We start from the raw sequence: 52,382 nt of genomic DNA, 5'->3' as shown, positions 1-52,382 counted from the left end.
CTGCAGTTACAGCTTCTTGTGAGGGGAGGAGGAGGGGCAGGCACTGATCTCTTCTCTGTGGTGACAGTGACAGGACCTGAGGAAATGGCCTGAAGTTGTGCCAGGGGAGGTTTAGGTTGGATATCAGGAAAATGCTCCTCACCCAGAGGGTGGTTGGGCACTGGAACAGGCTCCCCAGGGAAGTGGTCACAGCAGCAAGCCTGACAGAGCTCAAGAAGCGTTTGGACAGTGCTTTTGGGCACATGGTGTGACTCTTGGGGACAGTTCTATTCAGGGACAGGAGCTGAACTCAGTGAGCCTTGTGGGTCCCTTCCAACTCACCTGATTCTGTGATTCTGTGACGTTACTTTCATCACTGTAGAGCATGGCCAAGGAAGTGATAGCAGTGTTTGCCCAAACATTCTGTGAATCGTGCCATCTTGGAACTTGCAGCATCCTAGATTTAAAGCATCACACATTTCTTTTACAGGGGCAAGAATTCATTGGTTTCAACAAACTAAAGTATTTTGCTTTATTGGTGTTTTTTGGTTTAAAATATTGTGGGTTTTGTTGGGGATTTTTAATGATTTCACCAGCTATGTGTAGAGTGGAGGACCTGAAATACTTTTGCACCCCATAACAAGGTGAGACCTGCACGGCCTGGCCTGTGACACGTGAGGAACAACCACTGCATCCAGTGGAGCAGCTGTAGAAGGAAGTTTATTGCCAGTCTCTCATTCTTCCACTCCAGTCTCCTGGCTCTGTGATTGTCTACACAGACTTAGCCAGGAACATATAGGCAAGATGTTTCTTGCCATAGTGCATGAAATAGCTAAACCAGAAAATTTCATTCATCAAAGTTATATTCTTAGTGGGGGGAAAAAAGGCTGTATTGAGATGCCTCTGACTAGACACAGGTGGGTCAGATGCACAGCTAGGCAGGTGAAAGGCAGCGGAAGGACCTGCATTTCCTGAGCAGACCAAGACCCTGTCGAATTTTGAGCATAGATATTCCTATTGCCCAGGTGAATTCGGCCTGGCATCTGTCTCAATTTCTGTAACTTTTCAAAATGCTTGTTATTGTATGGGAATCTTGGATGACAAAACTGTAGGTTGTGTGCAATCTGAAAACACAAATGTGCATGTTATTTAGCTGTTTCTTGCATATCCAGACTGTTAGTACTAATTTGGGTTGGTTTGTTTGATTCTTTTCCTCCGAGTGCCTGCTACTTTGTTTCTGATGCATCTGGGAAATAAAACCAGTACTGTGAAGAAGAAAAGTAATTTCCTAAAAAGATTATCACCAGTGCCAGTTGGCAAAGGTGTGCATCATTAGATACTGCCAGTCTCAAAAATTTCTTGTAGCATGACTGGTTTGTACCATACAAGACAAGGAATCAAACATACAGGCAAAAAAGACAGTTTAGAAATCAAAATGAGAGAATTGTATTTATTGTATGTACCACCAGCATCATAACAGAAAATAATGCTGCTTCTATACTTACAAAGAAATAAAGAGTATGAAAACAGTAAAAAAAGAGGACTATAAATAATAGATATTTATATGAAATATATAATAGTAAACAAAGTGTAGGGACGCAATGGTTTCTTACATGGTTATCTACCGACTGGTATCACTGGTAATGGAAAAAAAAAACAACTACCCTGTACTTGGGAAGATTTTTTTTCCTATTCTCTGTCTAGCAATTACTAAAAGATGCAAGAAAGAATATTCTTTTTGAAGCCATAACAATCTGGTAAGAGCTTGGCTGGCATTTAAATTTTTACACTTTTGAGACCCAAATAACACTACTGGAAACTTAATAACATATTTTGAACTGTGAGTTTGCTATTGGAAAAGAAAAATATTCTTTGCATAGAAAAGTGTGTTTTCTGATATTGGTTTTCCACTTCTGAAAATAATTATGTGATATTTTGCTTTCTAGTCCAGCCCCTTGTACTGAGAAGACTGAACAGTTAAGTAATTTTTCAGAGAATTGGCTGCTTTAATTATTTGAGATTATAGTAAAGATTGTATAGTACAGAGATTATAGTAGAGATTGTATAGTAAAATACATCAGATTTGATACAGAAATATTCCTATAAATTAGCAATGCCTTTTGACCTTTTTATCTTGCACATTTTTCCTTGAAGCCCCCACATGCTGTGGTCTTGAGCATCTTGTTTGTCCAGGAGTCTTGGATTCTCTACAAGGTTACACTGCTAAATTCTTCTGGTATTTGAGGGATGGAAGAAATACTGTGTGGTGTGTGTGTGTTTGTGCTGGAGAAAGGAGGGGAGACCAATGTATCCTGACACCAAGTACTTGGCAGATTATTTCTTTTTCTCCTAAAGCTTTCTAATATGCAAGACAATTACTATTAATTATTCTTTGATTTGTTTTACTTTTGTCCTTGTAGTCTGCTAGCTTTTTAGGAGGGTTGTCACACATGCAAAGACATCCTGATTACATGAAGACCCACTCCTTGGTGTTTCTCTCATGACCAACACCCCCTTTTGGGCTGAAATGCCTGCAGTTTAGGTAGTGCCTGTAAGCAGTTTATCTTTTGAACATTTGGATAAAAACTTTGCCACCAACATTTGATTTGACAAAAAAAGGAAAACCAGTCAAGCATCACTTCCCATTAGGAAGTAAACCATTGTTTGATAGGATGGAGCACAAGATTCCCAGAAGTCATACTACAGATAGGAGTAAATCTGCACATAGGGTTACTTTTGAAAGTTAGACACTTAATGAAAAAGATACATGCTCTTTTTTTTCATTTTATAAACTAACCCTGAAGTGCAGTAGCCCATCTGCCCAGCACAGCTGCCTCATTGCTCCCTACCCGAGAGCAGGTGGGGCCTGACCAAACCACTGTGGCCAGGGTGAGCGGTGGCCATGGTGCAAGATCTGAGCTGCTGAGCTGTGCTGGGAGGGCTGGATGCACTGGGCATTTGCAAGACTAAGGAAGGAGCTGATGTTCTGGCATCGAGGAACAAAGCACACTATAAAGAGAAGTAAGAAGTCCAGAACATCTGGGAATGTTCCTACAGCTGTTAGTACCAATATTTACTATTAGGTCAGGGTTTTGGTCTTAGAGAATCAGAGTTAACACATCTATTCCTTTTTCCTGGTGTTTTTTCATGGTGTTCCTATTCAAGACCAGGACTTCTGGAATTTGATGAACAGCGGAAAAGACCATCCCTTGTGCACAGGTACAAACAGCAAGTTCTGTTTGTTTGTAGTGATGGTGCTCTTCAACTTGCAGCAAGATCTTGTCCAGATCTATTCCATACTACTATGCCTATAAATTAGACTTAGTTGATGAAAAATGTAGAAGGTGAGTGCAAGCAGCAGAAGAAACATCGTATCAGCAGAAGGCCCATGGGCAGCTTGCAGCAAGACTAAGTGGTGGTAGGATTAATCCATTGAAGTAGGGGGGCTGAACTAGGCCATGGAGCAATGCCCATCCTGGTTAGAGGTGGTCTCACTTCTGCCCAGTGGCTGCTTAAACATGGTCAGGCTTTTGTGTAAGAGCAGGGGAAGGGCACAGAGGGCACAGGATCAGGCCATGCACTGTGGAGCTGTGCAAGGAAAAATAGCAGCCTGGGACATGTGACTGCAGGAACTGCTGCATTATGGTCAAGCACATCTGGTTCTAGTGAAAATGCTGCCAAAGTCTTGCTTTTATAGATTCACCAAGTTCTAAAGGGATACCGTGAAGTTCAGAAGGGGAGTGCAGGTCTGCAGCTTTACAAGTTTACAGTAGGATTAGGGCTAAAAATAATGTCTGTGCCTAAGAGAAAAATGGGGACCAAAACATTGGGAAGAGGTGCTCTCAGCATGCAGAACTTTTTCTGTATCTGAGCATCATGTGGGAATGATAACTGATTTTAGCAAAAAAAAAAATCCTTCCATTATTGTTTTGCTATAAATACTACAGAAAAACATCATTCAAAGGGGAAGAGCATATAAAGATCAAGTAAGTAAATTTTAGAATTAAGTGGTGGCTGTTGGTAGCCTTGAAAATTGTTAGAAAAACTTTCACCTGAAGGCACAATGACTATGAAGTGCAACAAATATAAAACTGAACATGTTTTATTCATATTTGTAGAAGAATGTACACATAAACCTGCAGGAAATAAGCAATACCAGCATGTCTGACAGGTAGAGGGACAGGGCTGTGTGTGGCACAGAGGATTGCCATGGGAATTGAATGGAAGAAACCCACCCTTACTCTCACCTCTCATGTTCTGATCCACTTTTCTGTCATGTCCTTAAACAGAGACATTTTAAGCATTAGAAGTCACCCTCATCCCACTGAACTTCATAGGATTTTTTGCTGGGAATTATGTTCTAGTTACGTTGAGGGGTTGGACTTGAGCCTTGGAAAGGGAAATATAAAAATACTGCAAGCGAATAGCATAATTAGCTAATGTTTCACTATTCTGAACTCTAATTTACCAACTGTTCCCAAACATTTGATACTGATTTAATGCAAGTATCTATCTCTGCCAATTCAACCAACTTTAGTTGGATATTAAGTGTCTAGCCTTCCTCTAAGTTCTTTGCCAATGATGGAGCTGTAAATATGCTAATTTGTGCACCATGAAATCCAAAATGTTGTTCTACTGTTCCCCATCCCATCCTTTTGTTCTTGCTCAGCCCTCATTGCCTCTGCCTTCTAGACTGCAGAAAGCCACTGGTCTTTTAATGCTATTCCTAGTGGAGACCTCTTGCTTTGAGCTTAGTGTTTTCTTGAAGTTCTGCTTCTTCCTTCTCCTAACGCAACTTAATTCATTTCTCAAGGATGGGCAACAGGGAGAAAGAAACAGCAAGGTCCCACTCCTCTGTTTTTTCCAGATAAGAGTCCCAGTCCTGTCTGACAACCAAGGAGAAAAGCTCACACAGTGCTCTTGGAGAAGGTCCATGGCAGAGTTTTCCCAGAAATAGGTGAACAAAACTGTTGGGAGAGAATGTAATAAAAAAGGCCAGGAGTCTCTCAGAGACTCCTTTGGGAGGCAGTGACTGGGGAGCGGGAAGGGAGAGCTTGGTCTTCAAAATTGTAATTTCAAGCTCTTGTGGACTACAGCAGAGAATGTCCTGATTGCCTTTGAACTGGTATTCTCAGGACCAACAGACCAACATGAACACCCAAATACTACAACACTATTACTGAAATCTCTGCCTTAGCTTTTTTACTTATGTAACACAATTGAAAGTTACCTTCTTACGCATCTGGTGACTTCACATCACATAGTCACTCTCAATCAAGTTCTTATTTGCCTAGTCTAAGCAATGTATTCTCTAAATACTTAAAGAGTTTGTGGAACTTTTCCCAAAGCTCAGTTTTGCAAGTGTTAAAAACTTTTAACACTGCTCATGACAATGTGATTCCACATTCAGTGTTTAAGATGTTTAAAATAAAAGTATCCTGAACTGGAATACTCAGCATCTCTATTTTTTTTTTTTTCTTCTTTTCTTAATCCAGAAGAAATGCTTAAAGAGCTACTGTACTGGCTTTGGGATTGGTGGTCCAAGTTGCATATGAGTCAAGCAATGTGCCCTTGACACAAATAAGGTTAGTGTGCTATGTGGACCTACTGCAGGGACTCAAGTGAAAGGTCAGAAAGATGATAAAGGTGTAAAGAAAAGGAGATGACTGGAGTATCTGGCCTGTGAGAAAAAGCTGAACTGGAACTGTTCAATCTGGAGAGGATAAGGCTCAGGAAGATATCATCATCTAGCAGTACCTGATGGGAGGGTGGAAGGAGAAGGGAGCCATGCTCTTGACAGTGTAAAGGACCAGAGGCAAGAAGCACAAAGTGGAACAGAGGAGGTGTTATCTGAACATCAGGAAATGCTGTTATTGTGAGGGTAACACTAGCACAGGTTGCCCAGAGAGGCTGTAGATTCTCCTTCCCTGGAGATAAAAAAGCCATTTGGACACAGTTCTGGACAAAGTCCTAAAGAACAAGCTCTAGCTAACTCTGCTTCAGCTGGGTCACTTCCACCCTCAATTAACCTGTGAGAATAGAATGAAGCCTTTTAAATACAAGGCAGAGTTCTGCTTCTTGTCATCTTAGCTCCTGCCACCTCAGCCCAATGGGACACCGTGGTACTCCTAAATGGAAATCCACACACAGGAACTTAACATATTTCAGAACTTAACATATTTCAGAACTTAACGTATTTCAGAACTTAACCTTCAGGCTGTCAAAGGCTTTTTGTGCTACTGCAGGAAGAGCAAGATAAGAAGTAGTGAAAGGGAAAGAGAGAGTAAGCCTAGCTGCTGTCACCTGGCATTTCTAAGAGAACAAAAAATTAGTTATTACAGATACTGATTTTTTTCCAAACTGGTGTTAAGATGGCTTGTAAGACCTTAAAGTCATTTCTCTCCCTCCTCAATTCAGTGGCTAGGAAAGAGGATTCTTCTCAGCTCTCTTAATACCTTTTTCCAGCTGTCACCTTATTTGTCTTTTCAGCACTGGGCAGCTCTCAGGTCACAGTGTAAGAGCTTTGCCCCGTGTTTGCAGGAGTGATGGTTCTGCACAGTCCCTCAGCAGAGGCCTTCAGCACGAGGGGGAAGAGCTCACAGCAGCATTAAACCAAATGCTGGCTTAAAAACCTTTCTTTCAAGCTCTCAGAGAAAGTATCCATATATTTACAGGAAGTTTTATGCAGGACAGCAAAACTGTAGCCATGGTAAAGGAGTGATTAGTGGATGTCAGCCATCACCAGCTACTGTCAGGGTTACCGAGGTCATAGAGACAGGAAAGCATCTGAGCTGTTACAGGAATTAAATAAATGGGATACAAATCGTTGTTAAAGAAGGACTGCTGGGTCCTTAACAAATCCAGTGGCTACAGCAGTGCTTGGCTGAGAAAGCAAGGCTTGCAGCAATACTCTGAATGAACAGGAATAATAATGGAGGTCCTGGGATCCACACCTGAATTGAAAGAAAGAAAATCCACAAAACCCTATATTGAAAAAGCCACAAAAATCAGCAATTCAATTCAATCACCAAGATTCAAGTTAACATAAAACTATTTCTTGAGGACATAAATATTCTCCTCTTCTTGTGTAGCCAAAAAACAGCCTAGCTCTGCTATTACAAAAAGGCCTAATACAACAAACTACTGTTAAGCAATAGCACTAGGACTGCTGGTATGCTTCTCATTCCATTACCAATTATTATAGACAACATGTTACAGAGAGATCTTACAAAATTCAAATTGATTCACCTCTATGCACCAGAGGCGTCTAGGAATAACAGATAAAAACATGATTTATTACACTGTACAAACTGGATTCAGAACAAGCAAGTGCAGAATATGGTACATGATTTATTTTTTCTGTACATTACATATTGTTAAATTTCATTGACAAATCCAAAACTTCCATAATTTTTCCTTTACCTGCTTAACCCAAGCAATTTATTTTTTTTTCTACAGGATAGAATAGCTTCCTGGAGAATTTATCATCTGATTAACTTGGCAGAAGATGCTCCAGCTCAGACTGACTTTCAGTGTTTCTCATAGCCTGTCAGGTTAGAACCTCATTTGGTAGCATAGTGTTCTGCCACTGTACCAGTCTAGAAACAAGCAACTACATCCTCATTAAATTTCAATAATGTCTTCTTCTTAGAAGATGAATTAATGCAGTTGCACTTGTAGACATTCCAAACAGTATAAATGAAGGCTGTAGCTACCATCAGAAAGAATTACAGTAGCCCCAGATTGGTCTCACGAGTTCTGCAAGATGTGCTAAGATAGGTTAAATGTTTAATAAAGTCCTTAAGAAAAATAAATATTTTTGCATAATGTATGTACAAAAATTGGTTGATTTCCTTCATTCATATAGGTTCAACAGCAGATATAACTTCAGTTATATTTTACTCACTCTATTATAGCTTATAATAGATAATGCCACCTTCTTAATGATGTAGTAAGAGTCTAAGAGAATATTGGCCTGTTCTTTATAATAGTGCAAATTATATGGAGGTGTTTTGAAAACCATGGCTTATAGAAAGAAGGATTAAAAAAAAAACCCTCCTTTGGTCCCTGCAAGAGTAGTTTAATTCCTCCATGAAATTTTCAAAACTCCCCTACATAATTTTAACCAACTATTAAGGCGTCAAAAGCATGGATTTAAAGTTGAGATTAAAGTGATCTTTCTTGGACTTGAAAAGAAGTCCACTGGAGATTTCCTGACAATGAAATTTTCTTAATGTTTCTCCTTTCTTCCTCTCTGTTCTGCACAAAAGCAATATGCCAAATGAACCTCTCTGATAATCTCCTCCATTAATTTTTTTAAACCACAATAAAACATTACACTTAAATATATTGCACAAAAAGCATAACATATCCTGCCTGACTCTTCACAAAAATGGCCACAAACACAGGAGAACAGCTACTGAACATCTCAAAATTTGAAGAGATCAATGAAATGTTGAGGAGATACTGGCATGAGACAGGTGTTTGGATCGCTGGCTGTGCAGGGGTGTCCTGTATCCTGAAAAATGAAGGAGAAAAATAAGTAAGCTCTCTTTCCATATTCAGTCTTCCTTCACACCCAAATTAGGAAAAAAAAAAATACGAAACCAAAAAGCAAACAAAAAACAACAACAATCAAATCAAACCCAAGAGCAATTCACTCCTCCTCCCAGTATCAGAACCTGAGTTGGAGACCTTGAAAAAGTATCATCTTCCTTATCCATTATTTTTCAATAAGCATAATAAAAAGGCACCTGCTTGTTGAACCTCAATTATGTTTAATCAAAACCTGAAGTCATATCTTTTGCTCTAGGGGAAAATGAGTCCTTTGCTTTGAAAATGAGGGACAGCAGATACCTCCTCAAAAAACCTGAACAGTGTTTGAATTCCCAATCTTTGCACCTTGCTACATTTTGCCCCTTATTTTTCTTTTGTCTTTCACTCCTAGCTTTTCCCCAAGTGAAATGGAAGCATTGTCTTAAAAGAGAAAATGGCACCTAGGCAAGGTAGGAATAGAGAAGTTAGACTGGTGGAAAGACTTTGTCATTACAAATTCACTAAGCCTGCAGTGCTTTCTTTCCTCTTACAGAATTTTGACCTCAGCAGAACTGTCTCATTAAAGATTCAAATTCCTCTTTGAGCAAAAAGTTCTGTTTTTCATCTTATTAAAGCCCCCTAAATGAGGGAAAAGCAGAGGTGCAATGAGAAGAAATTGCCAGACAGTTCAATGGACATGTTAAACAACTTGCCAGTGCTGTAAGGCCCAGAAGTGTTCAAGGCTTTAAGGAGTTTCTGTCCAATGCTGGTGAACACACCATATGAGGCAAGAAAACTAGATAAATACATGACAAATAGATCACAGACTACTATGGTCTTCACTGCTTTTGTTCCCATAGGAAGTGAAGTTACATGCAATCAAGTTAATAAAAGGAAAGAATCTCCAAGTGATTTTTTTTCCCTCACAGCATATTCCCACCCAAAGTCTTGGCAGCACCAAAGTGCACCAGGTGAAACACATTCTAAATACTGCTCAGCTTTTCCAGTGAAAATTGTTACTTGATAGATTCATTCTGTGGTTTTCCATTAAGTCCATGGAGGACTACAAGAATATATCAGGTGGGATTCCCTCCTCTTCCTCCCACTCTTTTTAATAATTTCTTTAACATCACCCAGGCAACAGTTGTTAGATTCATGACACAGAGGGAAAGAAAAATACCCACATAAAATAGAAACCCAGGTAGAACTGCCTATTGGGGGAATCTGCATATGAGAAAGAACAGATGACCAAAACCAGAAGTGTTACACTTAACACCGTCATCTTGAGATGACATCTGCAAGGAAGAGCTGCACCACATCAGAAAACACTCTTAAAGGCAGTTGCTAATGAACTATTATCTCCTCTACCCATTGCCATGTCAATGTCATGTCATTACTTTCCTAGTTTCCAGGAAAAACCACCATCAGAATTATAATTCTGGGAAACAAGGTAGGGTTCATCCTCTTTTAGTACTTATGTGTACTCCTGAATATTTTAGACTGAGTTTGTAACACCGTGCTTTCTCTGTACATCATCATCAAAACACCTTTGAAAGTTCTACACAGTTGGGAATTACAGGTACAATAAAAATCTCAGAGATCCGTTATTGGTGTTTTTATTTATTGAAAACCACGTAAGTTTTACAGTGAAAACAGTGATGAGGACTGAAAAGAAGAATCACAACTTTCTTGTAATTATGAGTATTCCTCATTTCAAGAGAAATACATTTTCATTGGAATTACATTTAATAAAGTGTTAAAATAATTTGATTTCAATGTTTCAAAGCTAAAGCAGACTTATTTCAAAGTAAGAAGAGAATTCCCCAGGAAAAGCGTTTACTGGCAAATGTAGTTGTTTTCCTCAAAATTTAGCATAGCTAGATATTAAGAAGCTCTGTATAAGTATTTTCATCATTTCTTCATTCAGAAGACAACAATATAATTGCTTCCCTTGACTTTCCCAAGTCACATGCAGCCTGTTTTGGGGAATTAATTTTCAGAGAAATTCTCCATAAAAATTAAATATGACTACTGCATTCCAAGTGCAATAAAATCAATTTTGGTACCTTTGCATGAAAGTTATCTGAGGTTCATGTTACTCTTCAGATTTAAGTATTGAATTAAATACATCAGGGAATGCTGAAAACAGTTTATAACAACACTGAGCGCAGAGAAACCTATTTCTTAGCAAAATCTGTCTGATCTCACTGACACCTATGCTCATTAGAAATTGATTTATGGCTCCTAGTTTAAATGGCATTAAGAAGGATTATGGCAATAAGAAAATATGAAATAATATAATAAAATATATTATAATAAAATATGTATTGTATATTATATATATTATTTATAATAATGTTATATATAATATGATAAAAGACAAAATGATGAAAAGCTGAGATGGGATGTCATCACTATCTTCATCTAAAAGGGAACAAGAAACAAACTATTCCTGCCACTAAACTGATGTGCAGAAACAAAAATCAAAACAAATAGCATCAGACGATTAGAAAGAAACACATTATTCACTTTGACATTATGGAACAATCAGCAATGAAAACAGGTGAGACACAGGAAATACCTGGAGTAACAAAGCAAGGTGGTAGTCCTTTGAGATCGTGAAGAAGGAAGCAGGAAGGAGAGCCATAAGGTAAAAGAAGCAGAGTTAAGGTTTATTTAAGAAAAGGTTCATAAGCCATTTAGAAAAAGTCTTTTATTCTTGTGGCGAATCACAAGCAGCTTTGTGAGAACCAAAATCGGCACAAGTCGCAAGAAGACTAAAACCAAGTGCTATGTGAAGTGATTACACTGTTTTCATAAAGCCCTGGAAACTGGAAAAAGAAAAGGCATTTCAGCTTCTGTGGCCATGTCTGAGGTAACTGAAAAGTGCTACTCAGTAAGCTATGGAAAATAAAACAACCTGCCACAATTGCAATGGTGCCTAGTGGAACAGAAGAAATAGTATACATGAAAGCACTCACAGAGGCATCAGACAGTAATTAGTCATTACTTTTGCACTACTGAAATTATGTGGTTTTATCAGTTTCATCATGGACAAATCCTTTAGCAAGAAGTCATTTTGAAAACAGATGTTCAATAAGAAAATTTTCTTACAACTCCCTCCTAACATGTAAGAGTAGAAAAGTCACTGTCCTTCCTAGAAAGAACTTAGGAGACTCCTGTGTGCTATATATAAATTTCTTAGGTTACAGATTTTAGACAAGTACAGGAATACAAATGCCTCTTCCTAAAAACTCCTAAAGGCTTGTTAAAAAGTAACACTATGTTACTTTTATGTTACTACACTATAGTACCACTATGAGTATTACACCATACTGAAAAAGTGAAAAGTCATTCCCCTGCTTCAACAGTTCAATAGATTATTCAATTCAGCAGCCATCAGTCCCTTCTTCTGCAAGGCCTTCTTTGAAAAGAACACAAAACAGAGAGCTCCAAGAATTTCCTGTGTGTAGCCCTCTCACATTGTCAGCAATTACATTATATTATCAATTTCATAAATTGCTGAAAATTCTTCTCATCTCTAGCAAGGCATGTGCTTTTGGGCTATTTCAGATCCTTGTGGCTTTGGTTCTTAGAAACTCCTAACTCTCAGGATGCTTACTCCAAACTACAATTTACTTGCATCAAGGACGTCCCTTAGTGTAAACAGTTTCCCTAAGCAGTCTCATGCTTATGCACCACTTCTCTGTCTCCAAAACCAATTTATATAGAGAGCAGTCACGTTCCTTTTCAGCTTTAACACAGCTGGGTTAAGAGAAATTAATTAATCATTCCTAGTCTTCTTCATGCCCTGATCACTTTAGCACATTTTTCTTTGATTTGTTTTTCTTTGTTCTTTAATGAAACAAGAAAAATAAAAATAGATGCCTTATGAAGAAGCGTTCAGATTCTGCCTGAAGTTCTTCTGAATGACCTTGGAAACAAAAGTTGCCCGACATCTAAATCATACCATTAAAACAAGAAACAAATTTTTTACATATTATCAGCTATCTAAAGAATACAGTGCTTCCATTTGTTTCAAGATTCAAACACTTGCTACTTTTCCTCTGTAAAGTGACTGTGATTTCTCTTTTAAAATTAGGATTTGGTGATAGTGTTTTTGTTAGTTTTTTGCTTTGTTTATTTTGGGGTTTTCTTGCTATGCATTACAGATATAATTGTATGTCAGGCACTAAATATACATATTTAGTTTAACAATCCTTCTAATCAAGCATGATACCAAAGCTTGAATAAATTGCCAAAGCCTGAAAAAAGTTCTGATTAAGGAATATTTTCACCTAGCACAGGATTTTTCTAGAATTAAAAAAGTACCTCCTGTCCCTTTGCCCCTCACCCCTGCTTTACTTCTCACCTCCCTTTAGCAAGCTTGGGAAAGAATATAGACACAAGAGTCTGGGAAAAAAAAAACCCACACTATTTTTTTTCCCCATATAGCTGAGTGACCAGCCTACTTGACCCACATTGCCCTGTAAAAAGAGGGATGGTATTTCAGATGAACAATTAACTTGTCCCTGTCAATAAGGATTCCAATTATGCATAAATCAATTAATTTAAAAATCTATTTCAGCCTGATCATCATTTATTTTAAGACAGAGACAAGGCTTAGATGCCAAGACTAGAGAACGAATACTGCAGTGTAGGCTCACAGCATGATCAGGAGTCCAGCCTCCTGCTCAAAGCAGGCTAAGTTGGGAGATCAGACCGGGTTTGTTCGAGCTTTATTCAGTCAGTTCTTGATCACACCCAAGGCTGAAACTGCATCAGCTCTATTGTCAAACTGTACCCTTGCTTGGCTGTCCTTGTAGCAGGCACTTACGTCCCCCTGAAACAGTCTTCTCCAGCACTCCCCACAGGGCAAGTCCTCCAGTCTCCCTGATTATATGACCCTCACCTGAACTTCATCTGCTTTATCAGTATCTTCCTTGTGCTGGGGGTCTCTCTGGCTGCAGTATCCCAGATGGTCTAATGAGTGCTGCATGAAAAGGGATAATGGCTTTCCTCAGCCTGCTGACTGTGCTCCTGTTAAAACAGCCAATCCCCAACACCTGCTCCAGCACATTTGTGCAGATGCACACAATCAATCCATAACTGCATTGTCACTTTAAAGTCTGCCCAAATCTCTAGGATGAGGCAGTCAGCACTGGAATGGTGGTCTAGGAGGTACTTCTCATCAATGCAAAGTACTTTTAGAACTTCCTGTGCTGTGTTTTAAAGAATTTAAAAGTCCAAAACGAGCCCTATTATTCCAGCAGGAGATTGGATCAGGTGTCTTGTCACCTTGACTACTATAATCTACTGCTGGAATACTACTGCAATCTGCACAGGTTCAACTGCCTCTTAGTGTCACACCATCTCCCACGTTAAACATGTAATTCCAAACACATTTAAAGTAATTCCTAATATTAGAGACTTGTACTTTCAATTATATTGAGATCAAAATGAGAGAAATGTATTCTAGAAAGCATTAACTCTACACAGCGAAGGCAGACAACCCAGAGAAATGTGATACCACAAACGCCCATCTAAATGCATCTGTGCCTACCTTAGAAGTTTCCCCTTTCAAAGCGAGTCTTTACCCTACATATTGAGCTACATACTAAAGACTTATTCCACTGTAATGAAAGTTCTCAGTCATTCTTGACACAGATTCTTCAGAAAATGCTCAGGCTTTTCACAGTAGAAGCCAATTCTGACTACCTGCTTTTCTAATATTAATTTTGCAAAACATTACTACCTGGAAGGGCTCCCCTGATATCAAAAATACTCAACTTAAAGACAACATCATTAAGAAACATGTTATTTCTAGCAGGAATTAGCTTATCCTGCTAAACAGCCTAGGTTTTTTGAAGGAAAATTAAAAATCCTCACACTGACATACAACTTGTCCTAAAAATCACAGAAAGATGACACAAGAGCAACTAATTTATGTTAATGAGAATATGAGTAATATGAGTATTTTACAAGATTTCTCAAACATTTCTTGCTCTTTACTGTCCACATAACACTACCCATATCTGATCTTTCAGCTGTAAAATTAAAGAAGTCTTACTAGCTAGAAGGCTCTATTACAGTGCAACACAGAGTAAAAGCAAGATTATGTAATCACAAACATAGAAGATAATGCCCTACTGAAATGAAAATCATCCTGTAAAACAACATAAGCTTCACGGTAAACCTCAAAATGAGGGTAAAACACACTCTGGATGAAGTTTTAAACATTCCTCCAAGCTTCATATGGGATAGATGTAAAAATATTGAAAATACAGAGCTCTACACCAATGTGGTAGGAAAAAATGTAGCAATTATTTCTCATTAGACATGTATTGATTACCATGGCATCATTAAGAACACTAACTTCAGACCAGTCCCTCACAACTTTCCATAAGATCAACTTAATAAAAGTAGACAAAATAACTCTTTCCACATGGCACTTGTCATTGCAAATCTGAGTATTGAGGTTATCAGATATCAAGAAATAAGGCAAGATTAAGAACAACTTTAGAACTTAACACAGATTTTATATGGAAGTTTTATACATTATTTTAAAATTAGACATTAGTTATCCAATCACCTTTCACATGAGAAAGCTGATAAGATGACCATAATATTTTTCCTTGAAGATGATTACCAGTAGCTGTTTGAATTTATTTCTGATTATCTGTTCTAAAGCTCTTACCTTCCAAAACAGAATACTACAGTGTCGACAGAAATGTAAGGTGTCCCCGTACTGTTCCTTTATTGGGTAATATTTCTGAAGTGCAAAGTACATCAGCTTCCAGTCAATGTGACCTTTCTCTGATGGAATCAAATGCCTACAAAACTAGACATAAAATTAATATCTTCCTTTAAAATTGTTGTAGTCAATTCAGGCAAAGGACAGGGGAAGGTGGGGGGAAGGTAGTTAAACTGAAGTTTTGTAACTAAAATTCTTTGAAGTCAGTATCATGACATCATACATCTCTGCAAACCAGTGAGAGAGATCTGGCCACAAAAAAGATGGAAGGCAACGACCAAAAATAGGAGAGTGCATATTTGCCAAGTAAAACTAGGCCATACACAGCTGATCTAATTCTACTGTCTCAAAATTATTCTAATTATAGTCAAGAAGCATTTAACAAAACAGTATTTAGAGCTGTAAGCAACTGATTTTATCCTTTAAAAAAACCCAAGCCACTCAGGAATGAGATTTAAAAACATGATCACGCATTACGGATAGAGGTTTTCTGTCAAAGCATTATGGATTTAAATAAAGCTCTTCCTTTAATTTTCAAAGCATACATACATTTGTTTTTCACATTTGGTTGTTATCTTTCTGGAAGGATAGCAATAGTGATTGATGTACTTCTTGACGACCTAATCTTCATATAAAGATTAGCTGCTACACAACAGGTATTCCTCCCCAGCTTGAGAGACAGACAAGGTTTATTAAGTATGTATTACAAAAGACTTCTGTTCCACTCAGTGTGATTAATGCTAGTACATTGAGGGCTTTCTTCATTCAGAAGACAATTCCTGAATGGGGAGAGAATAGCACTGCCTTTCTGATTACAGCTACACTTCACTTTGTTTCATAACAACTCATTTTTTCCAAAAGTGCTCATCAGATATCAATTATGTTTTCATGGTTGTTTCAATGGTCCAACAAACACACAGCAGAGGACAGAAAAAAACAACCTAACATGATTCTGTGGCTTATTAAGCCAGTACACTTTTAAAGAGAAGAAGTAGAATTTGATATGGGAATATCATTAGATAATAACTTAGTAAGAAATTGAACATGAACATTCAGGAACACACTGGAAAAACTGTATAAAAGAGTACTTTATGGGGCACAAGGACAGATAATTTCTCTGAAACCCTTAAGGATCTTTTTCCCTGCATTACCCTAGTATGAGAAGTTACTCTCTAACCAGTTTTGCCACTGTTCAATAGTTTACCTCATCTACCTTCAAAATCCACTCAACTGCTTTGTTATCTTTTTAACTTCACCTTGAATTCTTTTGGGCTGCTTCTGAAGATGGATTTTCAGTTTACTTTTGTCTGTCTAGTTTTTCTACAGTTAATTCTAAAACCTTTTATCTGACAAAAAAAACCCCTATTATTTGGGTCAATGGTGCATGAGTAAACCGAGCTTCAGTTCTGTCTTCCCCACTACATTAATACTTAATCTGGTAGTCACCAAGCAACTTCAACCTATCGGATTTAAGAATAGGCACTTTGGCTTCCTCCAGTACAGAATGTACTAGGTTTCAAAAATCCTTCCTCCAGCTCTGATGAGGTACTTTCTACTTCCTTAGGTTTATTTTCACCTACTCTGATTTTTTCCCGGCATTTATTAATGTCAGAAAATGAAGACAGTTCTGGAGTCATTCCTGGATTAATTTAATGCTCTTTATGTGGAAGTGACAGTAAAGTACTGTTTCTATTTCTGCTATTAATTTCAAAGCATTTGTTCAAGTCTTAGCAAAAATTCAATTTGGCTTCTCCAGAACTTTCACGTAGCTTAAAAGTTTGAGCAACTTTTCTGCCTACCTTAGTTGGTAAATCAAGCTCTACTACAGAGGAACACTTTCAAGGTATCCTCCACAACACTGGTTAGGCAGTTTTTTAAAAAGCCCATCTTGCAACCATTGTGCAGTAATCGCGAATATTCTCTGTATTTGGGGCTTGATTCCTCCTAAATATTGCATTCAGTATGCCTGTGAGCTTAGGATAACTATGGGGCTGTTTCCCAAGGAGAAGTAATTCTCTGGATAGAGGATATGTACCATCCCGAGGAAACAGCCTTATTATTGTGAGTTATTCTATTCATACTGAATGAAGTATTTAGGAGAAATCAAGCCCCAAATGCAGAGAATATCCACAATTACTACACAGTGATACACCATCTTAAAAAGGGCAAGTTCATGCTCCATTATTAGCATATGATACCAAAAGGGCCATAGTTATACAAATAATAAAATTTATTACCTGTTTTTCTGCAAAATGGTATTGGCAGAGCTTTTTCCACAACTGTCTGTCTTCACTAAGCATGTACAAAGTTGGGGTCACTTGACCCAGAGTAATAATGTCCCAGCCATCAGAGAACCTGTACAAGATGTTATTCAGCATATGGAGAGGGAGATCGCTAAGTGTAAGTCCATTGTTGACTTGCTGGAAATAAGAGTTGAAGACTTTTAGCTACAAAAACATGGCAGTATAGAGTACAAATAAGATTATTTACTTTAGAAGCATCTTAGGTCTTAGTTTAGTTTTTTCAAATCATTGAGTAAAATCTATGGTTAATGCTTGCTTGCCTACAATTATTCTGTAACTACTGTTGAAAATTTAAATTACTCATGGTACAGAAGCAACAAACTGTAAGCTTTATAACTCATAGCTTTCCTTCTGTTAAATAAACATATCCTAAATTCATTATTTAAATTTCAAGTAATTTTTGAAATACTTCTGTTCTCTTAAAATAGTATTATGCAGTCTTGAAAACTATAATACAGTCAATTCCATCTCTAGTGTGCTAAAGCCTTAACTATAAGAAAGGCATAACCAATTATTTCTAACTTGTTGGATCACTACAGTTTCTCAATTTTTGCTAACAAACAAAACACATGTTAACCTGTCTTAAGACAATTAGAGTACAGAATAGAATACAGAACACAGGACTGAAGACCAGAGGTACAAAATGAAAGCATTTTAGAAGTCAGAGACAGAAGAGAGTGGGATAATTTCTGAAGTCTGGAGAAAGTTCCCCTCATTTATAAATGAGAAGATCTGCTGAGGTGACAGATGAGAGCACTGAGAAAGTTTTCATTAAGACTATGCACCTCTGTGACCTGTGGTGGGGTAAGCTACAGCACAGCTCCTACTAAAGCTGGAGCCCACAGTGCCAGGTGGCAGAGGCCCAGCAGGCTGGAGGCAGCATCCCAGCTGGCAGGGAGGGAGCATGGGCAGCTGCCAGCCCCAGGGAACAGAGCTGCCCTGTCACAAGGTGGTGACAGCACAGCAGCCCTGCACTTCCTTCCCAGTCATTCATCTTGCTTATGGACCAGACTGAGACCAGAGTCATCGGGTGCAAACACTGCTGGGGCTGTCCTCTGCTGAGGAATGAATATGTGAGCACTACAGATGCAAGATTTGTCATGGGCTACTTCAGCCAGTGTAAAACAGCTCCAAGGGAAGTGTCAGGCTGGAAGGAAACAAGCCCAGCAGTAACTGCACTGTCTCAGAAGTGTCTGTGCTGTGCCTGCCTGGCACATGCAAACTGCTGAGACCAAGTTTCTCATTTCTCCTTTCTATTCCAAAAGTAGATGGTTTATTCAGATAACCAGCTCACACAGAAAGGACAATTTCAAAGTTTTATAGCTGAAAGCCAGTAGATAAAACACTTGTATGACTTTACATTGAGCAGTATCTTATAGCATTTCTTCCTGGAGTAACCCAGTTAGATTTAAAAAAATTGTCTGCTTATCATCTGAAGTTTTCACTATAAAACCCAGGAACAGTGCATACCACATGCTTTGAACACTGTCACATGAGAATCCGGATGCTGAAGTCATTATCTTTTTTTTTTTACAAAAGCAACTGTGCTAATGAATAAATCTGTAAAACTGCAACTTGAGTATTTTCTCTCTTTCTTTCTGTTTTCTTGATACACCTCCAAAATGTCTTTTAGATTTTTATTTCTTCAGTTGCAGAAAATTTATTTTGGAACTAAAAATTGGGGCTTTTCCCCCATGTCTGTATGACAAACTAGACAGATTTTTTTTTTCCCAAGCAAATAAATTTAAAAAAAAATTGTATCCATACATGTCTACTACAAAGCAGAAGTACAGACATTGTAGTAGTTTCCATTAGAGAAAAGCTACTAAAACATTAGGAAGTTGATTCCAAAGAGTTATTTTCACATTTCTTCTTTATAACACAAACCAAGTAAAACTGTTTAAAATGTATTTGAAACTCGGTTCACTTACAAATCCTCATGCAATACTCAACATAACTCCCCTCCCCCAAATATTAATTAATATGATTTAATAATATACCTTGTTCATCTGAAGATTTTTTAATTGTTGCTGCCACAGAAGGATAGTTTCTAGTCGACAAATCCAAATATTGATGTTGCCTACCAACACAGATTTTCCTACTCCCCTAATCAGTATACAGAGAGTAGAACTCAGATCCTGCAGAAGATCTTTGATTAACCGTGGATTATATTGGTCTTCCATAACTGGAAAACAAAACAAAGCCAATACAGTTTTGGTTGACAGAGTTAACCAAGCAAATAGCTCAAGCCAATCAACACTTTTTTTTTAGATAAATTAATTACAAATCAATTGCTTGTGTACAAATAACTGCCCTAATTCCCACCATGACATTCATTGGTGCTGTTCCTTACATGCAAGATCAATAATAAACAATTACACAAGCAAAAATTCATGCTATGCATTTAATAAACTTAATGCTAAACAGGTAGTTATAAATCAAATTTCTTCGGTTCAAAGCAGACAGTATAACATCTCCATTTAGTGTAGATACCAGAAAAAAATAAAAATCAATATAATGTAATGGCTTTTTGTTAAAATACTTAAAACGTATGTTTTTTGAGTCTCAGTACATCATGCAAACTTAAACACAAGCATTTTATTAACCTAAAAGCTTTCACATTTTGTGAAGTGCATAATTTAACAGTAAGCAATAGTTTTCAAATAGAATCTAAATGTCAATTTCTCTAACCTCCTTCAATAGACTTAATTCAATAACTAAGAGAAAACAACTTACTGCAATCATGCGATGGGAAGTATGAAACCTGGCACTAATTAAGTATGCTATTGCTATGACTTACAATGTAAAAATGCTAATAAAACTAACAAAAACCCACAGTCGATAGCTTAGTTACAGCAATTAAATCTGAACAGTCAGATTACAAATCCTTAGGTCTTACCCTTCTGCACAATTTTGTCCAAAATGTTAAAGTAGTTCTTCTGTGCTGCACCACTCAGTGAAGTTAACTGGGATTTTGCAATTAACTGCAAAAGCTATGACAAAAAATTATAAGTCAGAAGAATGACAGAAGTAAAGGATGGTTTTAAATGCATACAGTACAATACACTCACCTACAACAGCCTGCATTGGCATTTTGTGAAAATATAATTACAGACTTTAGAAGACAAAGCAAGACGTGGAAAGCTTTAAGAATTCTCATTGGCATCCATAAACAATTTCTGGAGGATGTACATTTTCAAATTACTGTACAAATACTTATCTCTGGTGCTTATCTCTGACAAATCACATGACATACAGACTCTGAGCTGTAGTGAAGCAACAAAGAGAGTCTGTTCTGAGGGCTCAAGTACAGATGTGACCCTGGATGTTGCTATGTCCTGAAGTCCCTGACAGATATAGTAGCCAGGAACATCACTCTGAACTGATACCAGCTACCAGAATTACAGCTTCTGAGTGAAAGCATACTGGTCAAACTGAAGTGTGATGGATTTTCTACTCAAGGAGAAGAAATACTCTATTTTGCCTAAACTAAGGAAAAAAACAATTTCTGTATTTGACCTACGTGCTGGTCTCTAGTAGAATAAACCACAGTGATCTACTAATGAGCAGTGTACAAACCATGTCAATAACTTTCCCTTAACTATTATAGTAAGGATCTCCTAGCTGTCCGCACATCTCTCTCTGAAACCACTGTGAGCAAAAAAGTGACAAGAACGGTGGCAATGGTTTAGGCCAAAATAATCAAAACAGCTTAAGTTCTTGCCACACATGAATGCCAAGCTATAGCTATTAGAGGCAGCCCTTGCTCCATTCTGGCACATTTGCTTTTACATTTCAGATTAAGTTTTGTAGCTGATAAGAACCATTACCTCTTCAGCAAAAAATGGTCTCTTATGAGAGACTTTGATGCTGTGACACCATTGCAATGTTTAGAGGTGTGACACTGAGCTTTGCAATTGCACTTTATGACAATGAGTTCAGAACAAGTGTTTCCAACACACTCAAAAGGGAAAGAATGGAGCAGAAAACAGCATTCCCTACAGAGTGCTCTGGTGTAGGGTAGCATACAGTGTTGGCACAGAGGATGAAAAAGACTAAGCTTGCCAAAAATTATATTGTATCTTCATTTCTAAAACACCAATTTGACACTTCACTCAACATTCATTTTCCTTGGGAGGAAGAAAGAATACACCTGTTCTCTCCCTGGTTTAATGTTACTTCTGGCTTCTCTACACAATCTCTGACAAAACATTATGTACCATGAAAGCAAGAAATAACTGTCCTGATCTATTTAAATACAAGCAACCTAGTCTTGAAAACTGTATAAATAGATATCAGAATCTCTTTCTTGGCTTCAAAGCCTATTAGATTGATTAATAATTTAGAACACACCTAGAGGTCTCTGGCAGTCTGCCAGTTCAAGCAAGTAGGAACATTTCTCTTGATCAATTTAAAACAAAAAAAAAACAACAGTTATGTCACTCAGTCTAAAGATCAAATCAAAGAAACAAATAACCAAGCAGAGCCACCGCTAATGTTGTCTGCTAGAAATTTTAACTGTGAATGGATCATCAAAACCCACCCATATCAAATGCAACGTATCAGAATTTCACAGCTACAATGGTATCAATACATAACAGTACCAACAAATTAAAAAAAAAAACTAACTCATCCTACCTTCTCCCCCCATTGCCCATCCTAAAAGGGTCCTGGATAGATATCAATATTAACTTTTAATAATGAATGGCATATTTTTAGTTAGTTGGAGAATCACCTTGATGGTCTGGGATCAAAGAAGAGCTAGAATAGGGTTTGGTCTTTAAAAACAGTATTCCTGATTTATACCTTGCTATCAACAAACAGCCACCACCTCCGGGGAACTGATGCAAAGGCGTGATTAAAGTTTTGTATTAGTAAAACAATTCTAAATTTTAAAAATTCCAAATAAATTCTAAAACATTTAAAGGATTTTGAAAGTCTATCTACTATTTTAAATTCACCCAGATTTCTTAGAGTCTGCTAGTAGCAAAATAATGGTTTGGATTGCAAAGCCAACTTTCTGAATTTTAAAGTACTGCTTCTTTCTCAATGATCTGAGTTAGCCTGGCTGACTAAACCAGCATTTTGTATTTCTTGGTGAACAGAAGAAAAACTGGTCAATGTACTTATGCTGGACTTTACACTTGGACTTGATCAACTGTTTTGAGCAACCCAGTTTAGGCACTGCAGCATCTAAAACAAATGCAAAATTCTAGATTTGCATTCCTTTTACCTGCTTGCCGTTCAAGTGAGGTACCCAAAAGTGACACCATTAATACCTAATCACCTTTTTTAAGTGCTTTGCTTTTTCTTCTTTCTACTGTTCAAGGCTGAAAAGTCTTGGGAAGGATCAGAGCTCTTGATTTTGCTCCCGAAACAGCATTAAAAAGTAATGCTCTAAACCACAACACACATGTACCAAAAAAACCCCAAACCCTGCAAGGGGAACAAGGCAAGTACCCTAACCACTAGCCTGGAAGCAAATCCTTTTTGCTTTGTTTCCACATCTCTTGTTTTTCTGAAAGTACAATACATTGCCTCAGCTTCATGGGGATGGACAGAATGTGTTTTCTCTCCAAATAGTCCACAGCCTAGTGGCAAGGGTGTTCTCCTGGTATGTTTATTTAATTTTTATTTGTGTCTTTTCAAGTTCTGGATGCATTCCAATAAATACAATACTTGTGAACAGCCTCAACACTGAATAGAACTCTAGTCCTGATATGACTCACATTTTGAGCTTCTCTAGGAGTTGGGACAAGCACTTTACTACCTCAAGTTAGACAATAAAATAAACCTGGGGCTAGAAAGAGATCAGTATCCCCAAAAAAGGCATTTCCAAGTGGGCAGCTGGTGAGGCATTGAGGTAATTAAGGCTGGAGTCTCAAGTTTTAAGGAATGCTAACAAAGATAAATGCAGAGGTATCTTGTCCTTGATTAAAAAAAAACAAACTGCAATGAATCACAGGACAGATAAGAAGCTGCAGAAATACAGAAATAGAAAAGTATCTGCACATCAAGTATTCTTCTGGAAATTGTTATTTGAAACATATTTGAGATGCAGCAAAGCATACTTAAGATTAATAACACTTTGCTATTTTTGGTTGTATAGAAATTGTTTTACCTTTAAAGAGTTCATTACCCAGACTGATGAATAAATGAAGCTACCACCAATGTTTCCCTCTAAATAACACAGCACACTGGCCATCACCATCCTCCTCAAGCTGTAGCTTTCAGACATCCACATAATGAGCTTTCACCAAAGAAAATTTACTCAGTTTAAAGTTGCTACTGGCATTATAAATTACATATGATCAGGATATTTACACAATTACAAATCATTACCTGTTCAGTGCAAAAATATTCTTTTTGTAGACACAGGCACATCAGCAAATGCATTCTTATAATAGGTATATCAAATAAAGAGCTTACTTTGACCACGTAATTGAACCTCCTGATGTCCTGAATCGCACTTGAAAAGTCTAAGCGGTTAAAGGCTTCTCCCAAGGTGCAATAGCCATGTCTCTGAGAAGGGGAAGAAATACACTTTAAATGGAAGGAAACAAAGGAAAAATCGAGCAAAACATCCAGAAAAGCACTCTGACATGCAGTTGATGCTAATGAATAGTGTACTCCCTGGAAATATAGTGCCTCTGGACTGAAGAGTTATTTGTTCTACAAGAAATTAAATGAAACCAGATATGGTACTCGTAACTATCAGGTATGTAGGCAAGGCCTTTCAATTCATACTAAATGTGTAATCTGGCAGCACTGGTATTTGATTTCCCTGGGAATCTACTCCACTCTCTCATGGCCACAATGCTGGCACTCCTTCATGGCTATCACAGTCCCCATTTGCCATGCACAAGAGCTTGTTTATACAGCTGTGTGAGCCTACAATTACGAGAATTACCTGATTCACACCTGAGGGTGAGAACAGAGCTAGTTGCTTTTGGGATCAGAAGAACAAACAGTTATCAACATCTAGAATTTATTTTCCAGGTGCTAGAAACTTAGGCACTTGATATTTTTTACACACCAAGAGAAACAGTATTTTCTTTTGGTACTTCTCCCCATCGTAATGTGAAAATGGAATTTTCAGAGGCTGTTGAGAACAACTTAAGGTAGAAGTAGCAGTCCAAACTGACAAAGGATTATGTAAATTCAGTACATTTAGAGTCACAAAGCCCCATTGGAGCCCAGGACCAAATATATTGAGGCTAGGAAAATCTCTAACTGGTACAAGAGAGTCTTGCAGAGCAGTGTGCTACTATGGTTTTATTAGCCTAGGGAAGGAGGGGGATAGATAATTATTTAGAGCTCATTCCTAGACAGACTTCCTTGGTAAATTACAGAAAAGTCACAAATTCTAAAGTACAAAAAATTCCTTTTTCTGACCCAGTGAACCCTGCATGTACCTCAGTGGGACAGGACAGTTAAGAATTCACTGCAGAGAGGTGAAAATTATTGCCTGTTGGTTAATGACCAAATTCAAGATTGTGCTGCTTGCTCATTCAGCTGATACACCTCGGACCCAAGCACACTGCACACTTGACAATATGCACACCTTGCTTAGCTAATAGCACTGAATTAACACATACAGTCAACAAAACTTCTCTTGAAATGTAAATACCTGTGTCTGTTCTCTGGCTAAACAGTTACCATTAGGTCATGCTTCAAACATTACCAAAAGAGACATTTCCCCAAACAGATTCCTAAGAAACTACAGCTCTACCTTTCCCAGTGTACCAACATGACAAAATTATTCAGAAAACATCTCTGATTTTATTTCAGCCATGCACGTGCACTTGTTTAGGTTTTCTTTCATTTCAATGCTCTCCCATAGCATGTTTCACGTTTCTTATCAAGACTTTCCTATCTTGTCATATTGCCCTAAAAATAGTATCCAGTTTGGGAAAAAAATGTTTCCTAGTTGTGAGACTGCTATCTCAAAATCAAGAAAGATTAGAACCTGTAAGAAAAACTAGAGCCTCTAAATTATGTTTTAGATTAGCCTAAATTGTTGCTCTGAATTTTTTGATTTGTGTATTCTTATTTCTTGCCAATTTTTCAACCTTCTACTCTAAGATTTAAATTTATACAAAGAATTACTTGAAAGATTAGTGTTTAATTCAAACCACCCCTAGTTTGGATTTTTTAATACAAAAAACAATTAAACCTGAAAGATCAATGGTCACATATTAGAAGGTAACCAAAATATTTTGCCTGCTCTCTGAATAGACAAGGAACAAAAGCAAATACTCACACATCATTAGTTCACCAACTTCTGCACAAGTAGGGGAAAAAAATAATCCGTATATATATGGGTTATGAAGACACCAGTGCATGATTTTAGGCTTTTTGTATTTTGGCCTCAATGTACTTTGAAACCTCAGCTTAACCTTACCATTCAAAGCACCACAATTGGTGAAAGTCTGCTGTCCCCCTGCTCCTTCTCACCCTGAGACGGCACAAATGGAAAAAGCATGCCTGAGACTTTTGCAAACCAATTCAAGTGACTTCATCTAGAAGATACAGCAGAAAAAGAGCTGTGAATCTGGTGAAAGGCTTTAAAGTACCCTTCAGATGTAGATGGGCAGTCTCTGGGTCACTGATCTACAAGGTCTGCAAAGTCCTGCAGTATGTCCTTTTATGTAAGCTCTCAATAGCATGCCCTTCCCAAATGAAAAGATCTGTATTGTCTCTCTCAGTTCTAAAATGCAAAGCTATTTTTGCCTGCATGACTATAGTCATCAGCCTCACCTCCTTCCCTCTCTTCTGGCTGGCATTACCATGTGGATGTAAAACCTTCTCATTGGTGTTCAAGTTCCACACATGCCAGCCAGCCATGGCAATCAGCACAGGAATGAAACTCACACTTCAATACAGTTTAATCTCTACATACAATGGATGTATTTCAACTCGACTTTCCAAGAGGTCACTCCAAGAGCATTCATATTCCCTTTACAGTTACATGATACAGTTTATATCCCAAACTGAAAGCATGTGGACTTGGTTGAAAATAAAGATCCTTTTTGTAAAATTTGAAACTGATGTACTACTTCCATTCAAATTTACACCAAGATCCCAAAATATCAGGTGGCTGCCTGCAAGCAACTTCTTTGGAGATATTTCTCTGGTTTTGCAAATACTTTCAATTTTAGTTCAAAGAGACAGTAGAAAGCTAGATGGGCTTGGATAAGTAGTGGAGAACTGTATGTCTATCTCTGCAAGTTCCCACATCTCTGCCACAAAATCCTGCCTAGAAGTCACTTTGCCAGCTGCCTTTGCCTTACCATGTGCAGGTGTCCAGTGTTGCCAATGAAGTGAGTTAAGTATAACTCCTAAGACCACATGGCAAAAGTACTTTTTTTCAATATACTGGCTGTATGTTGAAAATTAAGATTAATTAAGAACCACAAAGATTGTAGGAATTGACCCACACCACACAGACTTACTTCCTTGGTGCTTTCTTTATGAACATAAATCCACTTTTCACGATAAAAACCTAAAATAAAATCAAAATAGAAGTTTTTTATGCTTCCACATTAGTTAATGCCTTCCAGAAAGAAACTCAACTAAACATAAAATTTCCAATAAAATTCTTCATAAGATAGCAGAACAGTTTTAATGAAGGAAGTTTATAAAGGCTGGAAAAGATAACTAAAAAGTTTCACAAGTTCATGAAAATAATAGAAAAGTTATATAAATATTTTTTTAAAACCACAAGAGTTGGCACACAATTGGCAGATGAATGACAACTTTTGTCAGCTGTGACCAATCACTGACATAAGGGGTCCTACATAATTCCTGACTTTTTTTTTTTTTTAATACAACAGGCTCCTTAGCATTTGAAAATATAGCAGATACAGACAACACTTTTGTTCCTGATCACTCTAATCCATTTTCTTCTGTACAGGTGCCTGTTCTACATTTACTTGGTTCAACTAACTGCAGAGGACTGCAGAGAAGTCAAGGATACAAAACTAATAAAGGCAACCAAGCTGACCTTCAGCTTTTACAAGTCTCGCGTGTTGTCAAATGAGACATACAGCCCCTTGAATCTTCTGAAATACCTGAAACTCATACAATCCTGGAGAAGCTGTCAGCTTTCTGCAACACCATCTCTCAAACAATTTTGGGGATATACTACAAATAACAGATCATTTCAAGATCAAAGCATCAGAAATGCCAAGTAATTACTAACCAACATTTTTTACCAACTCTACGAAACTCTCTGCTTCAATAAGTTACTTGCTGTCATACACATTTGCAGTCCAAAGTACAAGTCATCTTCTACAAACGAGAACTCATAAAATGGCTTTCACAGTTTAATTTTTTAAAAGGGACTTCTTTCCAAGAAATTCAACACTGGTAAAATCTTTAGCAAGAGATATGATTATTATGACAAAATATATTTATTTATGAACTGATTCTGGAGTTGTAGGACTAATTAGAACTTGAATTAAGCAAAAATAGACCATCTGCTTTGGAAAGGAGAAGCTCCCATAAGCATCCAGAAGAATTTAATCTGAAACTAGTCCACAAAACATAACAGTGGTTAGTATCAGAAGACACCTAATAATCAGGGATTACTATTCTGAAATTAATTACCTTTAGGTCTTCGAAAAAAAAAAATCCAACACAAGAAATGATTGATAACACAGTTTCGATTAAAACACATCACTTTTGACACCAGACTTTGTTGCCAGTACAGAAAAAGACATAATTTGGAAGGCTACTCTATAGGTGACTATAACATGGCTATTATAATATTTCTCTGAACCTACATGATTCTTCTAAAATAAATGAAAAAGCCCATCCTTACATTGTGAATCTGTGTTATTCCTAAAATGATCTTTTTTCCTTTTCTTGGCTGCAAACTCACAGTCTTCAGTATTGTACACTTCTTCATTCTCATCATCCCCATTTATGATACTGAAATAAAAACATCTAATTAGAATAGCAGTAATTAAATATTTAAGATGCATACATCTCACAATTCTTTGCATTGAAGTCTACTAGCTGAAAAACAGAGAAATCATATTCTTAAGTAAGATCCTCTACCTCATTTTCTCTAGCAACATGTATCTGGAGAGAAGCTGTCTTCTTTTCTTCCCAAAGGGGTTGAATTTTGTGCCAAAGTGATTAAATACACAAAAGTATCTTCCCAAGAGGTATCTTGTAAGTCATTACTGACATTCAGGAAGGAATGCTAAGGAGACAGTACTAGCTGGACAACTGTAAAACTCTGCAAAGTTCTGGTGTACAAAAACCCATTATTTGAAGTGGACCAAGCCTTGACTGCACACAAGTAAAAAGTCTGGGAAGAATTATTGCACATTCTTGCATAGACAGAATGCCAATAAAGAACAACACCTCTCTTACTACTGTCACCTTTGGGGCAAAATAAGTCTTTCTTTTAAGAAACTCTTGATTCACAACTCTGCACATACCACAGGTGTCATGGCACTGTCTTACCAATGATTTGTGCAGCATCAAGAGCCAAGAGGTGTGTTTCTGCCAGCGAGACTCAACTCCACCTATGTCACTTCTGACAGTTAACTGTAACCCAACACTGAGGACTACACCAAGTAGTCTATTGAACAAATAGTGTGAATACAAAAAAATACACATACAAATAATTGAAAATCTTTTTTAATGAGCTAACCTTTCTAAAAAGTATATGCATTTAAAAACTGTCTGTGCTAAAGGAAATCTACACAGCTTCATAAAATTTTCTTTCCATTTTTGCAGATAACTGTAAGGACCAGCAACAAAGATAAGAATGGGTGTTCTCTTTTCTAACACTGAGAAGGAAGATACCTCATATGAAGGCTACTGTCTTGAACAGATAAGAATAATGAAGGATACATGGTAATGAAGTTTAACTGGGGGACTCTTATTTCAACATTACTGCTCTTTGGCAACAAAGTCGTATATGGAACTCCTCACATTCATTACTATTTTTAATCTAAATTTATCATCACTACCAGTTCAAACTTCAGATGAAAACAACTGAACACTAAACTGAAGGAAGGAAATTTTTTTTCAAAAATAACCTGTATCTGGGCATTAAGTGACAAAAATCAAATTAATTTAGTCTATTGCTACTAGCTTACAGAGTTAAAATTTTCAGGTTTGAGCCATCTGTTAAAAAACACTGTAAAAATATTTTTGGCTTTTGAATTGTTCTAATCAGTACATGCTAGCTCAGCTTAAAGATACACAAGTCAAGAAGATTTAGAAAAAGAATGTTGGTTTCATCTTAGCTTTTTTTTTTTTCCCCCAGGATTTAAACCTAACATACCTCTGCACTCAGACAGTGCTCAATCCAAGGTGATGGCCTTAGTCCAGTCCTTAATATTTTTTAAAGCAGAGGATAAAGACTCAACACCTTAAATATTCTATGCAACAGTGCCAAATATCACATCTGGTCAAACAGCAAAAGAGTTCAGAGGGAAGAAACCAGCAAGAGACAAAAGCAAAGCAACAGACAAAAGCAAAACATCAACACAAGTTATTTGATTATGCAACATTCCAATCCATCAGTTTGGATTGGTTTTTTTCCCCCCAAAGCTATCATATAGGAAACATCTAAACTCACTATAATTAATTTAATTATGATTTAACACATTGGCTGCATCACCATATCATGTGAGAAACTATGTCAGAATCTGAAGAGCTGCTACAGAACCAGAAATCAAGCCCAAAGCTCCTAGAGATTTATCATCCTAACAACAGATACAGTACTAGAGAGATAGGTCCTGATACTCTGCAACATAATCCAAGCAGCACAGAAACTCTCTCATTCCCCTTAATCCAGGGCAAGCAATTAGGAGAGGATGGGAAGCCACATTCCCGAAGGGCTGCTTAGAAGATGAAGGTTAATATGTAAAGATTCCTTCTTTTGTTCCTGGAACGAAGTGTCTCTAGAAAGTAATTCAGACCAGTAACATACCTGAAGTGATTTGAATCCCACTCCTGACACCCCGTAAAATACACTTCCTCAAATATCATATAAATAACTAAGGCAGGTTAAGGAGTCAATAATCATTAGGAATTGTGAAGATGAGAACTTATTTCAAACGCCTTTGTCTAGCATTCAAATTTGCCTGTGACATTCCTGGAATTCCTTAAGTCTCTTTAGAGAAAAGACAAATTGGACTGGTACCTCCGAGGATCTTCTGATATGAGGCTTTATTTCCTCATGTTCTGTCCCACTTTGCACAGAGTCTTTCCCTACTCATCTGTAAACAACACCATTCTTCTTGACAAAGCTTTAGCCTGAAAGCAGTGAAAGAAAGCAAGGGTCTCACAGACATCAGAAGAATGGGACAGAAACAGTTACACAATGATTGCTAGCAATCCTTCCAGAAATCTGCAGAGCTTCTTGACAAGTAATAAAGCTGCTCTACTGTTCCAAAAGCAACCTCTGCCCCCTCAAACTAAGATACAAGAAACCAAATCAAGTGCTACACGTGCCATATGGTGTAACAGAAGCCTTAATTTAATGTTTTTATCATAATACTGCACGTGATATTTGAGTGCACCTGGCAGGATTTAAATACATACATAATACTGCCAATTTACAGCTATTCTTACTCTCTTGTCTTGATGACGCACTTCATAAAAAATTATTCTAAAGCTTTTAAAAGCAAAGTACCTGGTGTCCTTAGAAATATAATGTCTTAGATAAAGCATGTAACAATTTCAGTTTTTCCAAAAAAAGTAATTTCATAGCGGTATTTAAACAACCTCTTGGGTACGACACTTAAAATGATGGAAAATGTGACAGGACTATCTGAGCTCAAACTATTTTTCCTCAACCCCCTTGCTTCTTTTCACATGGCCCTCAAGTCATGCAATTATATACAGAGACACAGTATTTTAGAAGTGACTCTCATAGCTTGACTGTGGAAAATCCTGAGTTAAATGCATGCACCAAATGATTTTGTCATTTGACAAATATATTGTAATGTTATCTATTAATGGATTCAAATCAAAGGACTTCTATCTAGTGCCAAAATCACTCTTGTGAACACTGTATCTTGCAGAATTAGACAAGAGACACTGCAGATTGAAATGACTACCCTGCCAACCCAAATAGTTCATATGAACCTAACACACAAAGAAGTATCACCACCATGAAAATCTTATTTGTCTAATTCTCTTTCTTTTACCTCAAAAGGAACACAGAAGACAGTTAAACTCTTAACCTGCAGGCTATTGAAATGTACTTGCGTACAATTCTGTAAAGCAGTTCGAACCTCACCAAGCTTCTCTCCACTACCAAACTTCAAGGACACAGTGCCATAGCACTGCAAGTGTCAATCTTTGCTTGAATTTATAGGCAGTCATGGCCAGCATTCACACCACAGAGCTTGAATGCACACAGCCCAAGCCACATTTCCACAAATGGAACACAAGACACTTTTATGCAAATTACTAAGAACCACAGAAGTGACAGTCTCATTTTTTTTTCTTAGTTTCCATAAAAAGATCTAAAGTGCAACTATTCAAGCATTATGCCAAATAATTAAAACTGTTCCTACACAAGTGATTATATTTGTTCAAGCATGGTTACCATTAGGTCCACCAATTTTACTAATCCAGCAGCTGGATTCACCAAGGCATTGGATGACTAATCAAGCAAAGTTAGAAGCTCTATTTTAATAAGAACACATTCTTCAATTTAAGCAACTTATGTGTCTTAAAGGTTTATTTCTGAATTTGTTTGTGATTGGATCGTTGCAATTTTGGAAGAGAAAGTATTTGCAGTGGGTAAAGGACAAAGTTTGGCAAACAACTTCATCTATACTTTCTCTCACAGAAGAGAACAGAAGCAAAACTAGAAAGGGTTTCATTCAACTACATAGTTTGAATTTATTTCTTTATAAAGGAAAACTACTATAACTATTACCTTAACTACAATACCAAAGGACTAACTTCAGAAGAGATTCCTACAGAATATTTTAGTAAAATAAAAATATTCCCTATAAAGGATGTAAATTAATAAAACCCTGCTAGAACTGCCAGACTGGCATACACCACCATCTCTATTCACAGAGCAACTTAAAGAGAAACAAATAGGTATTTTTGTACTGTTTAATAAATGTTTCTTCTACAAGGAAGCACTTTATCAAGTCTCATTCTTTTTTTAGTGCTACATCATGTTAACAAATCTCCTAAACTGAGTTACCTTCAATATACACCATAATTATTTCCACATAGCAAAAGATGGTACAGAAAACCAGCCAGGAACACACCTTCACTGCTGTTCCACAGTGTGAGGCCCTGTCCATGACAGAGAAGAACCCCAAGCCTGGTTATATGCTGGATGCAGACTGGATAGGAAGCAGTTTTGCAGGAAAGGAGCCAGGAGTCTTGAGTAGAAGTAGCTGAAAACAGGTCAGCAGTGTGCCCTTGTGTTGTGCTAAGCCAACTGCACCCTGGCTTGAGCTATCAGAAGTGTATCCTGCAGACTGAAAGAAGCAAACACCCATCTTAACTTGGCATATGTACTCATCTGGAGCACTGCATTTAATTTGGGGCTCCCCAATAGAGTGAAACACTGTCACACTGGAACTCCAGTGGGGAGTCACCAAGGTACAGGAGCACATGGTGCACAAGGGCAAGAGAACTGATCTTGCTCAGTGTTAAGAGCTGGTGGTGGAGGGAAATCTGATTGCTGTCAGTTTCTAATATGAGGCTATAAATAAGATGGAGTGAGACTGTAAGGTTGGAGGAGGTGGGCAGTAGTAAGTCAAGCGGTAATGGACGCAACCTGTGATAAGAGAAATTCTTACTAGACTGAGGAGGGCAGGGAGGAATGACACAACATAGGCCAGCACAACAACAACAAAAATAACACTGACAGTAAGAGAACTTAGAACAGGAACCCAGAGAAGAACTTCCATTCCTGGAAAAGCACAAAGCTGAACTGGGCAAGGCCCTGCAGAACTCAACCTCAGCTGGCCTTGCTCTGAGTATGTGTTTCAACCAGATAATGCCCAGAGGTCATTTCCACCCTAAATTGTTCTATAACATTGTGCAAATAGTCATTAATTGCAGTTCAGTGGCAGAACTTAACCAGCATATAAAAAGTTCGAGTTACAATCATAGATCCAAAGTTAAAAGTGTAGTGAAATTACTCCAAAGTAGTGCTACTATGCCAAGATGTACCAACTTGAATTCTCTAGTCTGAATTTGAACAACATACATTTTTAATTGAATAGGCAGAAGAAAAATTAAGAATCAAAAATGAAAGCCACAGTTTTTGGCTCCAGAAGAGTTCAATTCTAGGGTCTTCCAAGACTGAGGAGAAAAAAAAAAAAAAAGGAAAAATTCAATCCAATATTTTTACTCAAAGAAGCAACAAAACCACCTTGCTCTCTAGGGAAACAATACAAATATACATTTATAGGCACAGTTACAAGCAGAAGGCATATTGGTATTCACAAGTACGGATAATTCCTTTCATAATTATCAAACAGTATTAATTAAGCAACCTACATAATACTTGTTTTTGTAGTAATTTTCACAGCTGCTAAATACTTATTAGATTTCCTTTAATTTGCCAAGTATATTATTAAAGATATGAAAGAGAGAAGATTTTTTTCAAAGGTTTTTTTTTTTTTAAGGCAACTTTTATGTTGGAGGCTTACTGAACATTCTTCCAGAAAAAGTTTTGTATCCACAGTGGCCAGACTGTGAATAAAGAAGTCCAAATGAGATTAGTGACAGATGAAGACAAAACAAAAAAAGGCATGAAGAATACAGTACATTAAGCTTAATAATAATGCTTTACTACTTGGTAACTCCCATGAGGATTGTTTCACAAATTTAGAAAACACAGGTGTGTAACTACAGCAAGTCCTAGCTTCCCAGTAAATTCCCCTCTCTAAATCACATGAGTTATCATTTACTGGACTAACAACAAAACACTGAATGTTCCCTTTCCTCATTATGAGCACATTATGCTGGAATTCATGACCAAGAATGCTATCCCTGAGAATTACTTCTTTGTGAAGAAATTTGTTTTGACAAAGTGATTTATATAGCACCAGTCTGTGGGCATTTGGCACAAGTATTACTTACTTTATTTATCTACTCTCATTTTCACCTGTCCTACAGGAGCAAATACAGTCATATAATGTGTTAGAGAATGAGCATTAAGCTACCACTGATTGTGTATTTGGAGCAAAGGCATTTTATGGCTGTCACAAGCTAATCCAATACCCACTCAGCAGAAAGCCTTCATTCACTTCCAGGTAACTGCTCACTATGACTGTTGCACAGGCATATTGTTTTTTTACAATTTACAAGCATCACTTTTACTTTTAAATAGTACTCGACAGGCATTGGGGGGGCAGGGTTGGTTTTTTGTTTGTTTTTCTTTGGGTTTTTTTAAGTATTTATTGCTTTATTATTTTGAAAGACATACAGCCTAAGAAGGGATCTGGCTGCCCCAAATAAGTAACTCAAAGCAGTGACAAAAGATAGACAATCTCCATAGGGGTCTCCTGCCTGCTAATTAACAAAACACATGTCTGTATACAGATGACATCAGCTACCACAAACAGTTGCGATCTGAATGGAAATTAAGTCAATTTTGCCTTCCCACCTGCTACTAATTCATGCAGAATCACTTTTTTTTTTTTAAACTTACACAGTGTGGCTGATATCATTCAGCTGATTATTCCCATCCTCAAGCGCAGGACTAAAGGGTTCACATCTTTTCCATCCATCTTCTGTTTTAACCCATCTCCATCCAGGGGATCTCCAGTCTTGGCCCAAAAATGGCATGGTTTCTCTATAAGCAGCAAGAGGAGATTCTTTGTCTATTATATATTTTAAAAAGTTTCAAAACTTCCTGTCACTATTTCAGTTTTCTCTTTAGCCTTTAAAAAAAAAAAAACAAAAACCACCTTGAGAAAAGTTCTCTGTAGAGCATCCTTTTAAGAAACTGATTCAGTGGTTTAAGTAGATTTTTTTATTCTCTAACCACATTCCTCTTGTCTTTCAGCATTTATTAGATCAAGGTAGATTTCCTCATTCTTTGGAGAGCAAGGAAAAGAATCCTGGTAGTACAACAACAGAATGATACCAAAAAAAGCAAAACTATATCAATTATATAATGTATAATATGCTTTGCCATGATCAAACAGATTACTGATTTTTATATGTGACTAATAAATGGTTTTAAAGAGACTGACAGCTCCCAAAATCAATGTTGCTCCTTTTGCTTTTTCTAATCCTTACAAATACTGAGTTTATGGTACAATGTGTATCGATGTTTCAGTAAAGAAATTTTAACATTCCCAAAAATCTTTTTAGGTTGTTGTTGAGGACACTTCCCATGCCAGCCTAAGCAGACATCAGGACAAAAGGAGACTGCAACAAAGTCCATTGTGACACATCTTCAGAAATTGCTACAAATAGAAGCAAGTCATCACAGGTATATTGCTCACTGTTCTGCTACCATTTTTCAAAAGTGAGATTCACTTCTGACATATTAAGAGTTTGAACAAGGCTGTTATCTACACTTAGAAGACTATAACTTTGCCAGCTTTTGCTCTCTTCTTCCCATTCATCATGCAAACATAATGCTTCTTAGTTTAACAAGGGATTTCTCATGCAAGCTATAGAGGGAAGATAGCATTATGATATTGGAAACACATGTTAATATATAACTGCAACAGCTGTGGTCCTAACAAATACACATTTTCTAATTTTTTTTCAACTTAAAAAAATATTAGGCCCCATCAGTAAGCATCACTATGAATTTATTTAAACATTTGCACTCTTGACCAGCATTTGCCCAACATATTTGTTAGAACACTATAAAGAACTAGAAGAAATAAAGGTTGAGTGAGCCAGATGGGTTTTTATTTAAAAATCTGCACTGCATGCAAAATGAAGTGCATTTCTTAGGCCTCTGGATTGACTAAACTCCCCTTCCTACTAATAACTCAGCTTTCCTTTGCTCCTAACAAGAGCCCTTTCCAAAATTTACAACATCCGTTCCCACAGTCACGACTAATTTTATTCATGCCTATCCACTTTTCCAATCCTTTTACTGCTTCCTAGAAATAATTTGAACCAAAACACGTTGTTTACTACTCCACTCATACTGGTGTCTTTATCACAGAATGGTTTGGGTTTGAAGGGACCTTAAAGATCACCCAGTTCCAATCTGGGTGACACCTTCCACTAAACCAGGTTGCTCAGAGTCCCATCCAACCTGGCCTTGAACACAAAAAAGGATGGGATACCCACCACTCCTCTGGGCAACCTATGCCAGCACCTCATCACTCTCACAGTAAAGGACTTTTTACTAAGACTTAACCTAAATCTACTTTCTTTCCGTTTGATGACATTTTGCCTTGTTCTGTCACTACGTGCCCTTGTAAAAAGTCCTTCTCCAGCTCTCTTGTAGCCCTCCTTTAAAGTACTGGAAGACTGCTCTACTGGTCTCCCCAAAGCCTTCTCTTCACCTGGCTTAACAATCCCAATTCTCTCAGCCTGTGTTCACAAGACAGGTGCTTCAGCCCTCCTCTGGACTCTCTCCAACACGTTTACAGCCTTCCTATGGTGGGGATCCTAGAGCTGGATGCAACACTGCAGGTGGTATATGAGGAGAGTTGAGGGGCAGAATTACCTCCCTTGACTCACTGGCCCCCCACACTTCCTTAGGTACAGCCCAGAACACCTTTGGCTTTCTGGGCTGCAACAGCACACTGCTGACTCATGTTGCACTCCTCGTCAACCAATAGCCTTGAGTCCTTCTCAAAGCTGTCTTCAATCCATTCTCCACCCATCCTGTACTCGTGCATGGGACTGCCATGACCCAGCTGCAGGACCTAGCACTTGGCCTTGTTGAATTCAATGAGATTTGCACACACTATTTCTGTCCTGTCAAGGTCCCTCTGGATGGTATTTTTTCTCTCTAGCTTGTTGACTGCACCACAATTTGGCACCATCCAAAAACTTGCAAAGGGGGTACTCAATCCCACTGTCCATATCCCCAAGAAAGATGTTAAACAGGTCTAGTCCCAATCCTGACCCCTCATGAATGTCACTTATCTCCACTTAGACACAGAGCTGCTGACTGCAACTCTTTGAAGATGACCATCCAGCCAGTTCCTTACCTACTCAGCTGTCCATCTGTCAAATCCATATCTCTCCAGCTGAGAGACAGGAAATTTGTGTGGGACAAATGCTTTTCATAAATTCAGGCAAATTACATCAGTCACAGTGTGACCCTGTATGACCTCCTCCACCAACCTTGAGATCCCACCATAGAAAGCCACCAGATTTGTGAGGTGGGATTTGCCCCTAGTGAAACCATGGTGGATCCCATCCTCACACAGCTTATGAGATCCCAACGCCCCATTTGTCCAGGCAGGCTCCACACCCCTCCAGACCCCTCAGTGCTGCCCATAATGCCTCGCCCCAGCCTCTTCCCCAGACGCATTTGTCCACCCTGACTTTTAACACCTTGTCCCACACTCCTTCATCTCCACATGCCCTTAAGAGCCAACCCCAAACCCCTCAAGCCACCGCTGCCCACGCTTAACCCCAATCCCCCGTGCCGACGAGGGCTCACACACACGGCCCCAAAGGTGTTCCCCCGGCCCCGCTGCCGCCCGGGCCGCGCTCACCTCACGGTGCCTCTCCCGCCGCCCCCGCCGCTCCCCGCCCGGCGCTCGGCCCGGGCCCGGGGCTGTTGCCGGAAGTACCATGGGCCGCGCTGGCCACGCCCCCAGCGCGCTGATTGGTCGCCGCCCGCCGCGCTTGTTGCTACCCGGCAGCGCGCGCTGCCATTGGCGCGGCGGGGCGGGGCCGTCTCCGCCCGGCGATGGGCCGGCCGAGTCACGTGACAGGCGCCCGCGGGGCGCACGTGCCAATGTTTTGGTCGGCGGGGGCGGGGCGTGTGGCGCGCGCGGGACGTGGAGGGCGTGACCCCTTGGGGACCCCCCCGGTGTGACCCCCCCGGTGTGACCCCCCGTAACCCCTGGGGAACCCTCCCGGTGTGACCCCTCCCGGTGTGACCCCCTGTAACCCCTGGGGAACCCCCCCGGTGTGACCCCTCCCGGTGTGACCCCCTGTAACCCCTGGGGAACCCCCCCGGTGTGACCCCTCCCGGTGTGACCCCCTGTAACCCCTGGGGAACCCCCCCGGTGTGACCCCTCCCGGTGTGACCCCCTGAAGCCCCTGGGGACCCCCTCCCTGTGTGACCCCCCCCCGGTGTGAGCAGTGTGACCCACCCGGTGTGCCCCTCTCTTCTATGACCAGTGTGACCCATTATCCTGGCACAAATACAGCCACAGACAGAGTCTGTAGGCCACTCTTTTCTGCCATTGCCTGTTTGAAAAGTTTCCCAGCCCCACACTGGAAAATTATGTGAGTCAATATTACAAGTTCTACACCACTTCTTTGCCTGGAACATGTCAATCTCCTTGTCCAACCCATGAAAAGATTTTGTTTTTTTTTTTTCTCTATTTGGTATCTGGATCTACAAAATTCCTTCATAATGTGGCAGAAATCTTTTTGTCTCTAGGATCCTTCTATATTTTCAGTCTCTGAGGTATCCTGTGGTGCTTGACATACAATGAGTACTGAGTTACCTCATGGCTCTGGTGGGGTTGTTCCTTCAGGGCAAGCTGGGTTTTACTGAGGAGTAAGCAGCATTAGAACCTGAAAGACAGTAAGCAGGAGATTACTTCTTGAAAAAGTTCAGCATTTTGGGAAGGACTCGCATTGGAGCAGCTTGTGGAAGACTGTCCAGTGAGGGGAATTCCATGCTGGAGCAGGGCAGCAGCATGAGAAGGAAGGAGTGCCACAGACAAAGCATTATGAATGGACCCCAACCCCAGTTTCCCATCTCCCTGTGAAACTTGAGGAGAGGAGATGATAGAAAAGTCAAGAACAGAGCGGAGTGTTGAGTCTGGGAAAAAAAGAAGGAGTTGACAAAAAGGTGTTTTTATATTTGTTTCTCACAGTGCTATTTTTAAAAATACCCAATTTTTAATTCACAGCAAATTAAATTAATCTTCCCCAATTTGATTCTGGCTTACATAGATAACTTACATAGTGCTTGGTAGATAATCTCTCTGTCATTGTCTGAAACCATGAGCTTTTTCATTTTTCTCTTTCCCCTGCTACAGAGGGGAGTGAGAGAGAAGAGGGGTGGGCACCACACTTCCTAATATCATAGAATTGCTTGGATTGGAAAGGATCTTTGAAGGTCATTTATGTCCAATCCCCCTGCCATGGGGACACCTTCCACTAGACCAGGTTGCTTAAAGCTCCATCCAGCCAGGCCTTGGAATCTTCCAGGGGTGGAGGAACCACAGCTTCTCTGGCAACTTGTGACAGTGGCTCACCAGCCTTGCAGGGAAGAATAGCCTCCTAGTATCTAATCTAAACCTACTCTCACGCAGTTTAAAACCATTCCCCCTTTTCCTATCAGTTCACACCTTGTAAAAAGCCTCTCTGTGGTTTTGTTTGTTTTGGGGTTTTTTTTGTTTTTTTTTTTGGTGTTCTGGGTTTTTTTGTTTGTTTTTTGGTTTTTTTGTAGCCCTTCTTCACTACTGGAAGCTGTAGAAGGTCTCCCTGGAGCCTTCTCTTTACCAAACAGGCCCAGCTCTCTTTGCCAGTCTTTGTGGGAGGGACGGTCCAGCCTTCTGAGCATCTTCATGGCCTGTCTCTGTCCCCAGAGCTGGATGCAGCACTCTGGGAGGGGCTCCATGAAAGCAGAGTAGAGGGGCAGAATCACCTCCTCAACCTGCTGGTCACATCTGCTGGCGTCAAGCCCAGCTGGGGGGTGTTACCCTGGGTGAATACCTCACACTTTAGGGAGGATATAATAGGGTAGGAAGAAACAGAGGAAGTCATATGCTTCTAGCTTTTTTCTTTTTTTCTGGTATGGGTCCCAGAAGGACAAGGACAACTGTGTCTTCCCTGTTTAGGCGGTCACACTCTTTGACTTGTGCTTCAAATTTAATAAAGTTATTAATAGCTGAGGTACAGAAGTAATTGGGTTTTCTGTGACAACTCTCTTTCCTGCATATTTGCTGCTACTCATGCTCAGCTATTACAATATTTCACCTGCTGGCTTCAGCATATTTGTATTAATTATACAATAGAGGGAGCTGGAAGAATGTGATTTTTAATTTATTTTTTAGTAAAGAGCCACTTATTACGAGACTTTATGTATATGTGGTTTCATTCCAAGTGTCTAAAAATCTTGTGACTGTTCAACAAGCAGATGCAAAGTGGTTATTGCCCAGAGTTACTACTGAGCCATCCTCTCTTGCAAGTGTAAATTTCTCACTCTGTACTTCAAAACCAAAGTAATTTTGCTGTATAGTGTTTGTGAAGTAATTCTACTATTTAATGTTTATGATATCTTTCCATCTGCCTTTTTTGTAACAAAATAAGTAAATTTTCAAATGAATAAATTTAGAGATATTTCCCATGTTAAGTATTGTTGCTATCTTGAGAGTCCATGCTCTGACCTATAAAAAATTAATTGAAGACTGAGAAATTTATTTTAATATTTTTTTTTTTTTTTTATGTTAAGTGCATGTCTGTGTTAAAAGTATACAAAAAAAAGCATGTTGTTCACTTTAGGTGGGGCTCAAGATGAAAAATAACTTAATGGAATGTGGAAGCCTTTAAGACTATTCCGATCAACATGGAGCAGCTCGAGCAGTTCTTGAATAATTTAATATTGATTGACACTATTCCATTTCAGATATTCTTTATAAAGTTCTATGGTAATTTTCTTATTCTGGTGTCACAGCCTTCTATTATGTTTTATTTAATAGTAAAGCAGTTTAAACTTTCACAGTGGAAATTGAAGAAACTGATCTGAAGTGTGGCTGTTAGTGCTTTTGATTGTTACAGAGCGATTTTAAAGTGAAAATTTCATTAAACCCAGATGGGTTTTGCAATTCAGATAGTTGCCCTTACTGCTGATTGCAGGTCCATGTAGATGAGACACTAGATCATTGCCACATTAACATGAAATTAGGAGACCTTAATAAAATGGTGAATTCCATCTTTCCCATTTTTTTGCTATCAAATTACTTAAACTATGATTTCTTTTTAATAATCAACGGTGAAGGTGAACTCTTTAAATGAGCTTACACTGAAGGAAAGCCAAGCTATTTTACTTTAAAATTACAATTGCTTTTAAGATCTGAGACATGTTAATAAAAGCAAAACAAATGTTGTTTGGTGTGGCTTAGGATAACTTCATGGAGCTAATAAAGCATCTTTTCATTAAGATTCATATTTCCTTAACTGCTTAGTCTGGAAATAAGCATTGTAGGAATATTTGTATGTGTTTATGTTTCTATATAATATGTTTATAGGAGTCACTTCCAATTTTTTCTTTGAAATCATCTGAAAATGAAGGTTGTGGTAGATACAAATGTCCTTCTTTCCTTGGAGAAAGTAGTTTTCATTTTGCTGAGTAATCTCTATACATATTTCAAAAAATAGAACAGTTCTGCTAAATAATACTGCAGCCTGTATCAGTTACTTAGCAACATTTAATGCTAACAAAAAGACACAGGAAAGGGATGCAGGAGCAATGAAATCATTAGAAAGAAGGAGGAAACTCATGACAATAATGAACGCAAAATTCATAAGTAAAACAAAAATGGAGAAGAGCATGTAGCCCAAGCAATTGGCCTTTTCTCAAGGAGACAGCTGCTTATAGTTTAATTTTTCTGGAAAAAACTACCAACCTGTAAAAAAATTAATCAAAATTTGGAGAAAAGCCTCATTATCCCAGATATTACTTAATGTGTGTTTTTCAGTGTATTACACAGTTCTTCAGAAATTTCTTTGTGGCTGGCATAATTTTTTCTTAAATACTTCTCATGAATACTGCCAAAATAAGAGGTAATGCTACCGCTCTTCCTTCATCAGGTTTATTGCCCTCTCAGTGTGAGAGGATAAATAATTTAGTGTATTAGGGAAACCGTAGATGCATAAGACAACATCTCCCTTCCCAAAGGCTTGGCTGCTGAGGACCAGGTCCAGCTCAGCAGTGGTGCAAGCCAGGGCAGCCCCTTTCCTCCTGGGAACATCGGAGTGAGGCTGCTGGCAGTGCCAGGGCAAGCAGACTGGCTTGTCCATGTAGCCTGCTGGGCTGGGCTCCTACCTAGACTGGCAGATTGGCTTCCCAGCTTGACCTTGGAGCTGCTGAAGCTGCCTTGCCCTTGATGTAGACTCTTGCTTGAACCTAGCCACCATCGATTTGCGTTATGCTGAGAGGCTCTGACAGGCAAGGCCCCTGCCTTGTCACCCCAGCACCCCTCTCAACTCCCCAGTCCACAGGGATGTGATATCATCAGACCAACTGCTCTCCAAAGAGAGTGGGAAATGGAAAAAATTGATGAACAGAAACATCTTACTAGAGCTTTGTGGGGAAAAAGCGATTTACAGATATACAGTAGGTTATTAATGGTTACACTCAGAAAAGTAATTGTCTTCAGCAGATTTGCAAATCAATGTTGGTTGCAGAATTTTAATATTGAAGATGTATTTTTTATAATAATTCACTGTTGAATGTAAAACCAGATTTACTTTGGTTGGAACAAACACTCTATAGCAGAGGGAAAAGAATTTTGAAAACCAATAAGTACTCTGTGAAAAAACCACTTTGCTGTGAAATAACATTAAGGGAGAAACAGAAGAGCTTTCTGTGTGGATGTAAAAAACATGACTTTAGATAACTCCAGAGAAACAATCTGAAAAAGAGCATGTACCATATCTTGAGATAAATCTTTAATTGAAAGCCCTGGGACATGAGCAGAAATTACACCATTTGATCAATGGCAGGTTGGATACTGCAACTACCTCATCTCTGATGGGGGAAATGTGAGGTCAAAACTAAGGTCTGGAAAAGAAATGTTTGTCTTTCAAGAAATATGTGCTTTGCCTGTTTTAGAGAAAGATAACTAGGAAAGAAAGTAAGTTAGTTTAGAAATTTGCAGTGTGGGGTGGAATTTCATGGCAGTCCAAGATATAGAAATTGCTAAGGAATTACTCATCAAAATCAGGTTCATTGCTTTTATGGTAATGAAGGATGGCATGAGGTTTCTAACCCTTCTTGAAACCTTTAATCAGACAAAACCACCAATTTTTAGAAGCAGACTTTCTATATTGGTAAGTTACCATCTGTTTTCACTATATTTGTATGCATCCATAGAACCTGTAAATTGGTTTGGATTAGTGGCTTCAAATATGTTCCTGAGAGAAAGTAATTTCTGCAGCAAAAGCTGGGGACATAGAACTCAAGATAAAAATGGATCAAAGCTGAAGACAATGTTGTAATAATTAAAATGGATATAAAATTAATGTGTAAATGAGAAGATATCTAACTGTTGAAGGAGAGAGGTTCCTTTTCTCTCTTGTTTCTGTCGGCTTTTCTCATAGGAAGAATTGGATCAAAGAAATCTAATTTTACGGGGAAGTTTCATCAGTATAGTAAGGGAAGCTTAATCAGTATATATGGTATAGTTGAATCTTTCTGCAGGGAACTTAATGCAAACTAGTAGATGTACCTAGAAGGGTAAGAAAAAAACCAAACTATTAGTCTGCTATTCTACAAAATTATATGCATTGGTGTTTGCTAAAATGCTCAGCTGAAGGAGATGGCTAACAGAACTGCTGGTTGAAAAGGGTAAGTTTTCAAAGACAAAGAGAGAAAATTAGAGCTTGAAAAAGATAGCTAGAATGTTTAGAGAAATTAGATATTTATTAGTTTGGCTGGTCCTGATAAATTGAGTTACATAGCCAGTAAGCAATCTTAAAGATACTAGCATTTATATAGAAAACATATAGAGGATTGGAGAAATGTGACAGAACTGCAAAAGAGCAAATACGGTGTCTAGTCTTAAAAAATGAAAATTAAGCCTATAAATTATAATTTGTAAATTTAACTTTAATTTCTGGTTGAAAGATCCAATACTAATATGACCTCTGTAGTGAGCTGGAATACAGAAGTGTATGCATGTTAAGCTGGTAGATGGTAGGAAATTGGTAAGATCTCTAAAAATGTGGAAAGATGCACTAAGACTTAAAAATGACCTTGGAGAAGCGGTCTGAAACAGAATGAAATTCTCTACAGACCTTCTTTTGTATATCTACTTGTAATTAAAACATCTGTTCATATGGTACTTCACTCCCGTTTTGGTATGCCTGTGATATACATGGTTTAATGGAATAGCATAAACCCAAACATAATTACTAGGGCTATCAGTAACAGCCTTTATCTCAGTAGCAGAAGCTGTATCTTATATAACAGCAGTGTTATTATAATAAAGCTGACCAGTGAGGAAATAAAAAATAAATCATGCTGAAATGAAAAAAAAACCTCAGCCCTGAAGTTAACTTAGATTTTGCTTGTACCTAATGAAACACCTATAAATAATAATTGTGTCAGGGAATTCATGATGTGGTTTATGGAAGTGGGAGAACAGAATCAGGCTTTCTGATTTATCACAATTTTAATGGAAACTAACAAACACAATTTTGTCCTGATTTCAGCTAGGGTGGGGAGAAGGGAAGGGAAGGGAAGGGAAGGGAAGGGAAGGGAAGGGAAGGGAAGGGAAGGGAAGGGAAGGGAAGGGAAGGGAAGGGAAGGGAAGGGAAGGGAAGGGAAGGGAAGGGAAGGGAAGGGAAGGGAAGGGAAGGGAAGGGAAGGGAAGGGAAGGGAAGGGAAGGGAAGGGAAGGGAAGGGAAGGGAAGGGAAGGGAAGGGAAGGGAAGGGAAGGGAAGGGAAGGGAAGGGAAGGGAAGGGAAGGGCCTACAAAATGTCCTGTTTCTGGTTTGTTTTTTGAAGCAAACTGCAAATGCATAGTAAGGAAAAAGAAAAGTCTTGTACAATCAAAACTGTGATTAAAGTCTCTTAAAATCAAATTGTCTTTCCACTGGCAAAGCAAACTCCACAGAAATTTCTGAAAGAAGCTAACCAGTTCCTTGCTTCAACTATTTTCATACTATACACATACCTATGTTATTTTTCAGAACTGGAAAATCTTCCACTCTTACTGCAAGTCTTTCTCTGGTAGATTTGTGCATGTTGAACTGAACATTTAGTTAATTGAGTTTTTAGTAAGTTTCAGTTCCCATGTCTTACATTTGAGCAATTTTCAACAGGATAAAAGTGGGGAAAAGGCTAGAATGAGATAGTGGCACAAGGAGGAAGAGGACATGCTGAAATAAAAACAGTTACTTCTGTGGAGGTAGATAGTAAAATAAGGGGAATGGGATAATCACATGATGAACTCTGGAACATTGTAAATTTTGCTGGCATATGTGCTTACTTCTGTGGGATGCAGGTTTTACTCATGCTCATCGTGTATGACAAATGTATTTAGTACCATGCATTATGTTTATTACCTCATGGTGCAACTTAGTGTCAGGAAGTGATGTGTTAGCAGCTTCGGGGCATTGAGCCTTTGTAGAGATTTCATATTAAACTGAGCTTTAAAGGCCACTTTCTTTGAGGCTTGTTATGCCTGCCGTCAATAGTGACAGACAGATGTCTGCATGTACTGTATGTTTGCATCCCTGGCAGTTGTCCTGTAGGGGCTTTGAAACCTCAGTCCCCTTTCTCAGGAGGTTCTGAATTAAAATGGTTTTTCTCTTCAAAGCCCTTGGACATTCAGCTTGAGCTCAGGCTGTCCATGGCTTTGGCCAGAGGGAGTTACTGTCATATCTAAAAGGCACCATCCCCAGGAACTGGAAATTAGTGTTATTATCTAGTCTTTGTGTACATGTATGCTTGCATATTAGACTTTTTTTGAGAAATAAATTTTGTTTATAAATAACATAATGCTCTTTGTTATCAGTAGAGTAATTTACAGTTCTGCTGAATGAGAGTGGCATCAATGGACTATCAATCTGACCCAGAGATGAAAGAGCAAGCAGACTATCAGAATCTTTAGTTGGTAAGGTATTGGAGTGTTTGGTTCACAATAATTTTATTTTTTCTTGGAAAAATGCAAATATAGGTGATTCTAATGAACAAAACAAAAACCTGATGGTTTACTGTTATAGAGGTTACTGTATAATAAATGCTTCATATATTGTATATTTACAGCTAATTTAACTCCTGAAAAGTCCATCAGATATTAGGACATGGTTGGTAACTCTACACCTTATCATTAGCAGTCCTCATGATTTGTAATCCACTGTGATAGTAAAGAGTTCCCTTTGGACGCACTAAACAGAGGAAAGCAATACATTTTGTGAAATGGGAGCACAATATACTTTTATGATTATTATCCATCGCCTTGCTCACCATGTAATTATAATCCCTAAATTCACATTTCCTACTAAAGAATCCATTTGGGGAGGGGTTGGGGAGGGGTGGGGGGAAGGTGGTGAGTTTGTCCAGTAATCTTTATGGGTTGAAATTTCTGCATTTGATCTCTGCTTACTGTATTAATATGAGCACCACTTTGTATGACAGCCTGAAGTGCCACTCAAGTCCCAAGGGAGTCAAAGAGGGGTTTGACCTTTATTTCACAGGAAATGATTCAGGCTTGTTTATATGTAAGAAAAGCAACTGCATATTATACAACTACAATTCTACTACAATTCTTTATAGTTAAATTCAGTGCCAGTTCAGCACAAAAAACAGTCATGAAAAAAGCTGGGCAAATTTCAGGTTTGTTTTCCTGGCGTTTTGGTTATTCCCTGATAAGGAAGAAACAAAAGCAGCATTTTATTCACTCACAGATAGGTTTCTGCATAGTTCTTGGGACCATTCTATTACACAGAGCAGAACTCTGTGGCAGTCCATCTAACCAGTTCCCAGAGAAGTTGAGAACTATTACTTCTGAGTGCACATATGTTGTTTGGAAATTTTTATTATGAATTAATAGATATCTTAAACATAATATCTATGGATGTAGATAGGAACTTTTACAAAACAGTCAAAGGCTTTGTGGATAGGAAATTTTTTTTACTCTTGTATTTTATAGAAAAAGGAGGATTACCATTAAACTAAACAGGCATTTTCAGAAGCTCATAGGCCTGGAAGACACATAGACTTAATTCATGTATTATTTGGACACAAGCAATATGCAAAGAATTAAATCCTTTTTGCAACCTATTAAGATAAAACTGCCTTATTAACACACATATTAGACTAGAGAAACAGCAGGAATTGATCAATGTGCCTTTCAATTTGGGAATTTATGCTAGCAAATACCAATAAACAATGTGAATAATCTTGCTGGTAGCATTGGAAATGCTATTTAGGCAGACATTACATAACTAGGTGTACAATTATCCCATGAGCTAGATTCAAGAATCACTTAGATGTTTTTCTCCTGCAAGCACCCTGGTTAAATGAGCATAACATTTACTCCAGCAATGATTGCCTTTCCATACCAAAAGGATGACTAAATGTCTTTAAAACCCTGAGAAGAGAACAGGAACCACATTTCATTGTGTGTCTTTTTTTCCCTTCCATTTCTTCTGCTCCTTTCTTTCTACTTTGACTTTGTAGGTCCCAGACAGTAGAAGTCCCACCGGAGGACTTGTGCCCCCACAGAGAGAGCTGTGGGCTGGGGGCCCATCTCCTTCTTATGGCTTCTGTGGAGGCTTCTGTTCTTCACAGCTCTGACCTGGTAGAAAGGGTGCCATGGACTCCTCACACTATGGCCATTCTCAGCTCTTTTGATGGTGTTTAACATCTAGATCATCCTGTATGCCCTTTGAGAAAACAAACCAGTACCTGATGAGTGCATCCACACTGCCATGAAATGGGGAGGTCAGCAGTCACTCCTCATCACCAGCAGTACATCTTTGGGATAAACTGGAATTTAGACCACTCTGTAAACGACAGTAAAGGTGTAGCCAATCTGTTTAAAGATGCAGCTCATTTGTTTAAAGACAGTCCAGTCACTTCCCTCATATTCTATGATTTTAATAAATGTCCAGTTCTGTCATTTCACCAGTTGTGAAAAGTGTGATGCTGAAAGCAGTTTTGTCGAGGTAATGGCAGCAGAATTCCACCCTGTAGAATTCTGTTCTTTGGCATCCATTCCATTTGAATCAATACGCTTAAAAGAACATATTTATGATTGTTCTAGTAATTGCTGCTGTTAACCTCTACTCTTATATTAATTCTTCAGCTTTGGGAGGACAGAGCAGCTGCCTATAGATTATTAAAGTTAGGACATAATTCTGATTTACCTCTCTGAAGCATATTACAATTTGTTGTTGCTAAATTAAAAACAGTTAATCGCTTTCCTGTGTTCATTTATATTGAGGAGATCATTTCCTGATTGAATTTGCTGACAGTTCTAAAATGTAAATTCATAGTGTGTACTATTTTTGTGTGTCTATTTTATAGCATGGTTACATTTTATTCATTTAATTAAATAAAAAATGAGAGTAATTTATAACTTTGATGCTAGATCTTTCAGCTGCAGAACTGGGATCTGTACAAAATGTTTTTTGGCATAGTACAGATAAGAGGATCAGGGAAAAGTGTTTTTTTCAGGGAAAAATGGTTTTTTAGCCCTTAAAGCTGGACTAGTTTGAGTTACTATAGTGACAGATGAAGTTTCATCTGGATGTAACTACCACTTTGAATGCTTATTCCTTTGGTGGTCACTTCCATGCTTGTTATGGAAGCTGCCTGGTTTAGGGAGTATTAATCCCATGGCAGTAATGAAGTGGTGCTGCAGAGGTTGTCTGTGAGGTGAACTGGGCTCAGTAACTTGAGCCAGAATTTGTCAGAGTGAAGACTGGCCCCAAGATGCTGATGTTTTTCAGAAAAGTCTGTGCCAGTCTGGGGAATTAATTTTGTTTTAATGCTGGAAAAATTACTGAATTAAAATCAATTTGCAATTATTTAACCTTACTTTAGGACATACATTTAATTTAATGCAGTGCCTACCACTGATCTGATTTATTATTATTTTTTACAATTTTACGTAGCATGTCCATACTTTGAGCATAATGTCCAGCAGGAGATAGAGAGCAAAACCTTCACAGCTTCCAACACTATCAAGAAAGTAATTGACCCCACAAAGCAGCAGTCCTGCTGGTGGGAGGAATAATCTGATGAATTCTAGTGGCAGCAGCATCAGCAGTTGTAAAGCACTGAATTTAGAGGCTAAAAATGCATTAGGCAAGTGCTGTATGCTTTCAGTAATCTATCACAGCACAATCTATCATGCATCTCCTTTTCCTTGGATGACATCGCCTTCTAGCAACATCAGCACAAATATTTGGAAGAAGGTAGAGAAACATATGGCTTGCAGTACTTCCCTGGCAAATTGCTTCAGCAGAAAGCATGCCTTTTTTTCTTTTACCTTCCCAGCCAATGCTTAGAGTTAATCACAGCAACCAAGTGGCAGTGCTGTGCCATATGGAAGCAGAGCTAACTGCGTTAACAGAAGTTTAAACACATGTGGGGAGAGTCACAGGAATTATGAGTTCTGGGAGTGTACATTTAATAGTCAGACAGGAACACTTGACAGAAAAGAGAGGAAAAAGTTGCCCATTTCTTGAATCTCACACTTTCCAAGACTCTCTTTTGACTTAAGCTTTCACCTCATATGCTCCTTCACGAGTTGCCGTGCTCCATAGGTCTTAGCTGCTTGTTAGAGTGGGCAGCAGCAGTGCTGAGAATGCAGTTCTGATCTCACTGAAATCAGTGACAAGATTCCAGTGGACCAGGACAAGCCAAAATTTCTCTTTTAATGTAAGTTCAATTCTATTAAAACTGTTGCCTTGAAACAAAATTAAACCCAAAAAACCTTCTGTCTTTCTAAATATTACAGGAAAATAGCACAACTGGATCCCCATTCTTCAGTTACTTGCCATTATGATGAATTATTGGGTTGCACTGTGCTTTGGGTTTCCAGGTCTAAAGAGATTGTCTTGGCAGCTTTGCTGTATCTTCACTTTAATCAATTATGTAATCAGATTCTCCTTCTTTCTCCAGTGTTCCGTCGACCTCTCTTGAAATGATTAGAAAAGATTTAAAGGATACTAGCTGCCATCAGTGACAGAAAGCACATAACTTGAAAATCTCATTACTACTTGTGAGGAATATTCAAACAGGGCTATTTAAAAGACAGGCTCAGGTCCAAATTTGGACAGCTAGTAAATTCTTTCCAGACGTTATGAGAGTGAGATAAAGCAAGATTCATCTCATCTGCCTTTAGTCATCTGTAGTTTAGAAGGGTTCACCTGAGTTTGCTACCTGATGCTGGCTATATAGTTGCAGAGCACAGAGAAGTAGGCAATTTTAAAGCACAACAATAATGTGACCTCTTTTAATCTTGTGCTTTAGGATGAGATGAATTCCTCCCTGAAAATACCAGTGTCTTTCCAATCACTGCGGAGGGAACTTTAAAGGTAAATGTGTATATTGTAAATACGTCTAGTTAGATGAGATTCTTTCCCTCAGGGATCACCTTTCATCCTCCTGCAGGACATCCCAAATTCCTTGCAGCTTTTGGGGAAGAATTTCTGTTCCCACCATAGTTCCCAAGTACTGTATCATGCCTAGGTGGCCCAACCGAACTGAAGTTAAAGCACAGATCCCTGCTAGCTGACCTTGGAAAAGATATGCAGTAGACATGGTAAGAGTTGGATAGCCTTTATCACAAATGGTTGATAAGGAGAAAATAAGAAAATCAAACTAATTTAAAGATTAGTAGAGACATATAAATATGTGCTTATTCTCCTAAAAAATGGGAAACTGAATATTAAATACACTGATGGGTTTTTGACACTAGATGGCAACAGTATACATTAGAAACACTGGATTGTCAACCAGTAAAAGTAAACTTTACTCAAGAAATTGAATGTAGGAGAATCCCAGAAATTATTTTTAGAATCGATTTTGAATGAAATTAGAACAAAATAAAACACATTGAAAGTACCACATGTTTCTTCTATCAATATATAAAGCCCAGAGAAACTAATTTAAATCTACTAGAAAAACTTGTATTTACTCTGAGTTAGATTCTGCCCTTCCATGAAAGAGTATTTGTTAGAAGTTCATCAATCTAAACGAAGGTTTTATGTTGCTTTTACTGGCTGGATGGTTACAGAAATTCTGACGGTCACAGGCTCCCTCCTTAGCTCCTCAGTTCCCTCAGCAGATTGTTGTATGCACAGACTTTGAGAGAGCAGTTTTATCATGAAACACATCTGTACAATATAAGACTCAAGTTCTCATTTGCAGCTCTTCTACTGAGTAGTAGTGACATTATGCTGCATGACTCATTTAATGAGAAAAAAAGATACTGAAACACTGCAGTGAGATTAAATGGTGGTGTTAATTTAGGAGGAGAGACCACAGCTGCACCTCTTTTACAGTGGTCTAAATCCTTTGGTTTGGTTGGTATCATTAGTCAGTGCAGAGGAGGAGAAGGGTGTGATTTTCTGGCAATTCCTCTTTTTTTCCTGATGTACTTGGGATACCATGTTTGGGAGACAGCATGGATAGTCCTGTATAGGACTTCCCAGCTGCTCAGGGAAACATCCCTAGTCCTCACTGTTTGTTGGTTTAGATAATTTTTCTTTATACATCTTTCTTATTGCCAGGTTCCCAATGGTGTTGTTTAACACCCCACAAGAGGAGTCTAGAGTTAATAATAATAATCTGTGGTGCCATAATACAACTTCTACAGTGAATGAGAACACTAGACTTTCAAAGAATGGAATGGATTATTTAAGGGTTAAAAAACATTGAGAAAAGTTCCCAGACTCTTCATTAATATCCTTTTAATATTGCTACTATTTTAAAA

At 38.4% G+C, this 52,382-nt stretch overlaps 1 protein-coding gene across 8 annotated transcripts; it reads right to left on the bottom strand.

The window, feature by feature from the left end:
- Window positions 1-7,253: 7,253 nt before the first annotated feature.
- On the bottom strand, window positions 7,254-38,328 carry FBXO25 (F-box protein 25). 8 transcript variants are annotated; one of them, XM_058835889.1, is made up of 11 exons: window positions 38,235-38,322; window positions 35,240-35,383; window positions 28,397-28,506; window positions 27,027-27,076; window positions 23,914-24,093; window positions 20,471-20,564; window positions 19,572-19,756; window positions 17,506-17,688; window positions 15,212-15,355; window positions 11,096-11,122; window positions 7,254-8,497 (listed from the first exon to the last, which is right to left on the bottom strand). In XM_058835889.1, exons 2-11 carry the CDS (start codon window positions 35,374-35,376, stop codon window positions 8,408-8,410), a joined length of 1,200 nt encoding a protein of 399 aa, XP_058691872.1. In that variant the 5' UTR covers window positions 35,377-35,383; window positions 38,235-38,322; the 3' UTR covers window positions 7,254-8,407. The 8 variants fall into 8 exon arrangements, with proteins under 8 accessions (XP_058691872.1, XP_058691875.1, XP_058691878.1 ...); XM_058835892.1 differs by having other exon boundaries at window positions 24,001-24,093; XM_058835895.1 differs by lacking the exon at window positions 28,397-28,506 and having other exon boundaries at window positions 38,235-38,328.
- Window positions 38,329-52,382: the final 14,054 nt, after the last annotated feature.

The sequence above is a fragment of the Poecile atricapillus genome, chromosome 3 (assembly GCF_030490865.1).
Source record: "Poecile atricapillus isolate bPoeAtr1 chromosome 3, bPoeAtr1.hap1, whole genome shotgun sequence".
NCBI lineage: Eukaryota > Metazoa > Chordata > Aves > Passeriformes > Paridae > Poecile > Poecile atricapillus.
The sequence above is the reverse complement of the archived record's forward strand: the minus strand, read 5'-3'. Positions and strand labels throughout refer to the sequence as shown.

Excerpts from the sequence above, each read along its gene's own strand:
- FBXO25 (XM_058835889.1), bottom strand. The coding sequence starts at position 35,376 with ATGCCATTTTTGGGCCAAGACTGGAGATCCCCTGGATGGAGATGGGTT. Across the intron at positions 15,356-17,505 it reads ACCATTTTGCAGAAAAACAG|TTTTGTAGGCATTTGATTCC; the intron begins GTAATAAATTTT and ends TTTTATGTCTAG. Across the intron at positions 11,123-15,211 it reads GTAGTATTCTGTTTTGGAAG|GACTACCACCTTGCTTTGTT; the intron begins GTAAGAGCTTTA and ends ACGATCTCAAAG.